The sequence below is a fragment of the Neomonachus schauinslandi genome, chromosome 4, assembly GCF_002201575.2.
Source record: "Neomonachus schauinslandi chromosome 4, ASM220157v2, whole genome shotgun sequence".
Taxonomy (NCBI): Eukaryota; Metazoa; Chordata; class Mammalia; order Carnivora; family Phocidae; genus Neomonachus; species Neomonachus schauinslandi.
In genome coordinates, this window is record NC_058406.1 from 96774712 (window position 1) to 96835659 (window position 60948).

The window sequence follows — 60948 nt, forward strand, 5'->3', positions numbered from 1 at the left end:
GCACTGGGTGTTGTGCACAAACAATGAATCATGGAACACTTCATCTAAAACTAATGATGTAATGTATGGGGATTAACATAAGAATAAAAAAAAAAAAAGAGCCTATGTGGGATTTCTGTTTCACCCGCTAATAATCTGAGGCCCTCCCCACGGTCGACAAATCCCCACATGTCCTCGGCCCGCTGCCCTTCCTCCTCTCCTTCCATACCCGCCTCCAGCCATGCTGGCCTCCTTCACCCCCCTGACCACACCTGGCAGGCTCCCGCCACATTTCTGCCCCTTCTGCCTGAAACACTCTTCCCCAGATACCCACCGAGTTGCTTCCCCATTTCCTGGCCCCCTATCAAAAACGGTACCCTGTTCCATCAGCTTCTAGTCCCTTCCCCTGCTCTATTGACTACAATAGAAGCTCCGAGAGGGTGGGGACTCTGCTTGTTCCTGTAATATCTCCAGCACCAAGACCAGCACCTGGCAGGGACTAGGTGCTCAATTAAGTAACTGTTTCCTGAATGAATTGGGTGCTTTTCAGTCTAAAATCACTCTGTACATTTCTTTTTTATACATGTCTATATTTTCCAAATGTTCTGCAGTAACTATGATATTTAGTCAGAAAAAGCAATACAAAAAGACAAAAGGCTTTTTTCCAGGCCCATTCTTTGCGCAGACTGAGAGCTGCCATGAAACTGTTACAGGATCACAGGGTTCTTGTCTCACGGAGTTGAAGAATGAACCTCGTGGACACAACAGGGTGAAGTGAAGTGAAAGTTGATTAAGTGAAGGTGAGAGGAGAAAGCAAAGAAGAAGCTCTCTAGAGAGAGAGGGGTCCCGAATGGGTTGCCACTGAGGGCTTCTAGTGGCAATCTTCCCTGGAGAACTGACTGGGAAGCTTGTGGCCTTGAGTTTCTGGTGCCATCTTGGTTTGAGCACGGACTATTGCCAACATCCTTAATGACTTAATTCTTTGAGGTTTGGCCATTTTCTATGATACATTGTAGCCGCCAAAGAAAAATACTCCCTAACATCCCAGGCCAGGTGGTCTGTTTCCTTATCTCTTGTTCACTCTGGCTTAATGCTTCTGCTTGCCAGGAACAGTCTCAGAGCCCAGCCAGGGGCCCCCATCTTTCCCTGCCTATACCTTAACCCTTTCCTTAGTCAAAATGACTTAAGCCTCCCCACCTGCCCAACCCCAGGTCTGAGTGGCACCAGGTCCGTCCTGAGCTCCTCAGAGCCATAACAATACTGGGAAGAGCCACCGGTTTCCTGATGGTAGACAAGAGGATTCAGTGGGGGCCAAGCAGCCTGTTTACCTAACAGCATCTTGGGGTCAGTGAGAGGAAAGTGGGGGGGCGGGGGAGAGGAGTAAAACAGACCCATAACAACTGAGCCACGTCCCCCGCTCCCCTGCCCGACGCACCAACACAGCTCCCACCTAGGTCCAGGCTTCCGGGCCTTCCCATAGGAGGCGCAGTGGCTGGGCGCCATGATTTCACAGGCACAACGTGCTTTCCTCAGCCAGGTTTTCTCTCCGTTTTCTATGCAGACTGTTTCTCTGAGCTGCCTCTGCTCATCTGTGTGACTGAATCCAGAACAAAGAAGAAGCGTCTTGGTTCCAGGGCCGGTCTCTGGCCTGACAGCGCCCCTTCTCCTGTCTCTGCATCCGAGCCCCTGGCTCCCTAGGTGGGTGGGAGTCCTGGGCTCCCCCATGACTCAGGGCCCGTGTTCGAAACCACCTTGTACCCTAGAAACAGCTCAGGAAATGAAAGCCCTTTGCCCTTGATTATTGGTTCCTTTTCAGATGGAATGCTTTCTGATCCTCTTTCAAAGGGCCCATCCAAAATAGGCATCTGAAAAGAGAACTGGGAAGCCACATGGCCCCACTGTCCTGCAGCCTCGTGAGCATGACAGCCCCAGGGGCCATCTGGTTCCGCCTGCGCCGTCATGACCAGCCAGGTCACCCCACACCCAGGGACCAGCTGCTGTCTCCTGGGCCAAGACGCGCCCGATGTGCTCAAGAGCAGGGGTCAGCCAACTTCTAGAAAGAGCCAGCCGGATGGTGAATACCGTAGTCTTTGTGAGCCACAAACCGTCTGGCCTCTGTCACCTCTTCTTTGTTGGTTTCTTGGGACCCTTTCGAAATATAAAAACCATTCTTAGCTCACAGGCTTTCCAAAAACAGGCTGTAAGGGTGGGCAAAGTACAGCCCATAGGCCAAATCCAGCCCCCTGCCTGTTTTCGCAAAAATGAAGTTTTATTGAAACTCAGCCGTGCTCGTTTGTTTATGAATTATGTGCGGCTGCTCTTCGGCTGCACTAGCAAGACTGAGTAGCTACAACGGAGACTATAAAGCCAGCAAAGCCTGAAATACTTACTCTGTGGCTCTTTTACAGGAAACATTTGCCAAGTCCTGCCCTCCAGTAACAATGTGGATGACTCATACCTCTTTCCGTTTTTTAAATGTTTCACATGCGCTCCTTTTTAATACTGGAAACAATTTTTTGAGATTGCTATTAGGCTCATTTCACAGACAAGGACACTCAGGACATATGGCTGATAAGTGGCAGAACCAGAACCCAAACCCAGATCTCTGGCCTCTCAACTGGGGATTTTTGACCAGATAAAGCTACTCCCAACAGGGCAATCTCTGAAGCCTGGGATTATACTTCTCATTCGGCTTCAGCGGGAAGGAGGCAGCAGGTCCCTTGGAGTCAGCGTCTGAGACAGCCTGGGCAGGGGAAGCCACCCAGCTGACCTTAACAAACTCTCAGGATTGTCCTGAGATCCTAGTGTGCAGAGAGTATCTCCAAGGGCTTTCTGCACACGGGAAAAGACTCTTTTGACAGACTGCCCAGCTGGCAGGAGAGCTGCCCTTTAAAATCCAAGTTTTAAATGTTTAACAGGTAGTCGCATCCCCGTGAAGGGCGCAGCAATCCTTCCACGGGGTGCTGGGACTGGCCTTGGGACCCCCTGCTACCCAGGGCAGCCATTCCGCGCCTCCCCCGCAACAGTCTGGGATGGCGATGCCATCAGTTGTGGGAGAGAGACCCCCAGTGGACATTGGTGGTATTGCAGCCTCCCAGAGCACCTCCCGCACCCACCTCTTGCTCCCAGTTCACTACTTGGGCTGGGAGTCTAAAACGCCGGTATTGTCATTGAGCCCCAGTACAGGCAGGTAAAGGAGAGTTGTCCTCCTCGAAATCCTCCCTGAGGGACGTTGGGACAGTACGCCTGTTTAACAACGCTGCCCTTTCCCCAACCATGTTAGGGGCACTTCCTTTGTGCTGCCTTGATGGCCCTTCCTGAGCTTTCAGTCTTATCTGTGGGGCACATCTGCCTCTTGAGGACAGTTGGCCTTTGTGAAGCTTTGTTTTAGCTTCCTCCAGTCCAGCTTTGCTCCAGGACCTGTTCTGCGTGTGCCATGATATTGTTAGTTTTGCTTGTTGCTCTTGTTTGCGGGTTTTTTTAATTTGAATTGAACACCAAAATCATAAACTAGGATTCCCAGCCTTTCTACAAAAGTCTGACCACATTTATTCTGAGTTCTTGGGCAGCATCCAGTGGCTGAAGCTGAGGAGCTGCTTCCCCCTTTGGAGAGGGAAGCATTCTCAGTTTGACACAGTCCCCACCATCCCCTATTGTCCCTTACTGCCTGCCGTGCTATTGATTACATTGCCTTCCCGGTCCCAAGAGAAGCTTCACAGCTACATCCCCCATACAGAATAATTGCCATAATATTAGCGGCTACCACGGGACCAGACACCATGCTGCACGTGGTACATACATTCTCTCGTCTAACCCAGTGGAGTAGGTATCATTATTCCCAACTCATAATGCAGAAACAGACTGACCATCCCTAAGCGCTCTCCCTGTGGTCAGACAGCAAGTATTTACCCCATGCAATTAACTGCTGTGATCAGGCAGGCAGGTAGATCTGGATTTAATTCCCCGAGATAGTAGAAAGTTTGCATAGACAGAAAATGTCTTTATGAGCCACATACTTGAGTTGAGTTTTAGTTATGGACATATGCATTTTTCCTTGTCAGATACCAGGCTCCTCCCATTGGTTTAGAGGGCAGCAATGGCTCAGTAAAGGCTCCAAACAATCACTAGGTTTTTCTCTTTTTCTACCCATAGCAAGTTCAGGAATGGCTAGCCTTGATCCTGATTATGCAGTGGCCAAGATATCTTTGGTCTTTGGTGTGGAAGACACTGGAATACTCTCCTTTCCTTCCTCAGGACCCCAAGTCTTCACCCCCTTCTGATGCCATGAGCCCAGCGCCAAGCTCCCCGCTGTGACACGGCGTCTGGGCCTAACCTCTGAGATATCACCTCACTTTCTAGATTTTCCAGTCCCTTTTGTATGTCAAAATATCTTCCATCAAAACATCTTCTGCCATGTTCCAAATTTTCAAGCTCTTGCTAAGTGACTGTTAAGTTAATCTGAGAAATGACTGGGGAGATGAGGTGCTGATAGACTCATTCATTCTTCCAACATCCACCTGTGAAATATCCATCCCCTCCTTTTAAAACTATCTCAGGGCTCATAGGAGACTGAAGCCCAAATTCTTAGCACTCCAGCCATCCTCCCCACCCAGCATTCCCCCTGGCCTTCCAATGTCTCCCACACCTCTGTCCCCTCCAGCTACTGGGTCTTTACAACTGACCTTGTCCTCTGCCTGAAAATCTTTTCCACCCCGTGGTGGCCAGTGACTGCCTCCTTGCGCTTCAATCTGTGTTCAGTCACAGCTTCATCAAAAAGCATTCCCTGACCTCTCTGACTAGATCACGGTCAGACTCCAGCACCGCGAACCCCTCCTCAGGGGCAGAATTCTGCGTTTATTTGATGAACACATCTGTGCCCTCATCAGATGATGGGTGCCATGATGCTCTCGTGGCGGGACTCTGCCTGTATCCCCAGTACCTCCATGTCCAACTTGTATTTGTTGAATTTGTTTGTGGCCGGGGGGAGGAGGAAACGGAGGAATTTCTCGTTGGAATTTTAGTTGAATCTAAATTGAGTAAATTTAGTGAGAACCTAAAAGACTTGCCCAAGGAGGCAGCCGAAAGTTAGACCCCAGTTCCCAAGACACATTTCCTTTGCACTCTGTCATTCTTGCCTCTGGAGCTTCTGCGGGCCTCTTGGGGCTGTGCTGAATAATCGCGCCCTGGAAATTATGATGGTTTTGGAGGCCTGCCCAGTCTGGCTCCCGACACAGATGGTGCAGTAGAATCAGCCTGTGGGAGGGTCCCTTTGCCACGTGCAGGGGCTGCAAGCGCCAGGACAGAGCTCTGGGGCACAGAAAGTCATCTCCCACTTGGCACCACCCAGGAGGGCCCCTGGGGCACTAGGCGTGGTCGTAGCAGGAGCGTGAGACCCAGGCTAATCCCTAGAAGAAAAGGGACCATCTACTGTGCCCTTACAATGGGCAAAACGCTTTAGGGACGCTATTTGGTTGATTCTGACGCGAGACCTGCCGGAAACATATTATTCTCCCCATTTGCAGCTGATGAAACAGGACCAGAGACTGAGCTAGCCAAGAATCACACAGGTAGCCAGGGGAAGAATGGGTTTTTAAACCCGATGTGTCAGGTTTCTGAGCAAATTCTTACATCACGATGTAGCATGCCCTCAGATAAAGAGGAGAATGCTCAAGACTTCATGAAAGTACAGGATATAAGGACTCAATATAAGAAGAATAAGGAGAGAGCCAGAGGGGGCCGGAGTGAGCCCTCGTAGTGGAAGGCTCAGGAGGGGGTTGCTGGTCCTGGGAGCAGGAGAGCCCGGGACCCAAGGAGGAAGAACTAGCTGGTGCATAGACGCGCGGAATGCAGGGCGCCTGGCTGGCTCAGTAGGCTGAGCATCTGATTTCAGCTCAGGTCATGATCTCAGGGTCCTGGGATGGGGCTGCGTCGTTGGGCTCCCTGCTCAGCCGGCGTCTGCTTGGCCCTCTGCCCCTCCCCCCACTTGTACTCCCTCACTCTCTTTCTCTCTCAAATAAATAAATAAAATCTTTAAAAAAAGAAGAAGAAGAAGTGCAGAATGCAGCAGGGCTCTGGCAGAAGAGTGGAGAAGGAGAGGGGCCTGGGCGGAGGAGGCCTCCATCATGTGGGTAGAGCTCAAAGCATTGTCCTGTTTCCCCAGGCCACACCCTTCCTTCCTCCCTGCTATTTTTAGCAGAAGGAATTTTTACTTCCACCTTATATGGAAACATTCATTCAACGGTCCTAGATCTGGAAGAAGAAAATTCAGTCCAGTGGACCAGTCATCTAGTCCAAAGGAAAATGCAGGGAAACAACCCTGTCCTTGATGGTGTGTCTCAGATGCCTGCTTCTGAGAAAGGGGCACGGAGGGGGGAGGGGCGGCATTGTGCTTCCCACTGAGGGAGGGGGCTCTCGAAGGGGCACGGCTGGCACTCAGCAGCCCAGGCCTCTCCTGGGCAACTTTGGGCACTTGATGTTCCCGATTCATTCTCCCCCCTCCAGAGGGAAAGGCAGAGTTGAATGGCCTTGAATGCTTCTTGCACTTACGGTTTGATGCTTCTCCAACTTGGACCTGGGGGTGCGAGCAGTGCGAGATAAGAAAAAGGACCGTGGTGCTCAGGAGTCACCCAAGAGGTGATTTAGCAGCAGACTCATTGACGGTATGAGACTTGTGTTTGAACCTGACCTCATCCGCATGGATTTTGTACCTTGAGATTTTATCATCTATAAGAAAAATATAGATTTGAGTCGACTCCGCATGTTGTCTCAGATAAAGGGCACAGATTTTGATGCCAGGCAAGGGTTCAAAGGGTAAGACCTCAAGTAGGCAGCCCACCCCCTCTGAGTACCTGATGCCTCATTTCTAGAAGAAGGATCACAGTGCACACCTCACGGGGTTCGAGGAGTTTCCGCAGAGAGAACATAGACACAGATCCTGGCAGGACTCCTACAAATCATCCGTCCTCCCACTGCGGATGGGAACGACAAAAGTGCAGGATGGAGTTAGCTGAGAATTGAAATCCATCCGGTATTTTTCCAGCACCAAACACGCGCCTTCGTCTTTCATGCACAGGCGCGGCTCGGAAACTCTGCAGACGGAGAACAGAAGCCTAGACGGTGGCTTCCCCTCTTAAGTGGATGAACTGAGATCTGAACCCCCATCTGCTGGATCCAACCCCAAATCGTCTTTTCCCAGATTCCCTGGTGGAGCAATCTGCCGGGAAGGGATTCAGCTTGGGGGTTGCTCGCGGAAGCCCCACTGTTTTCACAGGCACGTTTAACCTCCCCTTGTTCTCGGAACACCCTTCATTCTGGCTCGAATGGAACCAGCCTCCCCAGCCACCTGGGACAAGGGGATCTCTCGGCTGCTTCTTTGGGTCAGTCCAGGCGTTTCTAGCATTACCACACAATGCATGGCAAACGTTGCTATTTATACTGTGCCTCAGTGCTTTCCAAGGAGTTCGCTCACCCCCTGTAAGGTAGGAGGGGAGTATTTTTGCCCTGATGTTGCAGCTGGGAACAGGGCTGGGGAACTTCCTGACTCGCGGGCGGGGGGAGGCATAGGGGCTCTGGGCCCTGCGTTCGTTGCACCTGCTGCTGCACACCCCTGGGGGGCTCTCACCAGCGTGACTCCTCCAGCCACTCAGCCTTTTGTCCCAGGGGTTCTTGTCACCCAGAGGCTGAGGCGTGGGGAGGGCTGAGCGGCAAAGCACCTGGAAACTCAGGAGTAACAAGGCTGTTCATTCTCTCCAGGGACTCAGACAGTAAGCTCCTTAAATATGCACTTCCTGGGATGCCTGGGTGGCTCAGTCGGTTAAGCGACTACCTTCAGCTCAGGTCGTGATCCTGGAGTCCCCGGATCGAGTCCCGCATCGGGCTCCCTGCTCGGCGGGGAGTCTGCCTCTCCCTCTGACTCTCCCCCTCTCATGCTCTCTCTCTCTCTCAAATAAATAAATAAAATCTTTTTTTAAAAAAATGCACTTCCTCCAACTGGTTGTGTCATTCCCTTCACGGTGATTGCAGCCAAGGATGTGGCGTGACATCAGGGTGTGTGAGTTACTTCATCCACTGGGGGCTTACATCCGGGATGTGCTCTCTTGTACCCCCAGCACCCCTTGCCCCGGCTCAGGGCCCCCGATCATCTACAGAGCCGAAACCTGCCCCCCACAGGCCCCTCTGACCACACAGGTTTCTCAGGAAACCGACCATGCAATCTAGGCTGCAGCGTTTCTAACTTGTCTCCACTTCGTCTGTAACCCCTTCTCGGGCCCAGCTTGGAACCCTGGTCTAAGCCCCCTGATGGCAGCTTTGTCCACACCTCTCTGAGGGCCAATCACCTCCCAGCTAAGCGCTTAGGGCAGGCAGACCTAGGTCCCAGTCCCGGTTCTACCCCTTTATGAGCAATGCAGGCTTAACTATGTTACTACACTTCTGTGAGTCTCTGTTTTTCCATCTGTATAATGGGAATAATACTACCATCTACCTTCTAGTGAAGGGTGAGATGCAGCAGGCAATGCACTTAGCACAGTGACTGGCACGTGGCAAAGGTTCAATGAATGATGTGTGTGTGTGAATATGTGTGCACGTGTGTGCGAGCACACGCATGTGAATGTGTATATCCCTCCCGAGTCTTGACTCCTTCACTGTATTTTTTCGCCATCTACCAATTCGAGCACCACGGGGCTACATCATTTCTACTTTCTCAAGAATCCTGGTTTCTTATTTCGTCCTTCCTCATGCTTTATGGCTTCCTAACCTCTTTTCCCACACCCGTTTCCTAGCCCTTTGTGGCCTTCATTTCTCCCGCTCATTTCAAATGGTTTACAATAGCAACATATCAACATTTACAACATTTTCAGTCCTATCTAATGGGACAGGGAGTGGAAGTTGGTGGACTAGCTGCAGAATTAATTGAAGCAATTATTTTTTTTTAAAAAAGGAAGGAAAACTTATGAAGGATGCAAATAGGCAATTCACAGAAGAGCAAGTCCAGATGATCAAAAAACATAAAAAGCTTTCAGACTCTAGCAATCGGGGAATGTAAATTTAAGTAGCAATGAGATACTTCTTTGCCTCTATCAGAATGACCTACATTTTAAGACTGATGATTCCTCTTGCTGGTGGGAATACAGGGAAAAAGTTACTTGAATCATCGCTCTTGGATGGCACAGCAATCTTTGGAAAGCAATCTGGCAACATCTACTAAAAATGAAAATTAAAAATACATATATCCGTTCCACTTCTGGGAATCGACCCCACGGAAATAAAAAGACAGTTGACCCTGGAACAACACGGGTTTGAACTGCATGGGTCCACATATATGCAGATTTTTCCCCATAAACACAGTACAGCACTGTAAATGTATTTTCTCTTCCTTATGATTTCCTTAATAACATTTTCTTTTCTCTGGCTCCCTTCATTGTAAGAACACACTATATAATAAATAGGACATACAAAGTGTGTGTTAATTGACTGTTTATGTTATCGGCAAGGTTTCCGGTCAACAGTAGGCTACTTAGTAAAATTTTTGGAGAATCAAAAGTTATACATGGATTTTGGACAGTGTGGGGGTCAGCGCCCCAATCCCTATGTTGCTCAAGGGTCAACTGTGCCAGAATGTACAACTATATGCACAAGGATGTATAATAAATTGTTGCTTATGGTGGAAAACAAAACCTAGAAACAAAGCAAATGTCCTTCAGAGGTGGGGAGGGTGAATATATTAGGACATGTGAAGAAATATTCTGCAGCCATTAAAGAGAATGGTTGGACCTAGATCTGGTGATTCATAGGGATTACCATGAGTAATTGGTGAGAAAAAGTGAAGTGCAGGAAATTATACATAAAATTATCCCACTCCTAAGAAGAAATATGCCACCCTTCTTTGCCTTCTGGCCCCATTGTGTATGAGAGCCAACACGCAGGAGCATGGAGGAAACATGGCGGAAGCCCGACCCAGCTGTCATCCTGGTTTTGAAGGCGGATGGGAGAAAGTGAGGGAGGACCCCATCAGAAGAAAAGGAAAAAAAAAAAAAAAGGACTGCATCAAAATTAAAACAATATATGTAACATAATCCCATTTCTCTATTAATGTAAAAGCATGTGTGTGAGTATATGTGAGAAGAAAATTTAAATTACATATACGTATCTTGAACATTTTTGTTAACCCAAAACAGTAGTTTGACATAGAGTCAAGGCCTTTGCGTTGAGAATATGTCTATTTTTTTGGAGTTCTGCCCTACTGTGCTTTTGTACAAAAATCACACCCTGGATGCATTGTCTACAATTTCTAATTTCGGTTTCCACAGAGCGGAGCGTGAACTTAGACACCTGAAAACAAGTTGAGTACAGGAACCTTTTAGATACCATGCTTTGCCTCCGATCCTTCCCATTGTCTTGCCTCCATCCAATTCAACAATAACCTTATTTTAGGATCTCTCCTTTATTAAGTCTCTGCAAACTGTCAACTTGGTTCTGACAGAAACAATAACTCTTTCTTTCACACCCACATTTCCCCAGTTTATGTGACATTCATTGAAGCGCTCCAGCATGGAACAGGCTTGGGAGCAAACACATGTCACTGCGAGTGACATTCAGGTCAACAGGGAAGTCACAGTACCCCGTGGCCCGCGCATTCAGTGTGCCCGCCAGGAGGGAAGGGCAGCCAGCATTTCATGGGGAGAACGCACGGGGTCACCCAGCCTGGCGAGTCAGCCACGAGAGGCAGAAGTCCACGTGCTGTCCATGGGAGAGTGGGGAGCTGCCCTGTTGGGTCATATCCAGCTCTCTTCGTGACTCAGTTATTCTGTGATTGAAATATCTGGGGTTGGGGGCGCCTGGGTGGCTCAGTTGGTTAAGCGACTGCCTTCGGCTCAGGTCATGATCCCAGGGTCCTGGGATCAAGTCCCACATCGGGCTCCCTGCTCCGTGGGAAGCCTGCTTCTCCCTCTCCCCCTCCCGCTGCTTGTGTTCCCTCTCTCGCTGTGTCTCTCTCTGTCAAATAAATAAATAAAATCTTTAAAAAAAAAAAAAGAAATATCTGGGGTTGGAGTGAGTGTGGGGGTCAGCAGACATGGAGGAGCCCAACCCTTCCGCCATACATTGGGTAGCATTTTGCTGCTATGGCAAGAAGTGTGGGGTAAGTGGCTTGACTGGGGGCGGGCCGTCCAAGGGTTTGCAACCCTGTCTTGGGACAGGTGATACAGCGTCAGGACAGGACTCTGGCCCAGCTTCACGTCTCCCAACTTGCTAGGTAACTTTGGACATATCATTTTAGGTCACTACACCTGTTCCCCCCTCTGCAAAATGGGGCGACACTGTCTCACTCACAGTTTTCCTGAGGTTCAAATGAGATGGGTCTTCATAGAAGTACTTACCACCGTGAGAGGACTGGCCAGGTGGTTTTCAGGTGTGCACACCTTACATAACATCTGTAGCAACAGGATGGGAGGAGGAATTCCATCCCTTCAATGAGCAGCAAGGTTTACGGCAAAGAACTTGCTCTTGGGCCAGAGGAACAGGGTCAGGTACACTTTTGGCAGGAGCTTGCTGCTCATCTTTGGGCAAGTTGCTTCATCTCTCTGAGCATCTGCCTGTCACCTGGGAAACGGAGGACAAGAATGGGAAAATCACACTTCACTTGAGCCGCTATGGTGAGGATCACATAGAGCTTCTGAGTCCAAAGGTGTCTGGTACACAGGAGAGGCTCAATAGATGCTATTCTTGTGGACGTGATTCTTAGTCCACAAACTAAGACACAAAGGAAATGGAATGTCCTCTAATGTCCATAACTCAACTTATTTCTGACTCTGAGCTCTCATTTCTCTTTGTTGGTGGAAAACTTAAACCCCAGCCCTTTTCGGGGAATGCCCCCACTGTGGCATTGTGGACTGTGACTTCTCATTGTAAAGATGTGGGGGTGGAAGGTACTTGCCCCCGATTTCCCAGCCACACAGGCTGGGGCTGACTGTCCTTTGCCCTGTCCATCTGTCCTGTTGTTCTCTACTGCTTCTAGGGCATATTTAGAGCACACAATTGTCTCCATGGCTTGGGGCACAGAGCCAAGGAAAAAAATGGATGCGAGACAATAGGGAAGCATAGAGTCAATGGTGAGACAGAGAGTGGTGTGCATCTAAAGACATCCAAATTAAAAAAAAAAAAAAAATTAACACTGTGAAGGCTACACAAAACACACCTATGGGCTGACTCTTTCCCACTCTGGACACAGTGGGCCCTCACTCTCTTAGAGCTCTACCTCACCCCTTCTGACGCTCCCCCTGGTTCCCTGTTTTATTCTTCTCTTAGCCCTTAATACTGTACTTCCCTTATTTATCTGGTTACATGTCTGTCTTCCCCACTAGAATGCAGGCCCATGAACGCAGACTTTTGTCTGTCATGTTCACTGTTACATCCCAAGTGTCCAGAACTGTGCCTGGCACATAGTAGGCGCTCAGTTAACATGTTGGATGGATGGACGGATGGATGGATGGATGGATGGATGGATGGATGGATGGATGGATGGACAAATGACTTCATTGTTGAATGAATGAATTGGTTTTCTTTCTTCTCCTATGATACTTCTGCTACCAGAAGATTCTCAGCTGGGCTGGGACTAGGGTGAGGGGACCCTCAGCTAGGGTGCAAAATTTAAGGAGGCACCAAAAGAACTCAGTAATCAAGATAAATGATACTTAATGCAATATACTTAAGATTCAAAATTAGCAAAAAAAAAAAATCTGTGAAGAGCGAAATCTCAACATTTTAAATAAACACGTGATCTGAAGGGCTTTACAGTGAGCTAAAGTCAGTTGGAAAATTAAGATCATCACCTGGTCAAGAGAAATTCTTCCCCTCCGACCCCCCTCCCCGGGGAACAGCAGAGGCGATAACGTTTTTAATTCCTGTGGGTGAGGTAAACCTGGGTGCTTGGGCCAGGCTGGTGTTGGCCTCCAAAGCCTGGCCGGGGCTGCATAGTACCAGGGGACACAGCCAGCCCCTTGGTCAGGCCTCAGCAGTCGTCATCAGCCCACCTGGTCAAGAGAAATTCTTAAACATGGCAATGTTATCCACTGAAAACAAGATACGCAAAGAAGTAGATTCTGAAATCTTACTGAGTTTTTCATTAAAGCCGGGAAAGTACTATTCTAATAAACACTATTTTAGGGTATAAATAAAATATTTAAACTTAAAATACTGTTGAGTTCTAATATACCTACTTTTCAATTTTTCAATTTTTTTTTGTTACTGTAATGTTTTAGAAAAGTCTTGCTCATTAAGAAAATACATACAGATGTGTATACAGGGGCACGCATTTTTTTTTTTCTTTTTTTCTTTTGCTCCAGTCTCCAAATGATTGGCCAGACCTGTTGTTTCCTGACTGTTCATTTAGCCATTCTGACCGGTGTGAGGCGGCATCTCATTGTGCTTTTGATTTGTATTTCCCTGATCGGAGGCCTACTACTTTAATCAATAGTTTTGTTTTGTTTTGTTTTGTTTTGCATGAAAGACTCTTGAAAAATAAATCTTGAAGAAGAAAAAGAGATCAAGAAGAGGAAGAGGCTGGGGAGAGAGGAAGGACTCTAACTCCCCAGGCTGCCCAGGGAACCCACACATCTGCTCACTTCACTCTCACTTCCGCCATCCCTGGTCACTCCCGCTCGGACCACACAGGCCCTGGGCTGCTACTAGGCCTCTCACTACGTGGCCCAGTGGCCGGGGCTGGGCTTCCTCTGGCTGGTGGACACACACAGCTGACCTTTTAGTTGAGGGTGGGGGGCGTAAATCTGAGGGTTTCAGAGGTCTCCCCACTCTCCGTGGAAGAGTGGCCACATGCCTCTAACTTCTCTTAGTGTAGCTTGGTGGTGAAGAGCCCTCTGGGGCTGCACTGCCCGGTTGGAGTCCTGATTCTTTCGCTTGTGACCGGCTGACCTTGGACAGGTGCCTGTGGCTTTCCTCATGCATGAATCAGAGAGAGCAGTAGCACCTGCCTGTCCCTTGGGGAGGGCTGCTGATGGAGCCAGAGGCCTCGGGGAGGAGCACCAGGGATGCAGAGACGAGGCCGAGGGTGGGGGAGGGGGGTGGAGGGTCCAGTGCTGACTGTGGAGGGAGGTTCCACTGGCTCTGCAGGGGAAGCACCCCGGAAGGAGGGGCTGGGCAGGGAATGGGAATGCAGAAGATGGATGAGCAGGGGATGTGGTTGCGGGGCAGAGCATGGCTAAGGGTGGCCGGGAGGAGACACACAGTGGGACGATCAGTCTCAAGAATCTTTTTTTTTTGTAAGATTTTATTTATTTATTTGAGATAAAGAGTGAGCATGAGTGGGGGGGGGGGGGGGGTCGTGGGCAGAGGGAGAGGGAGAAGCAGGCTTCCCGCTGAGCAGGGAGCCCGATGTGGGGCTCGATCCCAGGACCCTGGGATCATGACCTGAGCTGAAGGCAGACGCTTAACGACTGAGCCACCCAGGCGCCCCTGTCTTGAGATTCTAAGTTGAACTCTGGTTCATGACACTTTCATAGACTCACTGGTTGGTGTTTGAGGCTAGATGATTGTTCTTGGCTCTGACTTCCAAATAGAAGGTCGCTTTATCCTCTGGTAATTTTCAGCCCCAGGCAGAGTGGGGAAACCGTAGTTGGGGTCCTGAGATTAGGGAAGTCGCCCACATAGTCCATTAGCCTCCAGGGCTGAGCCAGGGCTGAAGCAGCCGACGGGGAAGGCCGGCTCCGGGGGTGGGGGGTGGGGGGGCTCCCTTTCCCAGGGCCAGCCCTCCTCTAATTGCTTAGTTCTTTTTGTTATAATAACGGTTTTATTAGGACATAATTCACACACAGTACAAGCCACTCATTTGAAGTGTACAATTTGATGGTTTTAGTCTGACAGTTATACAATTACTACAATATTAGGACATTGTCATCACCCCAAAAAGAAACCATGCCCTCATTAGCAGTCACTCCTTCCCCTGACCCAACATCCTCCTCCCAGCCCTGGGCCACTAGGAATCCACTTTTTAGCTCTATAGATCTGCCTATTCTATTTTGTATGGATGAACTTATATAGTGTGTGGTCTCTTTGGATTGGCTTCTTTCACTGAGCACGTTTTCAAGGCTCACCCATGTGGTAGCACATATCAGACCCTCATCACTTTTTTTTTTTTTAAGTAGGCTCCACACCCAGCGGGGAGCCCAACATGGGGATTGAACTCATGACCCCGAGGTCAAGACCTGAGCCGCCATCAAGAGTCAGACACTTGCTTAACCTACTGAGCCTCCCGGGCGCCCTCAGATCCTCATTACTTTCTACACTGACTACTATCCCATTGTTTGAATGTACCACGTTTATCTTTTCATCAGTTGACGGACATATGGATTGTTCCATTTGGCTATTACGAGTAATGATCTATGAACATTCATATATGTGGACATGTTTTTCTCTTGGGCATACACCAAGGAGTGGAACAGCTGGATCATATGGTTGTAATTCCTTCGTTCTTTGTCTATACTTCTGTTTTAGGACTTAGTACACTCATCACAAGTGCTCACAGATCTGTTTGCCCTATCACATTGCAAGCTTTCCTGTCGCAGACCCCACAGAACCTAGCATCTACAAAGCACTAAGTACGTGGGAACTACTCCACTGAGCCAAATGCTGCTTACAGACACGGCAAGATGAGGCTGGAGAGCTACCCACCAGATCCCATGGCTGGGGGAGGGGGGGTCCCTGGTAACATTGACAAGCCTGATTGAAGTGGGTTCAAGAAAGGAGGAGAGGAGTCAGAAAAAAGGAAGTACAGATCATTTCTTTTGAGAAACTTTTACATTAAAGATAGTGGAAAAATGAGACAAGAGCTAGATGGGGAAGTGAATAAAGAGTATTTTGTTTTTTTGAAGATATGGGAAATGACAGTCTGTTTGTATGACGTAGCAGAGAGGTAAATGCTGATGATGCGGGAGAGAGGTAGACAAGGAGTGATCTCCTTAAGTAGATGAGGGCAGCTGGGATCCCACACAGAAGCAGTGTCATAGATGGAATATTTTTGTCCTAAGACTCACCTGTTGAGACCCTAATGCCCGTGTGACTCTATTTGGAGACAGGACCGTGAGGAGGTGACAAAGGTTACATGAGGCCCTGAGGGTAGAAACCTGCTCTGGTAGAGCTCGTGTCCTCAGAAGAAGAGGAGAGACACCAGGGCTCTTCCCAGCCATGAGTGGACACAGCGAGAAGGCAGCCGCCTGCAAACCAGGAAGAGAGCCCTCACCAGGAGCCAAACCAGCCAGCACCTTGATCTTGGACTTTCCAGCCTCTAGAACTGTGAGAAAATAAATTTCTGTTTTTTTAAGTCACCCAGTCTAATTTGTTTTTTAAGCCACTGGTATTTTGTCATGGCAGCCCCAGCAGAATAAGACAAGGGGGGAGAATGGAGGTTTCAGGAGGAGCAAAGGAGGGTTCACGTGCAGTCACAGGAGGGGAGGCAAAGGACATGGCTGCCAATGCAGTTGGGTGTGTAGACATGTGGCGGGAGGTTCTTCTGGATGCTTTTGTTTCAGTGACAGAGGAAGTGAAGCAAGCAGCAGAGCATGAAGACACAGGGCTGCAGGTCTAGGAAGAGAGGGGAGGAGACAGTGAGCAGACCAGGGCAATGCAGCGAGGCTGAGAGCCACTGGGAGCCCCCTGGGGGTCTGCAGTCACTGAGATGACACTCCTCAGCCCAGGGCTGTCTTTGCCTGCAAGGGTCCTTAGCAGCTCAGGTGCAGGGAGGGAATCAGCAGAGGTGCCTCTGCCCAGGGTTGGGATTTGGCCAAATGAGGAGGATGAACCGCAGGGTAAAAGAGTGAAGGTAGCAGGTTGCTCTCATGATGAACATGGAGACCCAGCACGACTCGGAGAACGAGAAGTCGCAGCGGCTGCAGGCCAGTGGGGGGCCGTGGGGTCACTGGCTTGGAGGACCTGTTGGGGCTGCAGGGTCTGTGGAGTGGGGCGCCAAGGGAGAGACGTGTAAGACGGAGAGCGGAGCAGGGATGCTTTTAACAGGGACTGTGAGGGGCTGCGGGCATTGGTGGTGGAAGGTCAGGGGCAAGACCAGGACGGTGGCTGCTGGGAAGGGAGGGAGGCAAGATGCTTGGGGCAGACCATGCCAGGGCACTGGACCTGGGGGTTCTGAAAGCACACTCAGATGAAGGGAGGAGCGTTAGGAAAGAGTGATCTGGACCTAGCGCTAAAATTTTCACAGGTTGAGGAACAACAAAGATAACCAGAAAAGGGGTGTGTGGTGGTGGTGATCTGCTGGTGTGCCCATCGGAACTGAGGAAGGAGGCGTGGGCTGGAAGCAGACAGGAGCCAGGAGGACACCGGCCCTCCCTCTTGCCCAGGGTCCAAGGAGCACAGGAGAGGAAGGAACCGGCCCTTGAGAGGGCCTCAGGAAGCAGCATCCCTCGGGGAGAGTCAGGTTCCGGTGAGAACAGAAAGGGGAGGGAACATTCATAGCAGAGAATACGAGGAATTTTGCCGTTGATGGAGGGGTCAGAAAGGGCCTTACGGAGCATCTAGAGACAACGGTCTGGAAGGCGAAGGATGTTCTGGGAGTCCCAGGCTCCCCACAGGGCCTGGAATAAAGGGTTTCACAGGATGAGCCAGACACACATTTTGATAGGAAGCTTTGCTGCCCAGAGGTGGGAGGACCAGGGAGAAGTAGGGGTGGGCCTTCCCAGCAGTACTCAGGGCGCCCAGGACCCTGCCTCATTCTTGCTGATACCTGGGAGGGGCCCTGAGAGAGCTGCCTCACGTGGCTTTCAGCACACTTTGTCTTGGTGTGAAAAAGCAGTATTTCCTCTTTGAGGCTGAAGACTCTCATGTGGCAGGAGCTCCAGGGGTAGTGTGGGTTCAGGAGCTAAGGGCTTGGGATGTTCGTATATATGATGGCCACCTGAGGGACAGCCAGGGCCGTCTGCTTCCTCATTCAGGAGACGCTTCTGTTCTGCATTTGTATAGGACTTTACAGTTTTTAAGAGTTCTCTGCTGTTTCCCTGCCCATGTGACAGCTAACACCAGACACTGAGTGAGTTAAGAGACCTTCATGAGACAAGTCTCCCTGCGTGTGGATGGCGGCGATCTGGTCTTAGCAAAATAAACGAAAAGACCCGTGTGTCCTCGCCTCCTGTCAAGAACAACGGACCCAGCATGCGGAACGTACTTTGTCCATCTCCTCCCTCACTCTACTACCAATCCTGCAATGAATTCTTTTCCCTCTAAAACAAAAGAGAAGCGGAAGATAGATTTTAGGAAAAAACCTTCACCTCCTGAGGTGTGTGACTCAGAATATTTTTCTGACCTAAGAGGAAAAAAAAAAAAAAAGCCAAACCATCTACCACTTATGTATATATTTACATATTTACAAATTTATATCTCTCTGATAGAAAATTTATAGTAAAAAATTGAGAGGCAAAAGTCATCTACAGTATCTAGTCATAGATCACAGCAGGGATAGGGTAGATACTGGTGCTGGTTGTTAGTTGATATTTCTTCCAGAAAAGAACCTTCTGGTGGAGGGCCACTTCAGATTAGAATTCCAAAATGTCCTCGAAGATGACATAAACTTGAATGGCAAATCAGATGGCTTTTTGTTCCATTATTTAAATAACTTAGTCGCTATACATTTGATTTCATCTTGTAGTACCGGTCAACTGGGGCTATTAAAAAAAAAAGATCTCATGTTAGTACCTTGTAAAATGCAGACCAAATTACCCTCCTAGTCTAATGCGAGTAGCCCTTTTACAATAAAGCCATCAAAGCCAAGGGCTCCGGGGAGCAGAGATGGAGGGAGACTGGTCTTGGGCCCTCCTGGGATGGTAGCTAGAGGCCCACAGGAAGTACCACCTTCAGGGCGAGGCACTCGTTAACAGCCCATTACCTCAAACCAACTCAGTCTTTGAGTGTCATCGAACTCTCCAAAGAACAAAGCTGAGACCTTAAGGACCCTTACATGAGCTGCTTCTCTTTGTGGCAGTTATCCGCTCCTTGCCACATGAGTCTCCTGGGGATAGTTACTGCCCCTCCCTCAGCCTCTCTTCCTGATGAGTCATCTCTGCAGTGGTGACAGGACCAGCCCCAGTTAGCTCAGAGGAAATGAGCCCAGGCACAAAGCTGCAGAATTGCCTGGACACGCCCCTTCAAACTGAGGTTCCCGTTCTTGCCTAGCGCCTTCCCTACAGTCTGTACTTCATAGGTCAGACCAGATCTGCCAGGCGCAGCCCAGACCACACCAGGGTTCCCCAAATATCCGTACCCCGTTAGTGACCAGAGATCATAAACAGTGAGCGCTGGAGTCACAGGGGTTAGGTAAAAGGGAGCAAATTATGAGCTTTCCTTATTAAGAATCTAATAGGCGCCTGGGTGGCTCAGCCAGTTGGGTGTCTGCCTTCGGCTCAGGTCTTGGTCCCGGGCTCCCTGCAGAGGGGAGTCTGCTTCTCCCTCTCCCTCTGCCTCTCCCCTCTGCTTGTGCTCTCTCTCAAATAAATAAATAAAACCTTAAAAAAAATAATCTAACAGACCGTGAAAATGGGTGCAGTGAATTTTTGAGGGGGTGAAGCGGGCGCTGCTTCCCAAACGTGTCCCAGCAGGCACAGGACTCCTTAGAGCAGCTCTGCAGGTGCAAGGCTCGGTGCCCTGCTGCTCCCCCACCCCCCCGCCTCCCCCCTTCAGGGGGCTCTCCTCACCCACGCCCACACCTGGTGCACCTCCTGCCAATGAATGGGGCCTGCCTCTCCAGCTCCCCTTCAGGCTGAGACACGGCCTACAGACTGCAGATCTTTCTTCCCACAGAAACAGGGTTCTCTGCTCCCTTTTTAACTTGGGTGACTTTGTGACCTGTTTTCTAGGCATTTACACAAAAACAGAGACTACCAGCACTCCCGGAAATTGTCGACATTGGCCTGTGTGGGTGAAAAGTGTGATGTCATGTCCATTTTTCTCTCAGCTATCTGAAATCTACTGGCTGTCCTTGGGTATTTTCTGATTGGGTCTAGCTCTTTCAGACACTGTCCTCACAGAAATGTGACAATTTGGCCTTTGTTCCTGGTTATGCGTGTCCCCTCCCCCACTACTCTTCCAACCCTTCCCCCCTCCACCATATATGTAACTCTTTTAATAATTGAGTTTAAGGAAGTCCCACTGCAGCCACAGTGGGCTCTTTAAATTTAAAAATTATTATTAAATAGGTACAAAATCTGAAGAGTAAACAAAAATACACCAAGAAATGTGAGCTCCCACACCCAGCCCCAAGCTACCCAGGTTTCTCCTGAGGATGTCACCCTCAGATGTCATTTTTACCTTCCTAGACTCATTATCCCAAAGCAGTGCTTTTCATGCTTTTCGGAACTCTCCTGCTCAAGAGCCTACAATGGCTCCCTATTCCCATATCGTTCCATCTTCATGTCCCTGACTTCACTCTTCTGCCACTTGCTCACTTTGATGCTAAGTAGGCCAATCTCTCCGTCAAATAAACCACGAGGTTTAGCTCCCCTCCATGTCTTTGCCTCTGCTGCTTCTTCCGGCTGGAATGCCTTTTCCACTCCACCCCTGCTCTGAAGATCCAGCTCCCATCCTCCCCCGCTCAGAGTCTTCATGATGATTCTGGCCTCTTCACCTCCCCTCGGCTGGCTGCCCAGCCCTGACCATCCCCACCACACATTCTGGCCCATTACCCCGTGCCTCCGCCCTTCTAACTGTTTATGTTCTCGTCCTCTCTCTCCAGTGTGCCCACAAGCTGCTCCAGGGTGGGAACCCTAACGTATCCCTTCTCTGAATCCCACACAATGTCAGGCCTCCCTGGGAACATGATCTCAAACCATCAACTAACACAGTGCCTGACCTCACTGCAGTAACCTCCGTTTTCACGGAGCCGGCGAGGGCATGAGCTCTGGGATGCTCCATCACCTCTGGCTCACAGCCTGCCTTGCATGACGTCGGCAGTCATGCTTCTGATGGCGCTCCTCTGCTGTCACCAGCTGGGTCTCAGCAGAGCCCCACCAGGAATCTCGCCCTGCCCTGGCACTCATGCTTACTGCCGCCAATCTGTAATAGCCACCGTGTCGTCTTTCTCTCCCCACTTCCCTGCTGGCACACCTGTTCCTCACCTCACCTACCGTTGCTCACCCCCTCTCCAGCCCCCTCCGCATGGCCTCCTGCCACCGCCGGCCTCCCTGGTAACCTGGGCGTGTCCCGGCCAGCAGCTGGGGAGAAAGGGACCCTCTGAGTCCCCGGGCCCCGTGGCACACAGGTGCTCCCTGCTGCGCAGAGGCCTGTCCTCATTCCCACCCCAACCGTTGACCCCATGGCTTTCTTGAAAATCAGCAACTCACTCAACAAAGCCAAAGGTCTTGACCACCCGCCCTCCTCCTTAGCCTCTCCTCCCCTTTAGTACGCAGCCACCTCCCTGAGGGTCTCTAGCAGGGGGCCACCCTGGCTCTCCTCCTGGACTTGTCCCACCCTGGCTCCTCCACTCTGCCTGTCACCCGAGGGCCTTGGGCTTGGCTTTCTTGGTGACCTCAGACGCTCAGAGCATCAGTTACTGTCCTGATGAAGATGCTGTAGCTCCAGCCACAGCCCCTAAAGCCACTTCTGCAGTTATGCGCCGGACCTAGGACCCAAGTAATGCGCCCACCCCACACTCAGCCCGTCACAGCACAGACCCAGCTTCCCAAGCCAGAGCCGCGCCTGACTCCTCCATACGCCTGGTGGGGCCACCATCTTCCAGGCACCAAGCGTCGGAATTCCTGCCACTTCTGGCCTCTTTCCTGGTTAATAATAATATTCATAACCATAATAGCACAGTAACATTTATTAAGCCCCATTCTGAGCCAGTCACTGTTCAAAGCATTTTATTTTTATTAACTTGTTTATACATGTTGCTATTTCTATGCTATTATTACCAACACTATTATTTCTCTACTCTTGTTATGCCCATTCTCCATAGAAGACAACTGAGGCACAGAGAGTTGAACAGACTTGTCCGAGGCCCGTGAGAGATGAGCTGGCAGGGAACCCCCACCCCCACCCCCGCGGCAGGGAGCCCGCCCTCTCAGCTGGAATGTTCGTTAATATGACCACCACACTTCCTCCCGCACCTAGCCCTCACGGCCACTCTGCCACGACCACCACGATTCAGGCCCTCTCTGCTTGGTTGCACTGTTTCATTGTCCACCAACCAGTGTTCCCTTCTCCAGCCTCTTGTCTGTTAATTCCCCATATACTTTGTCTAACGCAGAGCTCTGCTCAGAAATCCTCAGTGGTTTCCCAGGAAAAAATGACACAAGCCTCTGGGCAACTCTCTCTATCTTGGCATGGCCAAGCCTGCCAGTTCAGCCCCAGCTCCCTCTATTCACCGATATCTGCTGCCCCAAAGAGGATGACTCTTCACTCCCTATCCCGCCCTTTACAGCCCTGAGCCTTTACTCTTCCCATCACCCCCTAAAGCCCAGCTCCTGGGCCCTTGCCTCCTGACTGCCAAGGACGTGGTGGGGGACAGGGATCCTTCTGGAGCCTCCATAGCCTCCTTAGTCAGCACTGCTACTCCTAACAGTGTCTGGATCCTAGCTTTTGCTTGTGATACAGGCCCAGCTCTGACCCTGGCTCCCGAAGTGAACCCAATCCTTGGTCCAGTTCTCCCGGGATGGGAGATGGAGGCTAACAGTATAACCCTCGGAGTCTGAAGACCCTGATTTGAATCCCAGCTCGACTGCTTCTTAGCAATGGGACCTGACTTCTCATAGTCGCTGTCTCTAAGCAAGTGGTAATGACACCCCTGTGCGAGGCCCATCGTGAGGGTGTGAGGCGGTGCTACACGGAAAATGCCGAGCCCAGCGCTGATGCTACATATTACCATTCAAGACAAGTGACAGATAGACAGATGGTCCCCAAGGAAGAGGCGCTCTACATCAGGGCTGTTCTGGTTCTGCTACATGATATGTAACTTACCCACTGTACAGTCTACAGGGTACTTACTTGGTTCTCTCTGTGTTTCTGCCACATTTCATACAACCTACAAACAAAGGAATTTTCAACTCAGTTAAAGGACTGAAAAGCAAAGCTGAAATCTGCAGTTATAGCCTGCCTGATGGGAGACCTGAATCTGGAACACTCTAAACCACACCTGTCAAGTTGGTCTTCCTGCTCTTCCAAATGCTTAAGTTAAACTAACTACAGAGGGGGTCCAAAGAGGTGTTCCAAAACTGCTCATCAGAAGACAGAAAAAGAAAACCAAACACTGAACAACAATGGCTATTTCTGCAGCAGCTCATGCATAAGGCTAAAGATGTAGGGCAGGCTCGGATGGCGTGGGCCAGCACTGCCCAGGAATATGTGAGCCACAGGGGTAATTTAACAATTTTAGCAATCACCTTACAAAGGAAAAAGAACTGGGTGAAATTCATTTTCAAAATGTTTTAATTTTGAAATTAATTTTAATGTTTAATTTTGACACTTTAATAATTTTCAAAATACTTTATTTAGTAAGCCCAACGTGTCAAAAATATTATCATTTTAACATGCAATCAAAATAAACATTACTAATGAGATATCTTGTGGCCCTTTTCAAGTATTAAGTCTTATAAATCCAGTGTGTAATTTCTATTTCAGCACATCTGTTTGGACCCCCACGTTTCAAGGGTTCAACGGTCGCAGGTGGCTCATGGCTACCATTTTGGACAGCGCCGTTTTGGACATTAAGATATGGCTTCCACACACGTACGCATCAGTGTCCTCCCATAAAAGGCATCAGCCCTCGTCTGGAGCCAGACTAGCGGTCCAGCAGCCTAGTCCACAGGCTCGACTGAACTTACCGTGGTGTCTGTCAACTACAACTCACCGCGGCAGCTGCTTACGTTCCCCTGTCCCCCTCAGAAGGCTCCGTGCCAAATGCCTCACCCTTTCCCAAGTTATGGCTTTACGATTGTGAAGCTGGCTGAAGTAATTTTTTTCAAGACAATTTTTTTTTTTCAAGTTATACAGAGCTACCGGTACTGCCCATGGGAGTAACTTTCTCTCCACTGAGTGAACTTTTTTTTAAAAGCTAAATCAACCGACTGTTTTGGAATTACATGGGCACTCAGTACCACCTTTTTTTGGTTCAGGTATTCTGGTGACAGACCCACAAGAACTCTGAGTGGAAAATGATTTTGGTTTCTGGGGACCAATCTGTTATGGAGACGATTAACAATGATGCTGCTATTTGGGGATTAAAAATAATTTTTTACAAGAACATTGCCCCAATATTTTACTCATTGGTAATGAAGCCTCAAAACTTTCTTCAGCTGATTTTTCTATCTTATTTAGAGGAGAGTCAACCAACTTGTAATCTACTACCTAGGGATCTTTGTGGTATTTGCAACCTGTAATACGGACACAGTATTCCTGAGACGCCATATTCTAGTGGCAATGTGCAAACAGTAGTCTAGGACAGCAATGACAGACAGAACTTTCTGCGATGATGGAATTCTTCTCTATCTGGTCCATCCCATTACGGTAGCCGCCGGCTCTCTGTGGCTACCGAGCACTTCATATGTGGATAGTTCAAATGAAGAAAGAAATTTTAAATTAAATTTAATGAATTTGATTTTATATTTAAACCACTCCACGTGGCCAGTGCCTATGGTACTGAGCAGTGCAGGTCTAGGGAAAGTGAAATCTAAGTTGGTCCAAGACGTGAATGTGAAATGACATGGGTCCTACACACCATCACGTGGCTGAAAGCTGACTCTTCCGCATTCCCTGTGGCAGTGACAAATCAGTCTTGCAAAGAGCCTTCTGGAGAAAGCGGATATGGAAAGTGTCGGGGCTGCAAGAACATCTGGTCTTCACATTTACAGCCTGGATCCTGGTCTGTGTCCCCTGGGGCTTCAGGAGGGGCTTCTTGTCCCCAGGAAAGAACAGGATGGGGGGCAGGTTACCCATTCTCCAGGGCACATGGGCTGCCTTCCAGGCTGGCCCACATCTCTAAGGAAGCAAGGATGGCTCAGGAAGGCAGTGCAGGTAATAGCAGGTCATTATGACCCACTCCAAGTCACCAAACCCCAACAACAGCTGCCTTTTCCCCGGGACCTCCTTTTGGGCTAGAAGACGTGGAAAGTACGGCCCTGGCAGCCAAGAGCAAGCGGTCTTTTGCAAAATCCAGCTTGGAGACCAGAGATATAATATCTGCTGAAGCAGACCACAAGTAGAAGGAGGCCGGGGAACATCCATCTGTGTTTCCACGTCTGTAAAGCCCCCTATGGCCTGAGGATTCCTTCTGCCCTTAAGATCATGCAAAATCTTGGCAAACCTGGCAGACCCAGCAACCTCGGACAAGGAACACAAAACGAAACAAAAGGCTTGGTTTTCTTCTAAACACTTAAAATTCCAAACTTTGCTTTAGTCTCTAAACTATTAATTTTCTGGCCTTTGAAAACCCAATTTGAGTTTGAAAACTTATTTTTTTGAAAGAAAGTATACATACCTTTTCTAAACAGCAAAAAAAATGCCACTCCTGCTACGAGGACTACTGCTGGTAAAATCACAAAATTGTGCCTTGACTGCCCTGTAAAAAAAAAAAAAAAAAAAAAGGAAGCCAGTGAGAAAGAAAGAAACAGCCAGACTGATCAAAACAGAGATCCAGGTGACTCTCCTTATTTGCAGATTCCATATCTGCAATCTACCTATTTGCTAAAATATATGTGTCCTCCCCACGTCAATGCTCACAGCACGTTCACGGTCCCTAGAGGACACGTGCAGCAGGATGGTGAAAAATCTGATTGCTAGTGATCAAAAACCTCCCAAAAAACAAGAGTCCAGGGCCTGATGGATTCCCTGGGGAATTCTACCAAACATTCAAAAAAGAAATAACACCTATTCTACTGAAGCTGTTTCAAAAAATACAAACAGAAGGAAAATTTCCAGACTCATTCTATGAGACCAGCATTACCTTAATCCCCAAACCAGGCAAGACCCCGTCAAAAAGGAGAATTTCAGACCGATATCCCCGATGAATATGGATTCCAAAATGCTCAACAAAATCCTAGCTAATGGGATCCAACAATACATTAAAAGGTTCATCCACCATGACCAGGTGGGATTTATCCCCGGGATGCAAGGGTGCTTCAACATTCGCAAATCAATCAATGTGATAGAACACATTAATAAGAGGAGGGAGAAGAACCATATGGTCCTCTCAATTGATGCAGAAAAAGCATTTGACAAAATACAACATCCTTTCCTGATTAAAACTCTTCAGAGTATAGGGATAGAGGGAACATTCCTCAAGTTCGTAAAATCCATCTATGAAAAACCCACAGCAAATATCATCGTCAATGGGGAAAAGCTGAGAGCCTTTCCCTTAAGATCAGGAACACGTCAAGGATGCCCACTCTCGCCACTATTGTTCAACATAGTACTAGAAGTCCTAGCAACAGCAATCAGACAACAAAAAGAAATAAAAGATAATTCAAACTGGCAAAGAAGAAGTCAAACTCTCTCTTTTCACAGACAACATGATACTTTATGTGGAAAACCCAAAAGACTCCACCCCCAAATTACTAGAACTCATACAGCAATTCAGTAATGTGGCAGGATACAAAATCAATGCACAGAAATCAGTTGCTTTCTTATACACTAACAACGCAACTGTAGAAAGAGAAATTAGAGAAACGATTCCATTTACAATAGCACCATAAACCATCAGATACCTCGGAATAAACCTAACCGAAGAGGTAAAGGATCTATACTCTAGGAACTACAGAACACTCATGAAAGAAATTGAAGAAGACACAAAAAGATGGAAAAACATTCCATGCTCATGGATTGGAAGAATAAACATTGTTAAAATGTCTATGCTACCCAGAGCAATCTATACCTTCAATGCCATCCCAATCAAAATTCCAATGACATTTTTCAAAGTGCTGGAACAAACAATCCTAAAATTTGTATGGAAACAGAAAAGACCCCGAATCACCAAGGAAATGTTGAAAAAGAAAAACAAAGCTGGGGGCATCATGTTGCCCAATTTCAAGCTATATTACAAAGCAGTGTTCACCAAGACAGCATGGTACTGGCACAAAAACTGACACATACACCAATGGAACAGAATAGAGAGCCCAGATATGGACCCTCAACTCTATGGTCAACTAATCTTTGACAAAGCAGGAGAAAACATGCAATGGAAAAAAGACAGTCTCTTCAATAAATGGTGCTGGGAAAATTGGACAGCCACATGCAGGAGAATGAAACTCGACCATTCTCTAACACCATACACAAAGATAAATTCAAAATGGATGAAAGACCTCAATGTGAGACAGGAATCCATCAAAATCCTAGAGAAGAACATAGGCAGTAACCTCTTTGACATCGCCCACAGCAACTTCTTTCAAGATACATCTCCAAAAGCTAGTGAAACAAAAGCAAAAATGAACTTTTGGGACTTCATCAAGATAAAAAGCTTCTGCACAGCAAAGGAAACAGTCAACAAAACAAAGAGGCAACCCACAGAATGGGAGAAGATATTTACAAATGACACTACAGATAAAGGGCTGGTATCCAAGATCTATAAAGAACTTCTCAAACTCAACACCCAAAAAACAAATAATCAAGTCAAAAAATGGGCAGAAGATATGAAAAGACACTTCTCTGAAGAAGACATACAACTGGCTAACAGACACATGAAAAAAATGTTCATCATCATTAGCCATCAGGGAAATTTGAATCAAAACCACATTGAGATACCACCTTACACCAGTTAGACTGGCAAAAATGGACAGGGAAAGAAACAACAAATGTTGGAGAGGTTGTGGAGAAAGGGGAACCCTCTTACACTGTTGGTGGGAATGCAAGTTGGTACAGCCACTTTGGAAAACAGTGTGGAGGTTCCTATGACCCAGCAATTGCACTCCTGGGTATTTACCCCAAAGACACAGATGTAGTGAAAAGAAGGGCCATATGCACCCCAATGTTCATAGCAGCAATGTCCGCAATAGCCAAACTGTGGAAAGAGCCGAGATGCCCTTCAACAGATGAATGGATAAAGAAGATGTTGTCCATATATACAATGGAATATTACTCAGCCATCAGAAAGGATGAATACCCAACTTTTACATCAACATGGATGGGACTGGAGGAGATTATGCTAAGTCAAATAAGTCAAACACAGAAAGTCAATTATCATATGATTTCACTTATTTGTGGAACATTTGTGGAATAGCATGGAGGACATTAGGAGAAGGAAGGGAAAAATGAAGGGAGGGAAATCGGAGGGGGAGACCAACCATGAGAGACTATGGACTCTGAGAAACAAACAGGGTTTTAGAGGGGAGGGGAGAGGGGGGATTGGTTAGCCCGGTGATGGGTATTAAGGAGGGCACGTACTGCATGGAGAACTGGGTGTTATATGAAAACAATGGATCATGGATCACCACATCAAAAACTAATGATGTATTGTATGGTGACTAACATAACAAAATAAAATTTAAAAAAAAAATCTGATTGCTAGGTGCGCACGTCCCCAGCTGAGGCCAAACAAGGCAACGCTCTTGTTCTTGAGTCCTCTCCTCTAATGTAAGCAAGTGTCCTATTCCTGGTCTGTGTACTGCCACACTTTTGTCGCTTTTTGTTGGCTATTTCATTGTCTAAAATAGCCCCAAACACAGTGCCAAAGTGCTGTGTAGCGTTCCTAAGTGCAAGAAAGCTGGGATGTGCCTTTCAGAGAAAATGTATGTGTTAGATATGCTTCATCTAGGCGTAAGTCATGGTGCTGTCGGCCGGGAGTCCAATGTTCATGAATCAACAATACATATATAATAAGGAGTCTTTAAATAGAAACACACACAAAACAAGGTTATTTAATGATTTCTTGCCAAAAATGTGACCACAAGCTTGCAGGAACCTAACCCTGCATGTCCCAGAAGCAACATTCAGTATTCACTAATTCCGTATTCACGGTGACTTTATGACACACGACTACCACAAATCAAGAGAACCGACTGTATTTATAAATAAACTTACCCACACAAGGTTGATACATAGCAAGCCCAGTGTTATTTATTAAAAGATGCAAATATTACACTAGAAGTGTTGTTCTCAGCTAGCCCACACTACCTGTGGAAGCTGAACTTAGCAGCGTGTGTCTGGTAGGGCAATTTGGCAGTAGCGTTACAAGTGCTCAGTAAAAACGTCTGACAGAAAGCAGCCAGACACTGTGCTGGGTGACACGCCCATAGTCTCACTGAACCATTACAACACTCACAGAGTGCTTTAACCTCTTGGTGCCTCGGCTTCCTCAAGGGGTAACTGTAAATGGGATTGATAAATATGCCTATCTCACAGGGCAGTTGTGAGCATCAGTTAACACCCTTGAGGACAGCTATTAGCTATCACCATCAAGCTACTGGGGAGATGCCATTGGTACCTCTACTAACATCCTTTGACCCTGCAAGTCCATTTCTAAGATATTAACCTACAGAAACCATCAGCGATGTGCCCTTCCCCTCCCTCCAAAAAAGGCACAAAGATATTTACCGCAGCTTTCCTGACAGTATCAAAAAGCTAAAACAACCTACGTGTCCTTAACGGAAAAGTAAGACATGTTTATAAGGTGGACTCCATCCAGCTACTAAAAATACAAAGGCAGAATACTTAAGCATATGGCAAAACGATCACAATGCCCTGCTAAGGGAAGGATGGGGTCACCAACGGCAAACACTGAGGGTTAAAAGAAAAAGGGAGAGGCTGGGGAGGGGAGAGAGAAAGTGAATGAACAAATGAGAATGAGAATGTGAACACACACCCTTTCCTCTTATTCGGAACACAGGTGGGTTAGGACAAACAGAAAGTCACCCACCTGTATGATCTGAGAAGCCCCTGGCCAGAAACTGCTAGTTAGTTCCCTATAACGCCCCCTATCCATTCGCCTCTCTTTAGTAACAGAATTCAGATTTTCAGCTGGGCATACTATCACTCCACTCAAAGATTAATTCCTCAGCCTTTCTTGCAGCTAGGTTTGACCACGTGACTAAGTGTTGGACACTGAGCTGAAGGAAGGGTTGTGTGGGATTTTTCCAAAGTCTCCCTTTTCTGGATCCTCCTGCCTGAAATAGTGGGGAAGGCAGGAGGAACCAGGCTGCTGCTGGGTCTCTGACAACTTCATGAAGCAGCAGTATGCCCAGTGCTGCCTACCTGGGAGATATATAGATATATAGTTAATGTGAAAGAAGTCATCTACATTTTTACACCACTGATATTTAAAAAAAAAAATTTTTTTTTTTTAAACAGCTGAATCTAACAGTACTTGATCCAGTCCCTTCCAAAAACCTTTGTCCCAGGGATGATGCCAGATGCTGCCACCACTCTGGGAGGGCAGATACTCAGGGGAGATGACACTGACAGTAAAAGAAGTTCTTCAGTCTGCTCCTTTTCTCTTCCCCTGGCTCCTGAGATGCCACCATGCTGGAGTTTTCTTCCTGCCTCCCTGGAGGTCCTTCTCAGTCTTCTCCTCTGCTGGACGCTCATCCTCTCAACAGCCTCTAAATGCTGGAGTTCCCGAGACTCGGTCCCTGTCCCTTCTGCTCACTAGGTGGTCTCACCTAGTCCCACGGCTTTAAATGCCAACTATATGCTGATTCTGCCCACACTTACTCCTCCTGTGCGAACGACTCACCAGAGACCTAGACTCGTAAATCAAAGCGCCTTACCTGACGTCTCCATTTGAAATCTAACGGGCATCTCAAACATGTCCCAAACCAAACTTCTTATATCCTCCACACACCTGCTTCTCTGCTTTCTAGTCTCAGTAAATGGTGACACTGTTCATCCAGTGGCTTGAGCCAGAAATCTGGGGGTCATTTGCACATTTCTTATTAGGGACCCTTCTCCCCCACTCAAACCATTAGGAATTCTTGGGGCTGTATTTTCAACATGTACCCTAACCTGAACCACTTCTCCCAATCTCTGCTGCTATCACGGTCTTCCAAGATACCATAACCTCTGGCTGAGACCCAGAGTTTCTAAATTGGGTGCATAAACCCCAGAGAGTACACGAAATGACCAGTGAGGTGCAAAAAAAGCGAGAATCTCTACTTACATTTGCTACTTATATCAGTCTTTAAGTTTTTCCGATTTCCTCTATGTTTTAAAATGGTACAAGTTAGGGGCACCTGGGTGGCTCAGTCAATTAAGCGTCCAACTCTTGGTTTTGGCTCAGGTCATCATCTCATGGATCGTGAGATCGAGCCCCGCATTGGGCTCTGCACTCAGTAGAGAGTCTGCTTGAGATGTCCTCTCTCCTTCTCCCTCTGCCCCTCCCCCAATTTGCACATGTTCTCTTTCTCTCTCTCTCTCTCAAATAAATAAATAAATCTTTAAAAATAAAATAAAATGGTACAAGTTATATTCATTGTGGTAGAAGCCTCTAGTGATCCCCATACCCAATCTCCCCATTTTCCTTTGGTAATAGAACCCCTGTGTTTTAAGTGGGTGCATGGCCAGCCAGCTAAGGAGGACATTTCCCAGCCTCCCCCAGCAGCCGTGGCCGTGAACTCAGTCTGGCCAAGCTGCTGGCACTGGAAGTGATGCATGCCACACTGGGTGGATCTTTAAAGGGAAGGACTGTGCTCTCTCCTCTCTCTTCCCACTTGCTTTGAGGCAAATAGAGATATGAACCCCTGTTTGACTCCAGAGAGCACAATTTTTTTTTTTTAAGATTTTATTTATTTATTTGACAGAGAAAGACACAGCAAGAGAGGGAACACAAGCAGGGGGAGTGGGAGAGGGAGAAGCAGGCTTCCCGCTGAGCAGGGAGCCCAATGCAGGGCCCCAGATATAGGTCTCCTATGTCAGCACAACTCTGGGATTTATTTATTTATTTTTAAAGATTTTATTTATTTATCTGACAGAGAGAGCGCACACAGGTAGGCAGAGCGGCGGGCAGAGGCAGAGGGAGAAGCAGGCTCCCCGCTGAGTGGGGAGCCCGATGTGGGGCTCGATCCCAGGACCCTGGGATCATGACCTGAGATGAAGTTAGACGCTTAACCCACTGAGCCACCCAGTTGCCCCAGCACCACTCCAGGATTTAGATGACCTAAGAACTACCTAGCAATGTTTCTCAAACTTTCACAAAATCTATAATGCAATATGAACTATTAGTTTGGGTGGGGGGAAATGGAAAAGAAAGACGAATCACCATTATTGCATAACAAAGAGAGTTTGTTTGCAAATTAACAATCTCTTATCATCAATGAGAGGGATGTGATCAAGACAATCTTTTCTCAAGGTATCTACAGGGAAGGGCATCTTATTTGGACATTCAATTCCAATGGTAAAGGTTAAATGAAAACCTATGCAAGGGCAAAATGCTGGAAAATTTCTTAAAATATTCCATATAAATCTATAGAGGATCTTCTTCAGAAATTATTTCCTTCAAGCATTTGACTCTTGGGACACAAGAAGCTTTTCAAGATTTCAACTTGCTCGTTCATTCTGCACACAATACCTTCTTTTTCTTGTTGGTTATGTGAATCACACACAGGCCAAAGCCAAAATAGCACACTGCTTTTGTTTCTTGTTCCCATGATAAGGCAACTATCTGCTAGCATGCAAACTGCATTTCCACACCTTGGATATGGTATAACACCTTGGCTATTATGCAACACCCACTAAGTGGAATTAAGAAAGAAGTGTTTGCTCCAAGCATAACAATTGTCATTGACTTTGCAGCTGGCTTTCAAATCTTCTGGATAATTGTGTGACTTGCACGAAGGGTGCCTCCCTGAGTGGTACCTCTGTGGGTTCGGTCTTTTTTCTGCCTTTAGGGACCAAAACCATCAGTTAAGAACTGGAACTCATTTTGCACTTCATCTGGAAGTATTTGTTTGTTTTACCCAGGAAGTCACACTGCTTAGCCTGAAAATGATAAAATGAACTTAAGGCCTCCATGTCATTATCTGAAAATTTTCAGGGTGCCTTGGGTGGCTCAGTTGGTTAAGCGTCTGACTCTTGATCTCAGCTCAGGTCTTGATCTCAGGGTGGTGAGTTCAAACCCCATGTTGGGCTCCACCCTGGGCATGGAACCTACTAAGAAAAGGAGGGAGGAGAGAGGAAAGAGGAAAAAGGAGAGAGGAGAAATGAAAGAGGGGAGAGAGGAAAGAAAATTTTCAAAAAAGGACAGTACATCGGAGACTCAGGGAGAAGGGCTCACTAATCAAATATAATTCAAGGTTTTCTATATTCATTATATTGACTTCAATTGCCTTTTTCTGTTTCAGTTGCTTGTTCAGAAAAAATTGATTCACAGAATCACCCTATCGCTGCCCAAGGAGACTCAAAGAGTCTGTGTTTGCCCTTAGATCTGGTTCACTATTTACAATTAGGATACTGTTCTGCACTATACGTGTTCACAATTGTCATCTCTTCTTTTATGTTCTAATGATCCACTTTCAAATTACCAATCCTTTTGTCTGTAAACTGGGAAGCTAATGTAAAAAAAACCCCGATAATAAAAATTGCAAATTACAAAGGTACATGATAGTTAAACAAAATAAAAGGACCACAGCCAAGACAGATTGTCATGCTATTCACGGAGTCGCCTATAGACAAATGTACCTAGTGCACATTCTTGGAGCACAAGTGCAGCCTTTAAGAACACAATGGTTATTAAGAACATTACAAAGTACTGTTGTGAATAGTTAGGAGCATGGGCTCCGGAGCCCAATGGCCTGACTTCAAAACCAGGCTCTGCCCCTTACTATCTGTTGACCTGAGGCAATCAATCACACTAAACTCCCTGTGTCCGGGTTTCTCCCCATAAAATAAGGATCATAGTGACTAGTACCCAACTCATACAGTTGGGGGAAGACTGAATTACTTAACAAACGTATGAGAACGGTGCTTGACACAGAAAAGGCTAAGAAATGTTATCCGTATATCTGTAATGCAGTGTCTGTGAACACCATACCTCATTTTACATTTCAGACTTGTGAAATGCAAGTCAGCATCTCTGGTTTGAAATTCCAGAACCATCCATGGTCCCTGGGCCCCACCTGTATAGAGTATCCCCGCCATGACACACTGGGTTGTTTACTCACCGTTTGGGACACAGGTTGCTAAAGCAAGCGATGATGTCTGTTTGGACAATGGGTTGCTAACAATACACTGTATTTCCTGTGAGAGATCATTTTTCTTCTGAATCAACACTTCAGATGGATCGGAGCTATTTTCACACAGTGCTGAAAAGCAATTCCATGAGTAGTTTAAAAATTCTGTGTGGTTGTAAGATTCCGGGATCCTGCAACGGACTGTAATGTCTTCAGCAGTCGAGGTGCAATTTAGTGTTGGAGATGGAAGAGGATCTGGATAAAAGAAATGTAGTATTTAGTACAGGAAAGAGTAACATTTAGGCTCATCGTCTACAAAGGTATGAAGGGCTCCCAACTTCCTTATGAGCTGGAAAAGACAACCACCTCCTTGAGCACCCAGGGGAGAGAATTCTCTCTTCTTCTGGGTCAAATCTACCTGCTCAAATTCAGAATATACGCAGGCACCAAATCCCTTATCCTCAATTCAGAAAGCCAAGAGTTTCCACAGGATAGCAGCAAAGTCACTTAGCTCCAAATCCTCATCTGAGTTGACAGGAGGATTTAACAGTTTTTATTTTTCTCACTTACTTCATTTTTATTTCTTTATTTTTTAAGTAAGCTCTACACCCAACGTGGGGCTTGAACTCATGATCAAGAGTTGCATGCTCTACTGACTGAGCCAGCCAGGCGCTCCGTATTTTTCTCACTTACTTCAAATATTCATTATCCTGTTGTACTGAAAATATTCTTGTGCTTGAGTATAAGGTGGTCCTCAAAACTAAGTGGGCTGCTTCTTAACATATGTAGAGGAAATAGTTTATACTACCTTTCTAAAATCTAAAAGTGTTTAATTCCAAAAGATATCTGACTTACAATATTTGCAAAGCATGCGGTAGAGCCGTGCTGAGAGCAGGTTCTGCTAATAGGCAGAGTAGGGGATGGCACCTGTCACAGACTTGTCAGTCTAGAGGCCTCAGGCCCAATCTTTCTCTAGCAAGTGCCCCCTATTGGCTACAGCAGCCTGAACCTGCAAGCATGGGTTAAGAACCACAATGCTAGTTTATCCCATTAGACATTCGTGCATTTGTTCATTCATATGCCTTCTTGCATCTCTACTTTGCCTCAACAACTAACCATAAGAAATTTGAGAAAACATGTACAAATATATGGACTCTCCAGAAAATGGACATGGAAGCATTTGGATAATAAAATTTCAATGCTTTATGAACATCTACAAAAAAGCAAATTAAAGGAAAGTAACGTTCATCGAGATGCTATAATACTATGCTGCTATTTAGAACAATATTTTCTAAGGCAAAGGAATGCTTATAATCTAATTATTAATCTAAAATAATCTAAAAACTGAAAACATTCAACTCTTTCCCCCCATCTTCTCTAGACTTCCTTCGCACTCAGTTAAGTAACACATCTGGTTAGAGACCTGAGTCACCCATGACTTCCCTTTCTGCTTGGGACTTCTTCACCTGTTAGGTTTAACCAAATTCACATAACTCGTTACGTGTTGTCTGAAAGCAAGCAATGGAAACCTTTCTCCAAATTAAATTGTAAGCAACAGACCAATAGCTTTCAAAAGAGTGAAGAGTTGCTCTCGTTGACTCGAAGTTGGCAAGCCCGGAACCCTCCTCTCTAAGCCTCCTCGGGTCCATCCTGCCTACCACACACCCACAGCAGCCCCAGGAGGCACCTCCCAGCAGCCCCGAGTTTCTCCGTGCACTTGAGAAATGGGATGGATGGTTCTAGATTCTGCTTGTACCTATGCCTGCCTCTGCAACTAAGCTGGGCATTTCTCAGGGGCCTGAAACCGAGCTTTCTAGTTCCTTGGAGATGTTCCACAGAAGCATTTCTCAAATATCAATGGGCACGAGAAATCACCAGGGGTGTGTGTTAAAAATACAGATTCCTGGGCCCCACCACCCCAGATGATTCTGATGTGGATGCTCCATGTGTTCTGTCACAGATTCTAGTTTAGTGATCTAGTTTGGCCGACGTCTAGCATTTCGTTCAACACTTTCTGAACTCAACAGAGGTGCCTCATAAGACCCCTCAGACTGTACATCTTTGGAGGGTAAAGACTAGATACTCCTCACCTCTTACCCATGGCGCCTGACCCAACACAAGGCGCACAGGTGGCTCCTCAGTAAGGAGAATGTATGTTGGACAGAAGGAGGGATGGGTGGATAGATGGATAAATTCAGGGAGACGGTTTCAAATTACTCTCTCCACTGTATAAAAGGTAAACTCTTCAATCAGCTCCCCTCGGAAAAGGAAGGGTGAGGTGGCCAAGAGCCTTGACTCAGGAGCCTGACTGCCTGCGTTCACACCGCAGCCTTACCAGGAAGAGCCACTTGCCCTTGGCCAAGTTACTGAATCCCCCTGTGGCTAGGTGTCCTCTCCTGTACAACAGGGAAACAAGCAGTGCCTCCCCTCCACGGTGGAGGTGAGGATGAAATGAGGTGATACAGGTAAAAACGGACATAGGGATTAACATGCACTGCCTGGCCTGGTCACGTCAGCTGTAATAGAGCACATGACGAGAAGGCAAGGCCCCCCACAAGTGTGCGTTACACAACCAGAGTTGGGAGGTGTGGGCTTCCGCTCTATGTAACCTTGGCCCACAGCTCTTGTGGTAGATTAAGAAATCATCCAGCCCAGGCCTCTTGTTCTACAGATGGAGAGACCCATTGCTAAATCTGTCTCGTTTTCATCTGTCAAATGGAATATAATACTCTACAAGATTGGAAAGGTCTAGTGGAGTATGAACATAATTTGAAAGGGCCTACGTGGAAGAGCTAGTATGATTTTCCATGTTTTCAGAGGTCATTTAACTATCCAAAAGCTCTTTCTGGGGGTCTCACTACAGCACAGTTGCCAGATAGCCATTCTGGAAGAGCCTATCCCGCTCACAGGAAAGTATACAAACCTTCCTGCACCATCTGGCTCAGAGCTTCTACAACTCAGATCTTTGTGTCTAGAATCCTCATATTCTTTCACTGCCCAGGGGACTTCCCACAGCGATGTAACAAATATTAGTTACATCTCTACCTTAAGCAGCATGAAACTGGCAGGAAATGTATTTACTTCATCCTTAAGACAACTTAGTCAATTTACAATGAATGAATTCAGGGGCACTACTCTGTAAGACTGAGAACTGCTTATACAGATCTGAGGATATTTGTGTATTTCTCTTAACTTTAAGAAAAAGTCATACCACTTCAGATCATTTAAGGATAGAATAGTTAATTCTACTTATATGAACATCACCATCTTCAATGCAACTAACAAAAGAAAGAACTAAAAAACATTGACGGTGGAAATTTGAAGGGGATTTTGAGGGAAGAAAGAAACCAAATACCAATTTACACACAGAAGGAAGTAGATGGCCTAAATTGAGGGGGTGCCAGGAAATCCCCCTGTCTAAAATACCTTTCTAAAAATCTCCCATTAGGCCCGAGGTCTCTGGAAGATCACCAAGTCACTTAGGTATTAACATACCCCAAAGGAAGTAGGCATTCCTCATTTCAAAAAAAAAAAAAAAAAGTATGACCAATCATTTTGTCATTCAAGTATGAAATCCTGAGTCATCTTACGTCGTTTTATAACCAAAATCTAAATCGCTTGACTCTTTCTTAGAAGTATCTTCTCTCTTTCCTTTCCCAACATCTACTAGCAACACCTGTCTCCCTAGAAGATCACAGTAGCTTCCAACCTAGTGTCCCCTCTGTCTAATCCACCATCACTACCTACCATCTGATTAATCATCTGAAAATAGAGTTCATCAAGTCACTTCTTTGCTCCAGTATCAGATCCAGTGGCTCCCCACTGTCACAAACTAAAATCCAGACTCTCAAGCCAGGACTGGAGGTCCCACATTCAATGCTGCCCAGATCAGTGCCTCCTGATCAAAACTCACCTCCTCTGGACTCTGCTGCTTGGCGGGTCTTTGCTAACTAGGCTATTCAGTTGGTCTGACTCCTGAAATCAAGCACCTTAGTTGAGTGACCATGAAATTTTAAAAATCAAATTATTCTTAAACGTCTCATCAAGTTTAAAAAGATAAACGTATTCAAAAGTTTGAACTCAGTTTTACAAACTCTATAAAAGGGCTCTTAAAATGCATTCCATTGTTATCTAAATTTGAAATCAATCTTTTTAGTTGCTGGCTCTATAAACAGCCAGATCCCCAACCTGCGCATTTTAAAAATTCTGCTTCTCCAAAGGCATCCACTGGTTCTTCCAATGGGATGCCTGCACACCTTAACAAGCCTCACTCTTCTCAATGGAGTTGATCATCTTCTGGACAAACCAGCCACCCAGTCTGAGAGCCCCCATTTCTGTCAACTGCACCTCCGACCTCCCAGTCACCTGGTTCGATTCCTTCCATTGCTATAATAAATATTTATTGAATGCCTAGTACCTACTGAAGTCCCTTGCTGGGCTCTGGGGCTACAATGATGAACAAGAGAGAAATTCCCTCTTCCTTCCAATGTCTCCAGCAGACCAGGCAGGTGAACTGGTGAATAACAGCTATTCATCCAGCTCCTCACTCCATCTTGTCCCACTGAGACTGCCTCAAATGGGACTTAGAGCTCAGATTTGAACTTCTACACTGGACTTTCTGCCTCTTCTCCATTCCCTGCAAACTACCGTACACACTTTGCTACCAGTTGGATCTTCCTAGAACACCTCTGGCATAGAGTAGGGAGGGCTAGAATGACACCCTCTTCTAGGAGAAAACAAGTGAAACTGGGACCCCACAGAGGTGTGACATGGGTAAAGGTTCAGCTGGGAATGCTGGTGGGTAGCACAGAAAAGGCAGACAAAGTCAAGGGCAACACTAGGATGCCTGAGAACAGAAAGAGGTGATCATGGATGCCAGCCCTCATACAGCCTTACACTATCGATCTTAGCTTTAACCCAGAGTGAGACGGGGCCACTAGAAGGTTCTAAGCTGGTGAATGACATGCTCCAACCTCTGTTTTAAGATCACTCTGGCTGCTTCTGTTTAAAATAAACTGTGGTCATCATATATGTAAGTCAAACCATTACGCTGTACACCTCAAACTTATACAGTGATACAGGTCAATTATGCCTAAATAAAACTGGAAAAAAATGAAATGTAATTAAATTTGTAAATAACACAAAATGTCTCCTGTAAGGGGCAATGGTAGAAGCTGGGTGCCCAATCAGGCGGCTGCTGTAGTCCTCCAGATGAGGATGAAGGAGCCTTGGAACAGCCCCAGAGGAAGTGGTGAGAAGTGGTCAGATGCTGTAAAACCAGCAAAATTTCCTGGTGGGATAAACACAGTGTTCAAGAGAAAGAGGAAGAGAAACATGGTGTCAGGATGACATCAAGGTTTTAGCCCGAGCAACCAGAAAGAAGGCACTGCTGTTAACCAAGCTGGGGGAAAGACCTGGGGAGGAACAGGATTTAAGGGAGAGTTGATGAGCTCACTTTGGGACCTGTGATTTGAGAGGCCCATCAGATAGATATCCGAGTGAAATACAGAGAAGTGGTCAGAAACACACATAAGGAGCTCAGTGGGGCTCCAGGTGAGAGCTCTCAATCTGTGCATTATCAGCATCAAAATAATATTTAAAACCCCCGAACCCAGAACGAGCTCACCCAGCTGGGTGTGAATGCAGGCAGAGAAGGGTGGCTCAAGCCTTCATGTCTCCAATGCTTGCAGGTTGGCAAGATGAGGGAACCAGCCAAGGAAGCTGAGAAGGAACAGTTAGTGAGCTAAAAGAAAACTGGAATAGGGTGGTGTCCTGGATGCCAAGAGAAGGTTGTGTTTCAGAGGAGAGAGTGATCAGCTATGTCAGATGCTGCTGAGTGGCCAAGAAAGATGTGGTGGAGAGAGCATGAATGGACCACTGGCTTCATTAATGAGGAGATCAAGAGTTCTGGTACAGTGATGGGATGAAAGCCTGTTTGGGGTGGGTTAAAAGTAAACAGAGAAAAGGAGTTAGAAAGCAAACATGGACAACCCTTCAGGGAGATTTTCTACAAACTCAAGATGGCAAGTGGGTGGTAGCTGGAAGGGTGGAGGGGGCGATGAGTTTCTCGGCAGCCACAGTGTGTGAGCACGGAACATGCAGCACATCGGCCTGGACCTGGCTGCACAGGCCAGAGGAGTATGGCCCATTTAAAAAGGAGCAAGGATGGGGCCCCTGGGTGGCTCAGGTCATGATCCTGGGGTCCTGGGATCGAGCCCCATGTCTTCTTCTTCTCCCTCTCCCTTCTCCCTCTCCCTCTGCCTCTGCTTGTGCTCTCTCTCTCTTGCTCTTTCTCTCACATAAATAAATAAAATCGTTAAAAAGTAATTTAAAAAATTAAATTAAAAAAATTAAAAGGAGCAAGGAAACTAAGCAAGTCTTCCAATGTGTGAGCCCAGTAAGTGAGCACATTCGGGGCTGCCTAAGGAGGACAGAGGGCGATGCAAGGTGAAGGGATGGCAGATTTGGCAGAGCAGGGGACATCTGGCATGACATAGTGGAGGGCTTAGAATGAGTGGTAATAGACATGTACCTATGAAACAAATAATACATTAGATGTTTAAAAAAAAAAGAAGATAGTAGGAAGGGAAAAATGAAGAGGGGGAAATCGGAGTGGGAGACGAACCATGAGAGACTATGGACTCTGAAAAACAAACTGAGGGTTCCAGAGGGGAGGGCGGTGGGGGGATGGGTTAGCCTGGTGATGGGTATTAAGGAGGGCACATACTGCACGAATCACTGGGTGTTATACGCAAACAATGAATCATGGAACACTACATCAAAAACTAATCATGTAATGTATGGTGACTAACATAACATAATAAAATAAAATTTAAAAAATAAATAAATAAACAGAATGAGTGGTAATGACAACTTCTAGGTTCTATCCATGGGGAAAGGTGCGGGGGGCGGGGGGTGGATGGAAGACAAGACCATCACGAGAGATCAGGGACACAGAAGCCAGGATATTAGAATTATATATTTAAATATTATAACCACTAAGAATTATGACAGCAGGAACATCAGAAACAGCAAAAGTGAGCCAGGCATTCCAGTGATCCAGAAATGTTGGGATGTATCCACGGGCCTATAGATGACAAGGACAATGACCTGGAAGCATCGATGGGAAGTGTGGAGGAACCTGGACTCTATCTCCAGTTCCCGTGTAAAGTGATACAGGAGAGAAAAAAATCCACCTCCTGGGGTGCGGTGCAGGTGCAAGCAGGCACTCTAATTTCTAGAGCATCATCTCTCAGTGGAGCTCAAAGAGTTCTGAGTTCACTGCTGCCACTACATCCCTTTCCAGAATATTCCTAACAAGACAAGTGATGCTGCTGGCAGCAGCCCCGCCCAGCTGGGGTCGCTCCCTCCACCTCGGTCACATCCTCTCCTCACTCAGAGGATGACGAGGGGACAGACATTTGCTCCTCCTGTGTGCCTGACAGCCTACGAGACCGAATTCTCTCATTTCTCAGAAACCGTTCATTTGTGTTCATCTCTTAAAATAGTTGGAAAGTTGCCATTTTAAATAAACCAATTTATGGGATACTCACCAATCACAGTCAGGGTGAACAAGATGTCACCAAAGCTCGGAGATTCGATTCTATACTCAGCTTCATCCGATGATGTCAGATTGAAGATGGTAAGGCTTCCTGACGTGGTGTCTAAATGAACTCTACCTACAAAAGGTGGGAAAATGTGGACGGGAGAGCCTGCTTCCCATTCGATGACTTTATCCTTACTTTTTGTCCACATGATCTCTGTAAAGGGTACGGACTTTGTTACATAGAAAGTTATGCTCTCGTTCACAATTCCAAACATCCTCTGGGGATCACAGCTGATGGAGTCTAGGAGGGAAAAAGAAATTGGTTAGGAAAACCAACATGACTTTATGGAAAATAGAAAACCATCCTCCAAGATGCTCTTTGGGGGGGAAAAAAAGTTAAATTTAGCAGTAAAAATGATTCATTGGCTACTTTTCGCACTAAGCAGATAAACTGCTGACGGCAAACACAGCAAGCAGGACATGTTTGACCATGCGGAGTTTACTCTCTAATGGGGGCACTGGGGCCCACATAAAAGCAAGAAGCGGATTCAACTTCGATGGAGCACCAAGTCCCTGCTAGGGGCTGTGAGCACGGCTGCCAACATGACAGCCAACCAGACAGGTGTCACTCCAGGCCCTCAAGAAGCCCCACTGTGTAGGGAAGACAAAGCAGGCCCGGGGAGCCACCTCCTCGAGGGCCTTCCCCAGGAAGTCATGCTGACACGCCACAGAAGCCATCACCCAAGGGCTGGGAGTGTGGGGGAGGAGAGGTAACTGTATTGATAGAGGAAGCGGAGCCTCCCCCCAAAAAAGGAAGCCCTGAGTTGAGGAGCTGGGTGTGTTTGAGGAAATAATAAAAGCAGCTCCCCATGGCTAGAGGAAAGCAAGCAAGCAGGTCACAGGTGGGAGGTGAGGCTGGAGGGGCAGGTGGGGCCAGATCACAGCATATGTGAGTGTATGTGAGTGTTCCTGGGGGTGTCAGGTAAGACATGCTAAGGGTTTGGGATGGATCCTAATGGCAAGGCAAAGCCACAGGACGGCTTTCAAAACAAGACCGGCATGACGTCATTTAAGCGTGGGCAGCGGTGGCTGGGGACAGGCATGCAGGCAGGGAAACCAGCAACGAGAGGGTGGCAGACTGGGCGGACCAGAGCAGGGTGTGGGTGGAGGCGAGAGACAAAAGGGCAGACTTGGAGAGCAGCCTGGGAGAGAAAGCAATGGGGTTTAGTGACTGCAGGTGGCAGGTGAGGGAGAGGGGTAGTTCACGGTGTTGGTCAGGCATCCTTCTTGGTTGACTGACAGAGGCTATTACCTGAGATCAGAAACAATGACTGGAAAGCAAGCCAGGTGGGGTGAGACACAGACTAAGGGCACAGGACTAGGTTCAGTGGCGTGGGGAGCGTAGGGGAGCTGGCTCCAATTGTCCCCCCTCGTGAGTCAACCGTTAGCATCTCACCTGGACCCCATTCAGCCAAGCCTGGCTGATCACCTGAAACCCACATGGTGGGAGTATTTACAGCAAAGGAACTAATGCTTCAGACAGAGACTCCTGCCTACTCTGCACCAATCCGGTTGTTAAATATTTACTACCACCCCTAGACTGGGATAGTCTCGATACCCCCAAAATGGGTTTAAATGCATCTGGTTCCAGACTTCACTTTCTTGTTAAGAGAGAAGAGCAGCTGTTAAGGGAAAGACATTAAAGATAAATTAAAACTTGATGGAAGTTTTTGCCTAGTAGCAATCAGGGTAATTGAAAGAGCATGGGAAAAATCAAGACTATTAAATAGACCAATTGTAGGCAACTGTGTTCAGTAATTTCAAATAAGAAGTAAATATGTCCCATTTGTCTACTGCGAGGATTTCTAGAACCCATCTCCCTTAATTAAGGGAGACTGCCCACAGGAATACAGCAGCAGCCTTCCTTGTGGTGCTGATCACGCCCTCTCTTCTCTCACGCTTGGCCACAGCACGTGAGAGGGGGCAGGATTGGAGGAGTGAGGGTCTATCCACAGCCACTAGTGGAGGCTCGAAATGTCTTGCGAGTGAATGAATGAGTGAATGCATGCATGAATGGGAGTGGGTAGGGTGGTGAGGGAAGAGAAGCAGTAGGAGGTGAACCTTGGCTGCATAAAGATGGATGGCTGCCATCTTCCCAGGGAGAGGTGATGTTTCCTGGGCTTGAGAACAGGAGGACGAAAGAAGTCAGGAATGGGGCTAGTGCTGGTAAGAAGCACGGGAGGGGAAGGGGGAGACCAGTTCCAAAAAATTCCGTTTCAAGCTGGAAGAAACTCTCAAAACCATTTAGTCGAACAACCCCCCATTTCACAGGCGAAGTGACAGGGCACCAAGAAAACTGAAGGGCAAGGTCAGCGCACGCCTCCTCGCTGCCGGCAGTGTATTCACGCACCCTCGTGCCCCTTTTTAGCGTGCGTCACACACACTGCAGTAGTGACGCCCACCACGTCACACAGAGTCCCTCGGCAGGCTTACGGCAGCATCAGGACCAGGACGCAGATTTCCTGACTCTGTGCAGCCCCACCCCCGCCCTTCACAGCAGCCAGGTCCTGGTACTCACTCTGGAAAAACTCACTGGGCAGGTCTACGATGTGGGGACTCCCCCAACCCCAGAACACGACACAGTCCCTGCCCTCTCAGAGCTTACTTTTTGTTAGGGAAGTCAGACTTGATCCAAATAATTGGACCAGGGGCGCCTGGGTGGCTCAGTCAGTTAAGCATCTGCCCTCAGCTCAGGTCATGATTCCCAGGGTCCTGGGATCGAGCCCCACATGGGGCTCCTTGCTCAGCGGGGAGCCTGCTTCTCCCTCTCCCTCTGCCTGCTCCCCCTGCTTATGTGCGCTATCAAATTAATTAATTAAAACAAATAATTGGACCAACACCCCGCTGCAACCATGCTCAGGGCCAGCAAGCAGAACCACAGGGTATCACTACAGAGCAGCCACTCGGGGAACCGACGAGGGGTTAGAGACGGCTTGTGAAGAATGAGGAGCAGTGAGCCCCACCAAGCGGAAGGGGGAGGCAGGCCCATGTTCAGGGAACACAGCTCCTGAAGGCAGGAGGGCAATGCCATAAGACAAGAGGTACCCAGGGGCTACACACACAGGCAGGGGCCAGGCCGTGCAAGGCCACAGACAAAATTCTGCCCTGTATGTTGAGATCAGAATGCTACCAAAGAGTTTCAGACAGGATGGTGACAAATAATATGAACTCTTAATTTTAAAAATGTGTTTAAAAACAAAGTATACATAGACACATAGATATAATTTTATATAGATGCAGAATGGTGATATAGACATTTAGCACAGTGTGTGTGTGTGGCGGGGGGGGGGGCTTGGATGCCTTACCCCAGCCCCCAAGCCCTATAACCACCCTCAGTCTGGTAATCTCCATTAACAACTCAGAATATACCCTTTGCTTTTTTCTCCCTGATAGATCATCAAATAGAAACAAAGATATATCACACATAATGCATAAATATATATATATAAAATTATATGCTTTGTCATGATTTAACAAAAATGGTCTTATGCATACTTCTTTGCATCTTGCCTTTCCCATCAAGAATACCTCATAAAAGTCATACCAAATCCACCAGTATGGCAAGACTTCATTCTTTTTAACAGTTGCATATTATTCCAGGGTACAAATGACCCATAATTAATTAGCCATCCACCACTACTGAACACCCCTTTAGTCCCTAGCTTCATCTACTGCAATAACTGTTATAACTATACCTGTGCCCAGGTTCTTGTGTATTTACGGTTTTGTGTCTGTGGGACAGTGTCCCTGGAGTGGGGCTGAATTAAAGGGCAAACAGATTTTTTATTTTAAAATTCCTTTTTTTTTTTTAAAGATTTTATCTACTTATTTATTTGACACAGAGACAGAGAGTACAAGCAGGGGGAGCAGCAGAGGAAGAGGGAGCCTGATGCAGGACTTTATCCCAGGACCCCAGGATCATGACCTAAGCCGAAGGCAGATGCTTAACCAAGTGAGCCACCCAAGCACCCCAGATTTTTTAATAGAAGCTGCCACGCTGCTTGCATTTGCAATTTACATTTCCATCAGTAACACCTGAGTTATCTTTTCCTTGCACATCTCATTGTTATCTGAATTTGCATTTTCCTGACCTCTAGAAATTTAAAAATCTTTTGTTTGTTGGTAATTTGGATCTCCTTTTCTGAGAACTGCCCTTTTGTATCCTTTGCCTTTTTTTCTATTGGGTTGCTTGTTTTTTTCTCATCAAATATGAGTTCCTTGTATGTTATAGAAATTTTTGTTATCTATATTATAATTTTTCTCCAAGGTGGGTGGTTGGTGTCATTCCCTAAGACAGGGGACGTGGAGGAGAGCCACGCTGGGGCTGGAAGATCATACTTTCAGTTTTGGACACTGTGTGGGGTCTGTAAGACTCCCAAGTAGAGATGTTCAGTAGCTGGGTACACAGGTCCGGGGCTCACAGGAGAGGATCCAGACTTGGGGATCATCACATTTGTAGTGGCTACTGTCTAGCATTCCCTTCCCACAGTAAAGTCTTTTCCATTGCACTTCCAAGACTAACCCTGAAGTAAGTTGCTGATAGGATAACTGCCAATGAAAAAGAAGAACAGGAGAAAGGGGAGTGAGTGGTTTCTCAAAAGTCACAAACCGTGAACAAATGAATGAATGAGTGAATGAACAAATGAATTTGCACACAAACAGCAGCAAAGGAAAGGAGTCAGCAGTGAGCTGGTTGCTTTGCTGATATCGGAGTGGTCAGAGAGGATGCCGACTTCCCATGCTAGGGGGCAGAAGGGTAAGTGCCCAGATTCTCAGGCAGATGGGCCCAGTGGAACTCTCAAAAGCCTCCCATGATTTACATTTTACATTTGTAAAATGTAAATCATTAACGCCCACCACAAACGATTGTTTTGAGGTTTGAATAAGACTGAGAGTCTTTACACAATGGCTAAAATGAAGTTGGCTTTCAACAGAGCTTTCCCTCTTTTTCTTGCATTGAGTCAGGCCACATCAACACCTTGGTTGTATGTGATCCTGGCTCTGTGACCACTGAGTGTGGTGTGAGCTTGCATCATTTACAAACAGAGAGAGGGAAAGAAAAAATGAATTAGTGATTGCCTAAACAGACATTCCATGCTAGCCAGCATTTTTTAAATTGTTTTAAAGAATACTGAATGATCTTTTGAAGATAGGAGGGTGCCTAATACCAATAGAGAAATCATATATCTAAAAACAGCTCCAACTCCAAATATTTTGTTGCAGTATCCTTGCAAAACGTTTTCATCACACCCAATTTTGATAATTCTTCTTCTATGGTTTGAAGTCAGAATTGGAACTCACATATTTTGCAGATGAAGTGTCCTGATTTTTTGACTTAGAAAATATGGTCACCATAACTACTGAGTTAAGGAGGAGGAATTCCCACTCCCAGCCACAAATTCCTCTGCGTGTTTTCAGCTGGATCCTGGGACTGACATGGGCTGCTATTTTTAGTAATCAAACACTTGTATAGTACTTACTATCTGCGAGACACCAACGGAAGAGTTCTACAAATATGCACCCAGTGAATCCTCTTAAAAGCCACATAGGCAGGTGTTATTTTTGACCCTATTTTTTGCAGATGAGGAAACTGAGGCGCACAAAGATTAAGCAACTTGCTAGTGAAGTGGTAAAACTGGATTTGAACCTAGACGGTCTGACTCCAGAATGCTCATAACCACTATTTCTTATTTGGCCTGCTATGCGGCATATGGCTATTAAAGATGTGACATGATCCAGGATTTCTACAGATGCGGTTTCCAGAATGTATTGGGAATACTCTAGTTGAGACTCAAGCATGCCTCTGAAACCTGCAGGTGAGGTACCAAGCTCAGTGGTCCCCAAATCACTGACTGTCAGGGCCTGAGAGGTCCTAAGAGAGCAAGAGTCTGTGGCCCTCATGTCCCCGACTTCATACATGAGGAAATTGAGGTTTGATCGAGCAAGAAAGTGACAAACCCAGATCCCCAAGATGTGACAACCTGAGTTTTGTGATGGTAGTGTTGCAGTTTGCAGACGACTTCTGATGTGACAAAGGGACCTGGGGCAGGGCTTCATAATTAGAGGCCATGAGAAACGAAGTTGAAGGGAGGGCCTAAGAGTCTGTACTCCTCACGGGTAACGGCAGGTACCATGCGAGAGGCGGAAAAGGGACAAGAGAGGCTTGAATGCGGGGACGAAGAAAAGCTGGAGCCAAAACAAGAAAGAAAAGGGAAAGAAAGCAAGGAACAAATGAAGAAGTGACAAGGGAAACCAAACCACAGGAGCCACTGCGAAGCCTGAGAGAACGGGCAGACGAAGCATGAACAGAGACCCGGCGCGGCGCAGCCGGGAGAGGTACTGGGCGGGCCAGGGAGCCGAGGCGCGCGGGCACTGGCGCGCATGCGCCCCTCCCCTCCCACCCGCGTGAGCGCGTGCAATCTGCAGAACTTCTGATTTTCCAGGAAATGCTGGAAGTTCAAATTTTCTGTGAAAACTTCTCATTCTGAAAAGGCGGCAACTGATTCCAATCTGAGTTCAGGCCCCGCCCCCCGCCCGGCCAGGCTAACCCCATGAGGGCAAAGACAGGGTGGTGCTTGGTCTCTGCTGTATTCCCGCTGCCTGGCACAGGAAGGGCACTCGATAAATATTTGAGTGAATTAAGTAACCTTAATACAGCTGGACTATAGTCTGAAAGGCAGGGCTTCCTGACAGAACCACAGAATTTGGCAGTTCCTCCACACCCTGAGCTTTGCAAGGTCCTAAGCTGCTGTGGAAACTGGGTGATGAATCATCATCACTGAGCGAGAGGTGGTGGAAATGTTCAACTGGCACCAAAGAATAAGTGGCCTGGGGACCCCCTGCCCGCCGGTGTGCAGGCGAAACGGTCCCCTTCCCCCAACGCCGGCCACCAGCGCCACAGCCAGACTGGAGGGGCTGCTGGATTCCCACTCCCATGTCTCCCCCACTGCTGTTCCTTTCAAGACGCTCCCCTTGTCTCCTGCTTCCTTCAGGTTTAACTAGGCTGCGCCTACTACCTGCACCAGGTAAGCCTGGACCCATACAGGATGTCAGCTCTGAATCAAAGGTTATAATAGCCCATGTCAGGTCTGAGGAGATGCAATTTGTTTATAGATGTCATTTCTTAGAAATGAACAATGTGATTTTGAAGTCTTTTTCTCTCCCTAAAATATCTTTTAAGATGGCCTGCAGATCTTAGCAGTTAAGATCAAAGTTCATTTGATGAAAAAAAAATCCCCTAAAAGTTTCAGTACCTGAATATATAAATCTTGGCATTTCCCCCCATGTTCAATATTCTAACGGTGTTTCAGTTAAAGCCTCCTTCAAGCGTGAAGACAGCAGGATCTGGAGGCATTCTGAACCCAAGTGAGCAGATGAGTCTCTTCTCCAGACAGGGGGTTGTGACCACAACCTTTCTCCTCTGTATCGTGGCACATCCTCAGTTGACATCTACCTGGAGTGTGAAAGTGGTGGCATTTTGGGAGACAAAGTCTCTCTCTACACACATACACACATTTACAACACAGAGAAGTGGCCACTCTCCTAAAATGTCTGTTATCAGATGATCTGTCCTATTAGGTTCATAGATATTCTCAGATTAGTCAGGCCCCATGACCCAGTTTTGGGGTAGGAAATAATACACACCAGGTATGTAGATAATAAGGAGGAAATGGAGTCTTTTTACTCAAGGAAGTACAATGCAGCTTGTTTCTTTAACCTAGCTCTTCATAAATCCACTCCAAATGAGCCCTAGGCCAACTCAGCCCAGCAAAAGTAAGGGCATGGGGCCTGAGAATATGGGGAAGAACATTCCAAAGAATGGGAGCCACCAGGTTACAAAGGTTCAGAAGCTGACCGAGGTCACGCAGAAGACACAGAGCTGGTGTCTGGACACAGGCAGCCAGCTCCGGAGCCTGCACTCTTAGCTAGGAAGTGAGAGGCCTTGGTCTTCCCTTGTCCATGCCATCCTTGTCCAGACCGAGTCAAGCACTTGTGCTGCCATGATTGCTAAAAACAGGAATCTCCTGCTCTCAGCTACGCCACCACTGCTTCCCTGTCTCTTTGACTTCAGCCTGAAATGGCAGCCACCTGAATCTCAGCAAGTTGTAAGCCCCCTGGCCCCCCAGTCCCAGAAAACCCCCAGAACTTGCCCCACAAGGGCTCTCAGTTGTCAAGCTACTCCTTGCCTCCTGGATGAGCTCATCTGGAATGGAGATATTGGAACTGACTAAATCAATTTCCTTTTGAGATTTCCTGTCTTCTGTCAGGCTAAAACATTCCCCAAAGCTAAAAAGCTTCCCCAAAGCATTACTCCTTGGGCTGACACTTAAAAGTCCTTTTCCTTTCCCTCTCAACCTGTACAGTGAGCCTCAGCAACCACTACCCACACATGACTCATGACACATGAAATGTGGTCTGTCCGGATGGAGATATGTTCGGACACTGAAGACTGAATATGAAAAAGGGAATGTAAAATCCCTCATTAATATTTTCTATATCAACTACATGTTGAGATGAAAATATTGTGGCTCTATTAGGTTAAGTAAAATAGATTATCAAAATCATTTTTGCTGGTTTCATATTGTTTCTAATTGTCAGCACTCCTGCAGCCTGTCCTTTCAAGATACCCACATACCATCTTGGTCAAAAGCCCCGTTTGTGAGCTCATTAGGCTCAAAAGCCACATGTTCTTGTTGGAGGATATATCTGAGATCTACAGCACACTTTGGGGAATTGGGTCTTTACTAGAGCTATTTAAGACTCTGTAAGTCTTTTATTTTTTTATTTTTTTTTAATTTTATTTATTTTTTTTTTAAAGATTTTATTTATTTATTTGAGAGAGAGAATGAGAGAGAGAGAGCACATGAGAGGGGGGAGGGTCAGAAGGAGAAGGAGACTCCCTGCCGAGCAGGGAGCCCGATGCGGGACTCGATCCCAGGACTCCAGGATCATGACCTGAGCCGAAGGCAGTCGCTTAACCAACTGAGCCACCCAGGCGCCCGACTCTGTGAGTCTTTTAAAATCTATTCTCCAAATTCTGATTCAAGGTATTTCTATACACTATTGATCATTCCATTAAGAATTTCTTTATAATCCCTACTATTTTCAGGTTATTAGGCTCATAGTTGAGAAACTAATTTATGATGACAACAGCCTTATTAGTTTCCTATGAATCTGAGTTTATTATTTTCTGAATGTGTATATAAAATGGCATTTTTTTTTTCTAGTTTTTAACTGTTACAGGGGAAAAATGTTCAAGAAACTACACCAGCAGTGAGCCTGGTGGAAATTCAGACACTAATCACAACTGACATTTTGGGGAATATTATGAAAAGGAAGTGAAGTCCACTAGGACCTGAAACGGGTCTTGAGAACAAGCCTATCAAAATAATTGGTTTCCCTCAGATAGATACTTGGTCAAGGTCACAAAGGGTAGACCTATGAGCTAGGGGTTCCCGGTTGCGGGCACAGAGCAGACATGAACTTACTGCAGGGATTCTGGGCAAGAGGTCTCCTTACTTCCACTGGTTTCCACTGGAGCCCCAGAGTCCTTGGGCTAAGAGGTCGCTGGCGCAGGCGCCAGCAGCTGAGAAGGGAAAGACAGACCAAAGGGCACAAGGGCAAGAAGATTTTTAAAAAGGAAAAGAGGTCAAAGGAGAAGATCCTGTGTCTATAAAGTAAATGGAAGACATTTTCTTTTGACGCTGGTGGACAGACACTGAAAGCTATCTCCAAAGAAATGCTAAGATGTTTTCTAGCACTTTCCTGGGGACAGTCTCAGTATTTTACACTTCCTATTCAGACCTCAACTTGGGGGAACAAATGGAAAAGCTGGTATCATGGTTTCACTTTCAATCCTGAGACAGAAGGTTTGATTTGCGACTGCAGAGTCTAAGGGGCTGTGTGGTAGCAAAGCTCGGTAAGAACTGTTGTATTAGCTCTTTTTAGCAGAGCATACCTTATTCTACTGCTGCTTTGTATAGTTCCTTTTTCTTGCCAGCTATCTCCACAGCTAGATTTTCTTTCCTTGTATGCAGAAACAAAGCCATATACTACTTTAAAAAGCCTTCTGCGCTTGAGAAGAAATTTAAGAGGAAATCAAAAGACAGAAAACTTCTGCAAACAAACACTCATGCCTCATGTACGCAGGCAAACTTTCTGCTTTTCAACAGAGGAACCAATACCTACCCTGAAAGCCTGTTTTCATTCAAGAAACCTTACAGTGCTCAAAAGGGCAATAAATTCTTAGACTGAGTTCTCAAAAGGTGGTTCTAAGTCTCTTTAAAAATTTTTTAAAGATACCCATCGAAATTAAACCAAAAACCTAGTCACAAATGCAATGTGGGATACTCGATTAGATCCTGGTGTTTTAAAAAAGGCATTCTTGTGACAACTGGGAAAATCTGAATAGGGGTAGAAGTTAGGTGATATGATGAGATTACTGTTAATTTTCATAAATATAATGTTATCAGGATTATGCAAAAGTACTAGGGAGTAAAGTATGGATGTATAGAGAGAGTGTAACTATAACAAAATGTTCATAAATACGTAAATAAATCCCCATCCTGAATTCTACAGCCCAAGTAAGGTTTCCCCAACCCTCTTCTGCAGATGATGATACTGAAAGCAATCTTACATGACTGGTAACTGTGCTGTCCTATATAACTTCACATGTCTTAGCAAAATTACACTGGACAATGCATACATGTCACATATAAGAGATCACCCATGGGGGCTCCTGGCTGGCTCAGCCAGAAAAGCGTGTGACTCTTGATCTTAGGATTGTGCGTTTCAGCCCCGTGTTGGGTGTAGAGATTACTAAAAAAGTAAATACACCTAAAAAAAGAGAGAGAGGTCACGATGGCTCTTCATATCTTCATAAAATTTGCTTATCTAATCTTGGGTTGGGCATGCATGGATTTTGAGTCCGACGACTTCTGTCACGTTTTCACTTCTTTCCTGTGTGAACTTGGACAAGGTACTTAACCTAACCTTTGTTCTCTCCTCCTTAATAGTCTCTATCTAAAAAAACTGGTGTGACAATTAAATGAAAACAAAAATCCAAAATACTAAGCATAGAACCTGGCACAGAGCATGTCCTCAATTCATGACAGCTATTATTATCATAACAATGGGTCTAGTTTTCTCATAGGAATACACAACACTATTTTGACTTAGAGTATCTTTTTCCTAAATAAAAACACAGACTCTGAATCTTGATTGCAGCAAAAAAAAAAAAAAAAAAACCCAAAAAACAAAAAACAAACAAAAACATGAACAGGTCTCACACAATAATGTAAGATAATAACTTAAAAAGGAGAAATGCTAGACAAACACTGTCTCATCTAATGTCCAGATTTAACGTGCCGTATTGTTAAAAAAAAAAAAAAAACCATGAAAACAAATCAGTGAAAGGAACTTTTTAAGAAGTAGTATATGGCTTTGTTTCTGCATACAAGTAAGGAAAAATCTAGCTGTGGAGATAGCTGGCAAGAAAAAGGAACTATACAAAGCAGCAGTAGAATAAGGCAGGCTCTGCTAAAAAGAGCTAATACAACAGTTCTTACCGAGCTTTGCTACCCGCCTGGCACTACCTCAGCCCTGTCCATGTGGTATCCTGACGATGCACCCCAGCACCCAATCCTGCTGGCTCTACCTTCCAGCCACATCCCCCTACCTCCCATTCAATCCCCCTCTCTTGCAGTCATTTCTTATCTGCATTGTTCCTATGGCCTCCCCAGCTGGTCCCCCTGCTTCTCCTTTGCCCACTCTACAGTGTTCACAAAGCCGCCAGAGTAATTCATTTACACATTCCAGTCATTGTAATTTCACTCCTGTTCAAAATCCTCCAAAACATCCCATTTCACTGGGAGTAAAAAAGTCGCAGTCTTTAAAGGGGCCCACAAAACTTTCTCTCTAAGTCCTAGCCCTGACTGTGTTTACAACTTCATTTCCTACTACTTTCTGGTACAATGGTCTACTTGAAATCCCTTAAATGCCAGAAGCTTGGCTTAGGGTTTTTGCTGCTAGACCCCTGCCTGGAATACTACTCCTCCAGATAGTTGCCTGGCCCACTCAAGTCTACACTCAACTGTCATCCTTTTAAAGAGACCCCTTCCCTGACTACACAGTATAGAACCCTAACCTGAAGAGTAGGGTAGCTGAATGCAACGTCATACATTCAGCCCATGGAGGACTATGTCGCTATAAAAAAGGAATGAGGATGATCTCTATGAACTGATATGGAATGATTAACCAGACATATGGTTAAGAGACAAAAACGAGGTACAAAAGAGTACATAGAGTATGTTACTATTGTTACTGTTGTTGCATTATCTATTTATATCTACAAAAAGAAACAAAGATAAAACAGAAACAAGCAGTACCTATTATGACAGAGGGAGAGGGTAGGAATAGGATTTCTCTGAGCATATCTCTATATGGTTTGACTGGCACTATATTAATATTTTACATATTTAAAAATTAAATCAAGGGGGGGAAACCCTAAAACTAATAGAAACAAAACAAATTAATGCAAGTATATATTGAGTTGATAGCATAACCACTCAGAAGAAAAAAAATTAATCCAAGTAATTTTAAAAGACAGTATTCTGTACATATACAACAGGATATATGGAAGAATAAAAAAAAACTGTGAAGAAACTTTGAACTGTATTTAGTAAAGTTTGTGCTTGGTAGTGTTCTTGGTATAGCAATTACGAAACTATTTTGTGTTTAATGTATATTAGGAAAACATACTGATTCTATGAGGAATAGAGTTCTCACTGTGGCAAAGGGAGATACTAATAGGGAATGGAGGAAGAGAAAGATGAACCAAATTGTTAGATTAGGCTTAGCGGTAACAGGATAAACTTATGATTTTGCAAACACTCTATTTCCCAGCTCTGAGAACTGACAGCCTAGAAACCATGACTCCAGTAGCCTTGAGCACACCTAGCACCCAGATATTGATTTCTAAGTCCCATCTCCCACTAAAAGGAATGAGAGAATCTAATGATTACAGGCTGAGGCAGAAAAGGTACAAAGGAGTCCAAGACATTCTTCTGTGCCAGAAAGTAGGAAGTTCTCAAAAACTGATGGAAACATGGCAAAGAACACAGAAGCACAGAGGGGTTCCCATTTGCCAAAATCTGGATTACCGAGCATCAAAATAGATGACAAAAGTGCCATCTTAAGAAATACCCATGGGTGGGGCGCCTGGGTGGCTCAGTCGTTAAGTGTCTGCCTTCGGCTCAGGTCATGATCCCAGGGTCCTGGGATCGAGCCCCACATCGGGCTCCTGCTCGGCGGGAAGCCTGCTTCTCCCTCTCCCTCTGCCCCTGCTTGTGTTCCCTCTCTAGCTGTCTCTCTCTCTGTCAAATAAATAAATAAAATCTTTAAAAAAAAAAAAAAAAGAAAGAAATACCCATGGGTCCGTACTTATACTAAAAAAATAAAATTAAAAAAAGGAGGTGCAAAAGTTCTTCATTACTGAAGAATGTCAATGATGTATAAAGAAAAATGGGGATAGAGAACTGCCGTCTACAAATATTTTAGGGGACTTGGGAAAGAATCACCACTGGATGCTAAAACAGCTAAAACATTGGATGAAAGATTGTTGCGGAACAGGGGAGTCACACAATCTCAAAGTGTCACTTGATAAATCATGTATTAATACAAAGGGGAACAGGTGCCTCTGTGATGGGAGAAATCCGGTGGATCACCTTAACCAAATAACCAAAGTTAAGGTCTCCAATAATGGGACAAATGGAGTGCATGTACTCTCTAATGAGATGCACAAAGAAGGACACGACACACCTATGGAACATTCCTGAAAGTTTTAACCAGAATCTAATCATAAGGAAACAGACCATCCAAATCTAGGGACATTCTATAAAACTGGTCCAGACCTTTCAAAAATGGTAATGTCATAAAGTACCAAAAAAAAAGAGTTGGCAAGTTTAAATTAAAGGGTATTAAAGAGGCAGGACTACCAAATGCAGTGTGTGATCCAGGATCAGCTTCTGGACTCTATCAGAAAACAGTATTATATTGATGGTGTATTTCCTGACTTTGATCATGGTTTCATGGATTCCTGGTGACATACTGTTCTTAGAAGACATATGATGAAATATTTACGGGTAAGGTATCATAAGATCTACAACTCTCAAATGTTTAGACAAAAAAAAAAAATTAAGTGTGTGTAAATAGAAGTAAACCAAATGTGTCAAAATGTTAGTAACTGGGGATTCCAGGAGAAAAGTGTGTACGTGTTCATCATACTATCTTTTGCAACTATTCTAAAGATTTCCAATGTCCCAAAGTTTTAAAGAAATAAAAAGAAATATTAACCATGCCCACTCCCCTTTCCTCTGCATTACTAATCTCTGTATTAGTGTTTACTTTACCACCACCCAACATCTAGATATTTACTCATTTATTCACTTTCTGGCTCTCTCCCCGACTATAATGTAAGCTTCGAAGAGGCAGGGAAGTCTGTTTCTTGTAACCTCGGTCCCTTGTACAATGCCCAACACATAGTGGACGCCCAGTAAAACTGTGTTCAGTGACTCATGTTCACAGTCTCAGAAGTACATGTTATCATTACCCTCCCTCACCACTGAGGGGTGCTCTCTCTCTCTCTCTCCCAAGGCAAAGATAGTAAGGCTCACAAAAGTTAGGTAACTAACTGAAATTATAATTCCATATAAGGAGCAGGGCCAGGGTGGGAAGCCAAGCACTGACTGGAGAGCTGATGCTCTTTATCACTGGTGGGCTGCTTCTCATTGAGTCAGGCTCCGCCTGTACCTGCATCTCCCCGATGTCCACAGTCTCAGGGGGGTCCTGTGATGGCATCCCCACCTCCGATGACTCCCAGCTGCAACCCTTCCTCCATACTGCTGCCAGATTATTCCTCTCAAACGCATGGTTCTGATTCTATGAGGCCCAGAAAGAATTCTCCAAACTCCCATCCGGGATGTGCAGGGCTCTCTGCTGTGGGGCCTCCAGCTCCCAGCAGCACACTTACGCTCCAGGGACACTGAATGACTCTCAACTGCCAGGTTCACCCTGTACACTGTGCTCCCGTCTTTTTCACCTCTTGGAATCTTTTCCCACGTCCTGGCTCATCCACACACCGTCTAGCCTTGGAGGCCAGGTTCAAAAACCCTCCCCTTCCAAGACGTTTTTGCGTCACAAGAGATACTTGATTCACAAAAGATGTTCTTCGCTCCCTTCTCTATGCACGCCCATAGCACTTTATGCTCAGCCTATCTTAATTAACGACATTTACTTCTGTGCCTTAGACCGTAGGACCTTTGAGATCTCTCAACCCCTCCCTGCTAGGCGGGCCTCCATAGACACATAACCCCATAGGCACTCCGTGGAAGCCGAGTGCAGAATGAGGATTGGAAGATTGATCTGTAGTATGTGCAAAGGGGCCCCCAACGGGAAACCCTCAAGGAAAGAAGAACTTGTTAAGCGTTTGTTACTACGCTCCAGGGGGTTGGCTATGACTGTGTGTGTAGGGGTTTATAAAGGTGGGGAGATAAAAATGGAGACAGATACTTATTTCATGGGGCTGTTAATTTGGCTGAGAAGTGGGAAAGGGATGAAAGCAGTTCTAGACGCACAGAGTTCTTTGACGTTTTCAAGGGAGGGGAAAGGAGCACCAGCCGCCCTGCTTCGGAATCCTGGGGCGATTCAGACATTTCTCTTGGCCGGTCCCTGTCCCGAGCCCGGTACCCTTCCGGCAAGAGCGCAACTCACACGCGGCGCGGCGTTGGAACGTGGGGCGGGGGAACCAATCGGCTGTGGCGGCTCCTGCGCCCCACGCGGCGCGCCGCGGATAAGCCGCGTTCTTTGGGTAGGTGGAACCCGCTGCCGGGAGCCGTCCTGGGAAAGCTCACCGGCTGTGGAAGCAGTGAAAGGGCCGTGCAAGCGCTCGGCGACCGTACCCCGCGGGGGTGGTGGGGGCGACAAGTGACTCAGCAGTCACTGGAACCTCAGCAGAGGCACACCCTTCCGGAGGTGTGGGGTGGTGGAGAGGTGAAAGGCCTTGGGGGAGTTGGGGGTTAAGGATTCTTAAGAGAAGAAACCACTGGAGAAGTGAGCGAGCCGGAGTCCCGTCCCTATTCCAAACGCGGATTCCGGTGCCTAAAGTCAAGGTTGCCTCCTGACTACCCACGGGAGACTTGTTGAAGTGACAACTCGGCCGGACAAGGTCCGGCTGGCTGCGTTTCTTCTCCCCAACCCAGTTGTGGCCACCTCGAGCCCCGCCCGTCCACCCAGCCCCGGAGCCCTGAAGCCGACACCCCCAGCGCTGCCCAGTCCCCGCCAGGGCCCGGGGAAGGCCTCCACTCACCGAACTGGAGCAGCAGGCAGACCACGCCGAGGACCCCCGCGGCCCAGCCCCAGGCTATCCCGGCGGTCATGGCGCGTCCGGCGGGCCTCTAGGGCCGGACTGCGCAGGGGAGTACTAGTAAGTTCTGGAGCAGCGTCCCGCGGTCCTTCCCCACCCCGGGGCCTGCCCCGCCCCCGGCGCCGCCCTGGCCCCGCCCCTCATGGGGCTCTGGCTGCTGCTGCTTCCTCTACCCGCAAGTCCCCAGAGCCGTTCCGCCGCCTCCCGTCCGCTCTGCGGAGCTCTTCCTTCAAAGTGGCTTGCGTTTTAAAAACCAGGCTTATTTTCGTTCCTCCCGCTCCTCCAGCACTTTTCCTGGACGTTTGGGACGTGACGAAGGCAACTCCGTAACTGGGGGTGTCGGGGAGGAGGGAGGGGAAGCTGTGGCCCCCCCTCCGCCCGCAAAGCTGCGTCCCACTCGGCTTGACCCTACGGTGACAGGAGAACTCTGCCGAAGGACTGGGAGGCTCCGAAGCACTTCCTTCAGCGTTTTCCAGCAGCAGCAACATGCTAAACAAAGGGAAACGGGACATTGTGGGCAACTGCTAGAACGTGCGGGGTTACCTGGTGCAGCCGGTCCCGCCGGTCTCAGTCAAGTTCAGACCACGTTTTCCTTAAGCCTGCCACCCCCACCCCCAACCCTCTCTTTCCCCGGAGCTGGGACTTCTAGCCTTGGGTTTCTCCCTTCTCAGTTTCCTCTTTGTTTTCCTCTTCCTCCATCTCAGCTGTGGACTTTCCCTTAGGCTAAGGAGTCAGGTCTGGTCGCCCCCTCACTCTTCGGCCTCCTCCTGAAACCTCCCGCCCCAGCTCCGAAAGGCACCTGGAACACTCCGTGCTGGTGGTTAGTCTTTTTTTTTTTTTAAGATAGATTATTATTTATTTGTTTGTTTGTTTGAGAGAGAGAGAGAGAACGAGCCGGGGGAGGGGCAGAGGGAAAAGCAGACTCCCCGCTGAGCAGGGAGCGGGACTTGGGGCTCCATCCCAGGACCTGAGCCAAAGGCAGCGGCTTGACCGACCGCGCCACTGAGGCGCCCCCTAGTGGTTAGTCTTCTTGACGGGCTTGTCCTCCCTCAAATCTGACCCCAGACCAAATGACTCCCAGAACCAGCTCCTCACGTGGCTTCCCTGTCTGCCCCCTTTCAGAGGGAAGCACATGAACTGCCCCTGCCCAGCTGTGGGAGCTAAGGGAACTCTGAAGTTCTTCAGGTGAACAGGATACCTTGCTGTCCTTATAAACATCAACGCTGTCAGTTGTGAAACCGAGTGGAAATGTGCTTTATTGTTGCTGTCATCTCCATCCTCCTCAAGTGAGGATCACAAGACCACTCAAGACAGTTGAACTGTACTGTAATAATTCATTAGTTCTTAAGTCAGGCATAAGGTCTTAAAAGGTATCTAGGGGCCCTTTGGGTGGCTCAGTCAAGCACCTGACTCTTGATCTCAGCTCAGGTCTTGATCTCAGGGTTGTGAGTTCAAGCACTGTGTTGGGCTCCACGCTGGGTGGGGAGCCTACTTTAAAAAAAAAAATACCTTAAATCTTAAAAGGTATTTCTGTCAGTGAAATTTCTGGGACCAATGTCATGAACCGGGAAGCCTCTTACCTTAAAACCTTCCCTACCATTTGTAGATATTGAGAACATGAGGCAGGTGAAGTGTATAGCACAAAATGTGAGAAAATCAAGTTTCTGTTCTGTCCGGAGCAGGTGGGAACTCAGGCCAACTGAGAAAGGTAGGATGGGGTCAAATTTTTAGACACTGGAGAGCCTCTCAACGTTTTTGAACTGAGAAGTGATATAACAGCAAACATTTGCTGAGCACTTACCAAGCCAGGCCTTGTGTTAAAGTGCATTACCCGAATTATTTTAATCTTCTTGCTCTCCCTATTTTCAAAGATGAGGAAACGGAGACTCAGAGAAGGTAAATGACTTGCCCAAGGACACACAGTAAGGGGCAGAACTGGGAGTCCAACTGAAGTTAAATCTAAAGTGCCACTCTTACCTTCTCATACAGGAACAGGATGCAACTTTTGGATAGGCGGCCATGCTATTGATTGGACTAGCCAGCAGGCACTGTCAACCCAGCATGGCTGGGGAAAGTTCTGCCCAGTCACGTGGGGCTGGGAAGTATGCCTCAGGTCATGGTCTCCAGCCTTTGGGTGAGGAATGATTTGTTAGGTCTTCTTTGGTTAGATGCTCCTCTGACCAAGACCAATGAGCAATGCCAGCTTTTTCAGTAAGAGAAATGCTGGGCTTCTGCCAAGCAATTTTTTTGGAATATTTACATCACACGCAACGTGGGGCTCGAACCCAAAACCCCAAGATTAAGAGTCACATGCCCTACTGGCTGAGCCAGCCAGGTACTCCCTTCTACCAAGCATTTTTAGAGGAGCTTCTGTGCATGGTCCAGCAGACTTTATGAGTCAAAAGTGGCTCGGAACAGTGGACCTGAGTTAGGCAATGGGCCAAAAAGGCTCTATTCGTATACTGAAGACTTGCCCCCAAAAGGAGAGTGGATGTATTTTTCATCCTGTGGCCAGTATTGAGGTCCAGTCTTACCTGCTTGTCACTGTAGATAAATCATGAACTAGAGGTAAGAAAGGAGGGCTCATCCAACCTGCTCACGTGGCCTGAGGTAGCTACTCTTCCTAGCATGTCCGTCTCTGGTACTCGGGCTCTAGTTCTTGCCAACCTTGGAACTACCCCCAGGAAGCTTAGAAATCCCAGGATGAGCTGAGCAAAACACTGCTCCCAATCTTGCATACATGGAAATTGTCCCTGCCTCTTGTGGAGGCATTGTACATCCATTTCCCTTATATAAACACTGGGCAGATTTGCACCAAAGGCGTAGATGGGTAATCTTCTTCCACAATACTC

General features: G+C 46.8%; 1 protein-coding gene across 2 annotated transcripts; it reads right to left on the reverse strand.

Moving 5' to 3' along the window:
* Positions 1–15168: 15168 nt before the first annotated feature.
* CD58 (CD58 molecule) lies at positions 15169–58173 on the reverse strand. Of its 2 annotated transcripts, XM_021690034.1 has the most exons (6): positions 58040–58173; positions 41624–41917; positions 34062–34325; positions 25457–25537; positions 22969–23005; positions 15169–18656 (listed from the first exon to the last, which is right to left on the reverse strand). In XM_021690034.1, the coding sequence occupies exons 1-6, from the start codon at positions 58107–58109 to the stop codon at positions 18647–18649; spliced, it is 756 nt and encodes a 251-aa protein (XP_021545709.1). In that variant the 5' UTR covers positions 58110–58173; the 3' UTR covers positions 15169–18646. The 2 variants fall into 2 exon arrangements, with proteins under 2 accessions (XP_021545709.1, XP_021545710.1); XM_021690035.1 differs by lacking the exon at positions 25457–25537.
* Between the last annotated feature and the right edge of the window lie 2775 nt (positions 58174–60948).

Bases quoted from the DNA above. Each gene is read 5' to 3' on its own strand.
- CD58 (XM_021690034.1), bottom strand. From the start codon at position 58,109: ATGACCGCCGGGATAGCCTGGGGCTGGGCCGCGGGGGTCCTCGGCGTG. The intron at 41,918-58,039 runs GTGAGTGGAGGC...TTTCCCTCCTAG, and splicing joins CTGCCTGCTGCTCCAGTTCG to ACTCCATCAGCTGTGATCCC. The intron at 23,006-25,456 runs GTATGTATACTT...CTTTGTTTGTAG, and splicing joins TTTTTTGCTGTTTAGAAAAG to GTTGTATGAAATGTGGCAGA.